The 72,089-nt window shown below is 31.6% G+C and overlaps 5 protein-coding genes across 8 annotated transcripts; 4 read left to right on the top strand and 1 right to left on the bottom strand.

Moving 5' to 3' along the window:
- Positions 1–2,896: 2,896 nt before the first annotated feature.
- LOC124822566 (ABC transporter B family member 2-like) lies at positions 2,897–15,338 on the top strand. The gene is made up of 12 exons (XM_047294587.2): positions 2,897–3,278; positions 3,549–3,603; positions 3,744–3,919; positions 8,215–8,415; positions 10,930–11,189; positions 11,303–11,843; positions 11,988–12,367; positions 12,561–12,973; positions 13,307–13,548; positions 13,631–13,878; positions 14,021–14,433; positions 14,545–15,338. Exons 1-12 carry the CDS (start codon positions 3,039–3,041, stop codon positions 15,105–15,107), a joined length of 3,732 nt encoding a protein of 1,243 aa, XP_047150543.1. The 5' UTR covers positions 2,897–3,038; the 3' UTR covers positions 15,108–15,338.
- Positions 15,339–27,616: 12,278 nt separating this feature from the next.
- Positions 27,617–28,888, top strand: LOC124822564 (transcription factor MYB53-like). The gene is made up of 3 exons (XM_047294584.2): positions 27,617–27,879; positions 27,995–28,759; positions 28,855–28,888. The coding sequence occupies exons 1-3, from the start codon at positions 27,617–27,619 to the stop codon at positions 28,886–28,888; spliced, it is 1,062 nt and encodes a 353-aa protein (XP_047150540.2).
- Positions 28,889–40,267: 11,379 nt separating this feature from the next.
- LOC124822562 (inositol-tetrakisphosphate 1-kinase 1) lies at positions 40,268–42,068 on the bottom strand. The gene has a single exon (XM_047294582.2). The coding sequence runs from the start codon at positions 41,672–41,674 to the stop codon at positions 40,649–40,651; it is 1,026 nt and encodes a 341-aa protein (XP_047150538.1). The 5' UTR covers positions 41,675–42,068; the 3' UTR covers positions 40,268–40,648.
- Positions 42,069–62,058: 19,990 nt separating this feature from the next.
- Positions 62,059–66,320, top strand: LOC124822557 (Zinc finger (CCCH-type) family protein). Of its 4 annotated transcripts, none has more exons than XR_015783660.1 (4): positions 62,059–62,196; positions 62,489–63,584; positions 63,985–64,136; positions 65,593–65,733. XR_015783660.1 is itself a non-coding variant. In XM_088104448.1 (4 exons), the coding sequence occupies exons 3-4, from the start codon at positions 62,753–62,755 to the stop codon at positions 65,871–65,873; spliced, it is 1,113 nt and encodes a 370-aa protein (XP_087960574.1). In that variant the 5' UTR covers positions 62,059–62,196; positions 62,489–62,625; positions 62,732–62,752; the 3' UTR covers positions 65,874–66,320. The 4 variants fall into 4 exon arrangements, 3 of the variants coding, with proteins under 3 accessions (XP_087960574.1, XP_047150531.1, XP_087960573.1); XM_088104448.1 differs by lacking the exon at positions 63,985–64,136 and having other exon boundaries at positions 62,489–62,625; positions 62,732–63,584; positions 65,593–66,320; XM_047294575.2 differs by lacking the exon at positions 63,985–64,136 and having other exon boundaries at positions 65,593–66,320.
- Positions 66,321–67,689: 1,369 nt separating this feature from the next.
- LOC124822565 (RING-H2 finger protein ATL29-like) lies at positions 67,690–69,195 on the top strand. Its single transcript, XM_047294586.2, has one exon. It carries the CDS (start codon positions 68,078–68,080, stop codon positions 69,026–69,028), a length of 951 nt encoding a protein of 316 aa, XP_047150542.1. The 5' UTR covers positions 67,690–68,077; the 3' UTR covers positions 69,029–69,195.
- The last annotated feature ends 2,894 nt before the right edge of the window (positions 69,196–72,089 follow it).

The raw sequence follows: 72,089 nt of genomic DNA, 5'->3' as shown, positions 1-72,089 counted from the left end.
CTTATTGATAGTATATATTAGGATATTAAGACGATAACCAACGATATATTTTCTAATTAAACCATTCCTTGCTTTGTATTATTTTTCATTCCTACATACTATTATTTCAAGTACCCATTCTAACACCATATCTCGCTTTAAATTTGAATTTTTATACATGAGGAAATATATGATGTTAAGACAAGATTGTCTAAGCAAACCTTGTTTTGAAGTTTAACATAACTGTCTAATGAAATAATGTCTATCAAATGAATCGTCTAGGATAAACACGTTAAACGCTATATGTAGACGTTATCCTAAATGCTAAATGTTACTCCAATCAGACTTTACCTAAATGCTAGTACACAAATCATGCCTAAACGTTTAAGAACGTCTAATGCTTTTAATGCATGTACAAAATAGTACTTTATTGTCTGTTGTGTTGTGCTCTCTTTTTATGTGCAGATCATTAAAGTACGTAGTTTTATTAAGAAGTTCTACATTTGATCAGAAGAACGTTAAGAGATAGGAAGATATTTTGGGAATATTTCCTTAATGCTTTCTGTATGATGCATCCATACAAGCAACACAGTTACCTTTGCAAGAAACAACATGGCATCTGACCTCATACCTAAAGGCTACCCACCCTATGTGAAAGTCAATTCTTTGAGTAACGAATCTTTTCCGAAGAAGTCTATATAAAAAGGACTGCATGAAGAGAAAAGAAGAACAAGATTTGTTATTGCTCTTACACTGTGAACATTATCTCTCACTTATGTCGTCTAGACTTTCCTTTTGAAAAAGAAAAGCTTTATTACAAGTTTTCAGATATTCATTGTATTGAAAATATATCCTCTCTAAGAAAGTCATCATTTGTAGTTGTTTTACAAAAACACTTTGTTGTTTTGTTTGTTTAGAAGTGAATTAAAATACTTGTTGGATTAAATCAATAGAGTTAAACGATCTAATTAGTTAGATTAGTGTAAAATCAAAAGTGGTAATACCTGTTTGTAAACCAGGAGTAGTGAAACTTGTGGACTAGTGTAAAACCAGGAGTGATTAAACTCGTGTAATCTTTTAAAGATTAATGCAACCTTTTAAGAGTGTTTAAGGGAGAACTATACGTATCTCAGTTTTGAGTGAACCAGTATAAAAACAAGTTTTCAATCCTATTATCGTTTTCAAAAGGTTTTTAAACACTTCTTAAAATCCTTAAGTGTTTAACACTATTTGCAGACCTTCTAGCCTCTACAAAGAATATCTAGCACTCTATTGCGAAAAAGTTTTAATTCTCTTTTTAAAACGAAACTAAATACACCATGTTATCATCTTTACTTATTACGACCAAAATATTTGCTACTATCTCGACCTATCTAAACCCAAAATATTTTTATTTTATTGTTATTTTGTATTCTTATGTTATTATCCACCAACATAAAAAATACTTTTCTACTTATGAAATTTCTTCTATGGTCCTTAAAGAAACAAACTATAATAAAAAATATTTTTTCGAACATTCCAAAACGAGGTTATTTCTATACGAATGTATAAAAAATAGGAATTAATCCAATAAAACATATTTTTCCTCTGCAACTGTGTGTCGTTCTAAATTAAAACAATAGAGTTTTTTTCTTTTCTTTCTCCTTAAGTTACCACGATCGATAACCTAATCATTAATTTTTGGAGGCTTTTTTTTAAATTTAAGGAAGTTGACTTTTAATGTTTTTAAAACTTAATATGTGTATGTAACGTAAACGAGTAGATAAATATAATATTTTTAAAATAAATAAAAATGTATGGAATTTTAAAAAGGTTGGACTATTGAGAAATCTAAAGAAATGTTTATACAGTTCATTCTTAAAAATGTCTTTCTTTTTAATATTTCTTTCATATTAGCTTACAGACATCTCGAAACTTATGCTATTACGAAGTTTTGTTGTATAAATACTTTCTGATTGAATTTTTTAAAACTTTTATACAAGTTAAGGTTATTTTAGAATAAAATACAAATCTCATCTTATAAGTTATGAAATTGTTTAGATTTAAAGTCTATATTTTAATAAAATTCATCAATTTTGATTATACATAAACTATATCAATAATATTTTTTTTATCAACAATAATAATTAATTGTTGGTATTTTATTAGTGGTAAAATTTAAATTCACAATCTTTTTTATCATTTTTTTCAAACTCTTTCAAAATAATCTTATAATTATCAAATAAGGGTAGAAAAAGTTGAAATCCCATCTCCTTCAACTCTCCCTTTTAATTTTATCCGTAAATCATCCCATGACTCTTATATCAATAATACTTAATAGGTTAGATAATTTAAATTACTATGTAATAGTATTACCGTTCCTAAAACTACTAATTAACTTACACTAGATTTTTCAGCTCGTAATTATGGCTCCTTGAAAGCCTTAATAAGAAAATGGAATGACTGAGTAAATTATTCATTCCTTGATATATTTTTAATTTAATAAGATTTTGCTTTTATTTCTAAATAAGGACCGACTGAATTCTGTCCATTGTATTGAAATAATTTTTGTATAAATACATTTAATGAGGAAAAGCACATTTTATGTTAATAAGTAAAGATATAGAAAAAATATTTGATGTCCTAATCCAAATTTAAGTTTTTTTAGTAAAGAGTCAATAATGGTTAAACATAAAAAACAAGTTTTTTTATTGAAATAATTAGTGTGGCTAATATATTTTGACAGCAGTTCACGATGAAAGTATTGTATTTAAGATCTCTATGGTTATTATGTATCTGTTGTATATAGGATAATAAATAAGAAATGGTGGTAAAAATCATTAAAATATAATAAATGTGTTGTCATTTTCACCTTATATAATAAATTTATGGCTCATCGACCACCAAACCTATTGTTCCTGCTGCTATATCTTTCTCTCTTATTCTTCATCTTCAAGTTTTCAACACATTCCTTCTTTCAAATAACTCTGCCACAACTCACCATCATCATCATCATCATCATCATAATAGCATATATATTTCAGTGGTGATTAATTCCTTTCGTTGTGATTGAGGGCAATATGAACATGTCAGATGGAGAGAAGAAAGAAAAGGGGACACGGCAGGAACGAAAGGTTCCTCTTCTGAAGCTCTTCTCCTTCGCTGACTTGTACGACTGCGTTTTGATGGGTGTCGGATCTGTTGGAGCGTGTGTTCATGGTGCCTCTGTGCCTGTTTTCTTTGTCTTCTTCGGAAAGATTATCAATGTAATAGGTTTGGCTTACCTTTTCCCCAAAGAAGCTTCCCACGAAGTTGCCAAGGTTTGCTTCTCTTTGTTTTATAATAATATCAGTTTCATGTCTTGTCCACTTCCCATGCATAATCGGGTACCGTTTCATCTTCTTCCTCCAACATCATCTCACGAGGCTAAGCTTCCATCATCTCATCATAATATATATAATTATTTGAAAAATCAAATAACTTGCCCTAATATTTTCCAGTTTCTAAGTAAATAACACTAAATTATACCAAATTTATTTTTGTATTTTAAATAAATTAAATTTTAATACTGCTTCTTCACAATTTTGCAGTATGCGTTGGATTTTGTGTATCTAAGCATAGTAATACTGTTTTCATCTTGGACAGGTATGAATTAGTCATTAATTACATTGTAGTAAAAAAATAAGTGTTATGCTATTAAAAACTTAAATCTTTTATCTATTTTATCTTATATAAATATAATTTTTTTGGATATCTTACATTGGTAATGCTGATTGATTCCATAGAGGTGGCATGTTGGATGCATACTGGAGAACGTCAAGCTGCAAAGATGAGGATGGCATACTTAAGGTCAATGTTGAATCAAGATATAAGTCTTTTTGATACCGAGGCTTCAACTGGAGAGGTTATTTCTTCTATTACCACTGACATCATCGTTGTTCAAGATGCACTTTCTGAGAAGGTATTCCTGTATTTTCATTTTCAGTCATATAATACATCATGTTTCTTTTCATTTTCATTTTCCTTCACAATGCCAAATTTCTTCTGTTTCTTCAATATCATCATCCTTCCTGTAATCGCCATCGTTTTGTTTTGGAAGATGGTAGGAAGAAAATCTCTTATATATATAAAATGTTTTATCTTATATAAAACTAATTTAGATGACTTCTTCAAAATGAGTTTAATGAAGTTATTTAAAAAGATCAATTTACGTTTTAAATTATAGCGGTTACATCAATGCTTTAGTTTAAATAAAACTAAATGCCAATAAAATAAAAATACATTATTATATATCCTAAAATCCTTAGAGTGTTAAAGATTTTCCAAACACACTTCTCAGTATAGAGTTTTTTGATAAATTTTTATTTTAGTTAATTGATTCAAAATCATATATATTTTTTTAAATTCTAATTTTGCATTTAATTATTCTCTTAATTTTTTAAAATTTTTTCCAATAAAAAAACATTGTTAGAGATCTCTTAAGTAGTTAATTACTTTATATATCTACTTATGAAATTAAGTAATTGATTATCTTGAACTCATGGATTTTTTAAGTTTAAACATCTAAAGATAATTCACTGTACTGTTCCTTAATTAATTGGCTGATTACTTTCTGAAAAATATTTTCTAAGTGTTTGTGGAAGTGAACGTATCAAGCTCATGTAGTATACATGTTTAATTTAGTTAATGTATCACAAACAATTGAGTATAGAAGGAATGACACTCATTTGACTACATATTTATATAATCAAAACCACAAAATATGAGGAGCTTTATTATCAACAACTAATATTTTTCTTCATAAATATACCACTTTTTAAACAATATTAAAGTTCCTAAAAAAATAATGCAACTCAATTTTTATTTCAGAAGGTTTTTTAAACCAAAACAATAAAAATTGGCAGGCTTAAGTAATCATACCTTAGTTTCCTTTTAAAAGAAGTTCCATTATGAAATGATATATATGATTAGTTGTTTTTATTTTATTTCTTGTTAACTATAGAGTGCTGTTTTAAATTTTCCTAAATAACCATTCTCAAACATATTATTTTCTCTTGGAATTTAATTAAAATAGATGAGAAAATTTCTTATACAACGTTGATGAAAACAAAGTTATATATTATCAATTTAAGTGATTTGTTTGTGATACCACGTATTAGCATATTCTTTTGCGACAATTCAACATCTATTTAATAAATTGGTTAGCATTAATATACACAGGTCCCAGATAGTCACTTACTATTGGACTTTTTCCTTGAAATCATGTGTCTGTAATTATGAGAAAAGCATAAACAGCTTCGTTGATCACGATATGCTTAACTATGTCCCAAAATAGCTTTTTAGTATTTCAAAGACAAGTAGAATGAGTTGGACAAGGTTAAAACAAATATACGATATATTAATCTGCTTTTAAAATAATAATTATATTTAAATATTATAAGTACTTCATTAAAATATTTGTGTTCTACTTTATTTAATCTTAAAATTAAAATTAATTTTATTAATATGAGTTATCTTTTAAATTTGTATAGGAAATACTAGTATTGGTCTCTTTTTATCTTTACACTTCCAATAAATTCGTAGAATTTTTTAAAAGAAACGTAAACTTATCAAACACACATACAAATATATGCGTGTGCCTTCCAAAATAACTAAAATATTAAGTCAATCAATGAAACTGTTTACTTTTAGGTTTAACTTCTGAAGTTACATAAACATATACTCATGTATCAAATACAATCACAAAAGATTTCTACATAAAAAATAAAACATAAGAATAAGCTATCGAAAGCAATCTAATCATATGTGTATATAGAATTCGATCATATATTAATTCATCACATTGCTAATTAGTTCAATCTACTCAAACATCCATTAGACATATATTAATACATGAATCTATGTTACAAAAAGATATTAAAAAATAATATTTATTTATAATTTTTGAAAAACTTATATTAAACATGTTCTGTTAAAGACTAACATTTGACCTATTTTAACACTTAAGGTATGCCAACTACAATAATAATAATAATAGTGAGTTTAAATATCCAATATTTGAAACTCTTTGTGTCAGTGAAATAAACTCTCATCAAGTTTTTCACCACTTGTGAGGCTTCAATGTATTATTTAAATATCCACTATTAATACATGATTATATAATTAATATTTACATTAAATAAAGGTTGAGTTATCATGTTTGTGACTTTAATGAGAACATTTTATACATGCACATTCATTAACATTTTCATAATTTACTTTCTATGATTTTAAATAAATCACAATAACTCATTTACATTAAACAATTAAGTAAAACAAGGAAATTTAAGTCAAAAAATGTTACTTGAGTGATGTATTCTCACATTAGTGATAATAAATTTAAAAAAAAGATTGTTTTTCTTCGTTTTTGTTTGGGTAAAAGTTTGTTTGGTTGAGTGAGAAAAATCTCACTTGAGTAAAAAAGATTTGAAAAAAAAAGAGTTGACTTTTGGCCTTGTTTTCACTTAAGGGAAAAAAAATTGCTTGAGAGAAATTCTCCTAGAAAAGGATAAACTTGACTCGATCACATTTTCACTTGAGAAAGAATATCTACTTACATAAAAATACTAGATAAAAAGAAAATTATACATCAACTTACAACATTTTTAAAAGTCTATTAAACAATATATTGTAATACATAAGATAATCTTAACAAGTATATCTAAATTCAATTTTTTTTACAAACTTCGTATACAAATCATTTTAAACACAAAATTTAACCATGCAAATCTCAAGATGACATTCAATAAAATAAAAGGATGATCTTAAGAACAATTTCATTCAATAAACTATATCTCATATTCCTGCCCAACTTTAAACTCCTACTTAAGTAGATTTTCAAATCTATTATACCAAAATTTCTCATTTAAGAATACTTGACTATCCAATACTTGACCTCACAAGAAAAAATATCAAGAATATTCTAAACTTTCATATCTACAAACTTATCTATTTTATATATTCATTTTTTCTCTCTCCAACTTTAAACACTAATTCAAATACACTTACTTCACCAAAGATTACTTTGTTTAAAACACAACTTGTATTTCAAGAAAACACAAAAAAGCGCAAAAATCCTAAATATCTAAAACAACACAACCAAAATAACCAAACTTTAGTTAAGACTCAAACTATTTGATAAAATCACTTTTTCTAATCAAATCAATAGTGATATGGAACATTAGCAAAAAAGGAATTTCAAAGATTTTTAAAGTAAAAAAGACCCTTACTGTGATTTTACTTCATTTTGTTATAAATGATTATTAACTCACATCTATTACAAGGTGGGATATGTTGCGAAAAAGTATGGTAATTGAGGTGAAAACAATTAATTTTAATAATTCAAAAACTCTTAACAAGTTTAAAATATCATTTAACGCGGCAAAAACAATTAAAAACTCATATCACTAACTTACTCTGAAATCACTTGAAACTCAAAAGCAATATACATCATCATAATTGAAAGTAATCCAATTATATTTAAACTCATTTCAATTATCAACAATATCGTTTATAGTCAACGATAAAAAAAATTATAAGTTTTTCGATTTTTAACTTATTACACAACCAACCAAAACTTACATTTGAACCATTTCTTACATCCCCGTAATCAGGATTATCAATAACTTCAAGATCTACTATCAACTTCCTTCAATCACAATAATCATATTTAAGCTTTAACTTTCAGTCCAAAATACTACTTCATACCAAAATTTCAAATCAATTAATGTAAGATAAATTTATCAGCTCCAAAATCTTAAAGAAAATTAAAAAAAAAATGAAAACAAAAACCTAGAGATGATCAAACTTTAAAAACAAATAGTTAAAATTTTAATTATTTCAACCTAAAACATATTTTTGAACTCTTCCTTTTTATAAAGAAACACTTTTACTAAATTACAATCCGTCGCATTCAAAATAATCTGTTAGAACGACTGTTTGATATTTGGTTAGAGGAAATAATAGAAAAATTACACAATTTTATAAGTTGCGTTCTTTTACATATCTATGTAAAATATGATAAGTTATGGTTACTATACAATTTCATTTTATTATTTATATTTGAGTTTTTAGTTTAGCTTTTTTTTCACAAATAATTAAAACTATCATGTTTTTACTTCAGTTTACATTTTCAAGTGTTTGTGTAAAAGTAGTGTGCCGTTAATGTTTAATGATAATTAAAGATATATGGTAAATTTATAATTGGTGTACTTACAGGTTGGGAACTTCATGCACTACATAAGCCGTTTTATCGCAGGCTTTACCATTGGTTTTATGAGAGTGTGGCAAATAAGTTTAGTTACACTTGCCATTGTGCCCTTAATTGCTATTGCTGGTGGCCTTTACGCTTACGTCACCATTGGCCTTATCGGAAAAGTTCGAAAAGCATATGTGCGAGCTGGTGAAATTGCTGAGGAGGTAAGAACTTTCTTTTTTGTTTTCTTAAAATCTTTATCCAAAATTTTTATCTAAACATATACTTTATACATAATTCAAGTGAATGTAATTGGTTGATTAAACTGTGGAGAAGTTTGCCAAAACTAAAGAAAAATCGATTGATACGAAATAATGTAGTCATTATTTTAAGAAAAATTAGAAAATAGTTTAATCATGCTTATTTGTAATTAAAAAATTCTCTTTTTAAATAAAACAATTGCTTTTCGTGAAAAGATGTTTCAGTTAGTTTCATATGATTATATGCATATATTATGTAGTGATGAAATAGTAATTACAATTAATCGTTTTCAAATTTTTTAAAACTAATATAAATCAAAACTAATAAATTTTCTTTCGAAGTATTAAATCGTAGAATTAATAGATTAAGATAACGAGTTTATGTATTAAATAATGGATATTTTTTTATAATATATTTTCTTTTAAGTGTGAGATGAACTTGATATAATTAAATAAAAATATTATATACGTGTGATCCGAATTTAGTTTAAACCCTTTAGTTGTTTTTATGTGAGTTTTTTTTTATTTTGATCCCCTCTTATTAGAATTTCCAATTGAGTCCTTAAAAGTGTTAATTTGAATCAATGGAGTCCTTGCCGTTAAATTTATTTAAACATGGTTAAGTTTGTGCATAGGTTAGAATGTTGATGTGACCAGTTTTTGCCACATCACTCATACTACGTCAGAGTCATCTTTTCCAACAGCACAAACCTAATTTTCCTAGCGTCGCCACCGTAAAGCCATTGCGAAGCCTTCAGTCTCGCCGTCACCACCTTGCTACGCCGCAACCGTGAAGCCATCGCGAGAACGCTAGTAGCGTCTTCGCTGCACCGCCACCTTCTTCACGCATCCACCATCTCGTCGCGCCTCAATATTGAAGGAGTTTAGTGGTCAACGACAAGAGTTATATCTAAAGACAAAGGCAAAGTTAGATCCAAAGACAAAATAATAATCTTCGTTTTCTACCCTCACATCTCTTTACTTTCTTCCTCTTCTCATCTCCGTTCGTGTCTGTACTTTTCAGTTCAGAGCCAGACTCAAGGAGTTCAAAGACCTCAACTTTGTATTTGATCTGCAAAATCTAATGTATGCCTTTATTGCTTTTCAAGATTGTATGGTCTTTCTAGTCCCAAAAACTACCACAAGGACCACCACCACAACAATAGAATGAATATTCTTATGGTGGTTCTCATCATCAACAATCCAACAACAAAATCAATATCCATTCTTATCATTTCTCAGTCACTGCAACACTGAAATTGACATCTTTACCTTCTACCTTAATGCCCTTCAACTCTAAGGTATCATTTTTCATTCACCTTTGGTTTCAATTTTTCAATCAATTCACATTAAAGAGAGTATCTTTTTTTAAAATTAGCATTAGTTAGAGAAAATTAAAACAAAGAAGGATAATATGTATGGTAGGAGATTTGGAACCAATGTGAGTGGATTAAAATACAGATTAGAAGAAAAAATTAACTGTTTTTGTTGAGAATGTCTTGAAGAAGAACAGTCCTGTGGAGTTTGATTTGAATGTTAAATGGGGTTGCTGGGTTTGTTTAGGATAGAGAATTTATGGGCGGATCAGTTTGATCTGAATGTTAAATGGTTCTTCCAGTGCTTCTGGCAATGCTTTTGGTGGCTCTTTTGATGTGGTGAACTCCATGGCCTCTGAGAATCCTCTTCAATCTAAAATGGGTGCCAGGAATTGCTCCAATCTCTTTAGGCAAAAGAACTCCCCTGCTGGATTTTTCTCCATTGAAAATGGTTTCTGCTATTGGGGAAGTCAACCTTCCACTTGTGCACAAACTTAACCCCGTTAAGTAAATTTAACTGCAGGGGCTCAATTGATTCAAATTAACACTTTTAAGGACTCATTTGGGAATTCTAATAAGAAGGGGATCAAAATGGGAAAACTCCCACATAAATAGGGACAACTAAAGGGTTTAAACCCGGAATTTATTTCACGTATTGAATTGATATTATTTTTAATCTAAAACTTTAAAATAATATATTTGAGTTTTCTTTCTTTTATATATAGTGTTTAGTTTTATTATTTTTAAATTATTTGTAATACAGAAAGAGTGTACATTTACTTGTCATATGTGCAACCAAATAAGATGAAGAATCATTCACTTGTAATATGTGTAGTCAAATTAGATGATGACTTCATACAAATAATCTACTTTTTATAAATTGTTTCTCAAATTTTAATCTTTTAATTCAATCTTTCCACCTGCTACTTTAAAACGGCTACGATATTATATTTCATATTTTTAGTAAAAATCATTTCATTTTAAAAAAGATGTATTAAAATACAATATAACAAATTATGCTAGAAGCACAAGTATATCCTTGTTGGTAAGTTGTAAAAAACGTAGCATTTGGAAAATTTTGTTTTAAAAAATTGCCCTCCAAATGCATGTAAAAAAGCCATTATATGTACGACGAGGATGATATACTCTTTGTGGATTTAAGGTGATAGGCAATGTGAGAACGGTACAAGCATTTGCAGGGGAAGAAAGAGCAGTGAGGTCATACAAAGCAGCTCTGATGAACACATATAGACATGGTCGAAAAGCAGGTTTAGCTAAGGGTCTGGGATTAGGCTCCATGCATTGTGTTCTTTTCCTTTCATGGGCTCTCCTTGTTTGGTTCAATAGCATAGTTGTTCACAAGAATATCGCCAATGGTGGCGATGCTTTCACTACAATGCTCAATGTAGTCATTTCTGGCCTGTAAGTAACCTTTTCTTAGGAACATCCTACTAATTAACAACTTCTATGTACTTTATTTTACTGGTTGAGATTATGTTTCAAAAGCATATGATGTATGATGTTTTGAATCTCAGGTCACTTGGTCAGGCAGCACCAGATATTTCTGCATTTATCAGGGCAAAGGCATCAGCTTATCCCATTTTTGAGATGATAGAGAGGGACACCATGAGCAAAGTCAGCTCAGAAAATGGTCAAAAGTTAAGCAAATTGGAAGGTCACGTCCAATTTAAAGATGTCTGTTTTAGTTATCCATCTCGTCCTGATGTGGTTATCTTCAACAACTTTTGTCTTGAGATTCCTCCAGGGAAAATTTTAGCTCTTGTGGGAGGAAGTGGTTCCGGAAAAAGCACAGTTATATCATTGATTGAGCGCTTCTATGAACCACTTTCTGGTGAAATACTATTAGATGGGAACACCATCAGGGAACTTGATCTCAAATGGCTTAGGCAACAGATTGGGCTGGTTAATCAAGAGCCTGCACTTTTTGCTACAAGCATCAGGGAAAACATACAGTACGGAAAAGATGATGCCACTCTTGAAGAAGTAAATCACGCTGTGATGCTCTCTGATGCTCAGTCTTTCATTAACAATCTTCCTGATGGATTAGATACTCAGGTAAGAATCCACCTTTATCATTTTAACATAAAATAAAGAAATTTCAACATGCTTCTATCAATTTTTTTCATTGTCTCTGCATAAAGAAATTTCTTTTCCCGCTTTAAGAATATTGTTTAGTATGATATTCAATTTCTTTTGCAGGTTGGTGAGAGAGGGATACAACTATCCGGGGGACAGAAACAACGGATTGCAATATCTCGTGCCATAGTTAAGAATCCATCAATCCTTTTATTAGATGAAGCAACCAGTGCTCTGGATGCAGAGTCTGAGAAAAGTGTACAAGAGGCACTTGATCGTGTCATGGTTGGTAGAACAACCGTGATAGTTGCACACAGACTTTCTACCATTAGGAATGCAGATATGATTGTTGTTATTGAGGGAGGGAAGGTGGTGGAAATAGGCAATCACGAAGAACTCATTTCCAACCCAAATAATGTATATGCATCTCTTGTTCAAATCCAAGAAACAGCCTTTTCTCAAGGCCACCTTTCTGTGGATCCTTACTTGGGAGGCTCATCAAGGTACTTATTACAGATAACTTAATCTTATCAATTTATGGCATTGGCATTCATCTATTGGAGAAAGTTGCTGCAAATGATTCTATTAAACTTTTACTTTAAACTTGTTTCTGTCACCTTTATACCTATGTTCCTCTAGAATAACATACCATCAGCATGTTCCTTATGTTTATGTTTACTCTGATTGTAACGTAAGGCGCCTAGGAGAGTCGTCATCCCGCACAACAAGCTTTCGTGGTAGTTTTCGCTCAGACAAAGAATCTACTAGCCGGGCTTTTGGTGATGGAGTAGAAAGTGTTGGAAGTTCAAGGCATGTATCAGTAAAAAGACTATATTCCATGATTGGTCCTGATTGGCCTTATGGTGTTTGTGGAACCTTGGGTGCATTTATTGCTGGAGCACAAATGCCACTCTTTGCTCTTGGAATCTCTCATGCTCTTGTATCTTATTACATGGATTGGGACACAACACGTCATGAAGTGAAAAAAATTGCATTTCTCTTCTGTGGGGCAGCAGTTTTGACCATCACTGCCCATGCCATTGAACATCTTTCCTTTGGAATCATGGGAGAACGACTTACCCTTCGTGCAAGAGAAAAAATGTTTTCCGGTAATTGTGATATTCTGATTGAGTCTATGACTCGCCCATCCATTTTTGTTCTTGTCTTCCTAAGAAATGTTTCCTTTTAATCTTCCTATTTGAAATAACAGTGATAGTTAAAAGTCAAGTGTTGGGCATTTTTACTAGTTGAAAGTAAAAATCTTTACACTGAATCTAAAAGAATAAAATTCTTTTGTTATTAAGATGCATGATTTACTTTTTAAGTGTTAACACTTGTTCTGCTGATTCTAAAATAAGAACAGCTAAACAAAAGTATAGCTATCATAGGTTATGGTGTGATGAACTTTCTTTTACTAACTTCACTTTTATATCCGGGTGCAGCTATTTTAAAGAGTGAAATTAGTTGGTTTGATGACATAAACAACACAAGTTCTATGCTTTCATCACGTTTAGAGACCGATGCAACATTTTTAAGAACTATAATTGTTGATCGTTCGACAATTCTTCTGCAAAATGTTGGTCTGGTTGTTGCTTCATTTATTATTGCCTTCATGTTGAACTGGAGGATCACGCTTGTTGTACTAGCCACGTACCCTTTGATCATTAGTGGTCACATTAGCGAGGTTTCCTCTAGCTCCATATTTCTACACTACCAAGTTAGTACATTTATTTGTGTTTTTTAACAACTGGGTGCCAAAATTTCAGAAACTATTCATGCAAGGCTTTGGTGGCAACTTGAGCAAAGCATATCTAAAAGCCAACATGTTGGCTGGGGAGGCTGTGAGTAATATCCGCACTGTGGCTGCATTTTGTGCTGAAAAAAAGGTCCTTGACCTTTATGCTAATGAGCTTGTGGAGCCTTCAAAGCGTTCATTCAATAGAGGTCAAATTGCTGGCATATTCTATGGCATTTCCCAGTTCTTTATTTTCTCATCTTATGGCCTTGCATTGTGGTACGTTCTCTTGCTTCTGTTTTGGTTTAATAGCATATATGCGTTACTCATAGGTGGGAACCAAAAAGTAAACAAACTTTAACTTACATAATTATATTAATAAGTTACAAGACTGAGAGTTTGAACTGTATACCTTTTGCAGGTATGGATCTGTGTTGATGGAGAAAGAGCTTTCTAGCTTCAAATCAATTATGAAGTCGTTCATGGTTTTGATTGTAACAGCACTAGCTATGGGGGAGACTTTAGCACTGGCACCTGATCTTTTGAAAGGAAATCAAATGGTTGCATCCATCTTCGAAGTGATGGATAGAAAGACAGGAATATTAGGTGATGTTGGAGAAGAGTTGAAGACAGTGGAAGGAACAATTGAGTTAAAAAGAATCCGTTTCAACTATCCTTCAAGGCCAGACGTGGTTATTTTCAATGATTTCAATCTCACAGTGCCTGCAGGAAAGAATATTGCCCTTGTGGGGCATAGTGGATGTGGTAAAAGTTCAGTAATCTCCCTTATACTCAGATTTTACGATCCAACATCTGGGAAGGTGATGATTGATGGTAAGATGTTTGAACAACTTTGCTTTAGCCACTCAATCTCATTCCATTATGTAATGTCAATGTCTAAATGACAAAACATTCTTCTAACAGCGATTCATCCAATTCTTACAGGAAAAGACATCAAGAAACTCAAGTTGAAATCCCTTAGGAAACATATTGGTCTAGTGCAACAAGAACCTGCTCTTTTTGCAACATCAATATATGAAAACATTCTTTATGGAAAGGAAGGAGCTTCAGAAGGTGAAGTGATTGAAGCAGCTAAACTTGCCAATGCTCATAGCTTTATCAGTGCTCTTCCTGAGGGCTACTCCACCAAAGTAGGTGAGAGAGGAGTTCAACTGTCTGGTGGCCAGAAGCAAAGGGTAGCTATTGCAAGGGCTGTTTTGAAAAACCCTGAAATTTTGCTGCTAGATGAAGCCACCAGTGCACTGGATTTGGAGTCAGAGCGTGTGGTGCAACAAGCTCTGGACAAATTGATGCAGAACAGAACAACAGTTATAGTGGCACATAGGCTATCCACAATAAAAAATGCAGACCAAATAGCAGTTTTAGAGGATGGAAAGATAATTCAGCGAGGGATTCATGCAAGACTTGTAGAAATCACGGATGGAGCATACTACAAATTAGTCAGCCTTCAGCAACATGAACAGCATGTACAAGAACATTTTGATTGACAGCAAAAAAAGACCAATGAACTCTTTTATCTGCACTAATTTGGGTATTCACCTTTTTTATGTTACAAGGTTTGTTTGTAATTTTATTTTCATCACACTTAGAAAGAATGACGTGGATTCCGGGGCTAGTGCTTGGCCAGAAAATATCACACAGATTGGAAACTGTTGTAAAAATATAAGATGACTTTAAATAATTTCGTTTAATTACATTTTTTCCTCTGTTTCCTGGTATATACAATTTTAGTTTCTCAATTTATTTTAGCAATTTTTTTTTAAAATTAAAAATATGTAGTCCCAGACCCACTAGTCCAATCTTTTGTGCATGCTGAGATAGATTATTTTATTTTTAAAATCAATATTAGTAGACACATAATTAAGATTGATAAGCTCAATTCAATTGATGTGTGTTATACTTAAGGGGAATAAAGCCTTTGAATATGAGAAAGTAAACTACAACCATCTTTGCTTGCAGGTGTGTGGATGTTATATTGCTCCTAATGGATAAAAGGAGGTTTGTGTTGATGTTTATGTTGACTACAAGTTGTACATTGATGATCCCCTAACACTTGCTGGCCTTAGATTTTATTCCAATTATATGTTTTGGTTTGTATTTGCTTTATTCTCATATTCTTTTTGGCCTTAGGCAAGTTTACACATTAGGTTCAGCCATCTACCACCAAGTGATTCAAGATGACATGATATTGGTTTTGGCTATAGATATTTGATATATAATTGTTAGAGTCTTTGTGTCCATGAAGGTAATTTTCCTTACTTTTAATTATGCATTTTTCCTTTCTAACATCTTAAACATATGTTGTATTTGTGTATTTCACGAGACATTCATATAGTAAATCAAAACAAACATACTAATGTTTTTAAACTTATAATTACAAATATTAGCGTTGTCAAAACAATTCTTTGACATTATGATTATTCTTAGGTCCAAATTCTTCCCAGTGTGTGGAAGCTACAACATTCCAAATGTCTTAGAATTTAATAAGGGCTCTCGTGTCCATACTTCAATCATCAAAATTGATTTTCTTTGTCAACTGATACAGGAACATACTATTTGTTAGACTCGTCATCTCTTTCTCATTGTCTCTTCCTCGTTCAGACATCCAAGATCTCTCAACTCCTATATCAATTTGTTAGAAAATGATACTCACTTAGATATTTCTAATGTATTTTCATTTCTTCTAAGACTTAAATTTATAGACCTAACATTAGACCTTCGGTCTATTAGCTATAATGTTTCCAATTATTTCAAATAATATATTATTATGATCGTAAAACATAACAGAATAACTTCCTAGTTCTTTCTTTCTCAATACACTAAAGATTATCACTCTTAATAATTATTTTGATAACTCCTAAGTTTATTTCTATAATATATTCATATTCATAGTAGACTACAATACTTGTTAACTGAAGTGTCGTCTACTGCTTTTAATTCAAAATACTTTTTATAAGTATTCACTGAGTTGTTCTAAATGAGTGGGAGACGTTGGAGAACAAGGAAGGTCAACAATGGAGACCATCTGATCTGCGAGAGAGTTTGACCAGTCCACAACAGAGCCGTCCAATCTGTAACCGAATCCGTTGGTAGATAACAGAGCTCAACTAGTTTGCAACTCCTCCAGCGTTAACTTCGAACCCAGTCAAAGACACCGAAACACATATATTAATTCCCTCTATACATGTAGATACCTAAGAACTTTGCAACAGCTTTGCTGACTTGAGAGAAAATTGAATGAATTTTAGGTGAAAAGGTGATTGATTTCATAATGAGACACTGAGATGCAGTTGTGGCTGCTGCATAGAATTATTATAAATATAGCTGACATTGCAAGAATTTCAAATTACGAGAAATGACGAACTGCTGACAAAATTAATTGTCAACCTTAGAATTACGCGTGATAGGAAAATCCAAAACATCCTAGGTTATAGAGTTTATGATATTGCATTGTGAAAAACTGCAACTTCATACCGTTTCTCAATAATAATAGTTTAAATTTTCATATTCAGATACATGCACAAGTCACAAAGCTTTTACTTCGAAAAGAATTTGCTAAAACAGTAGATCTTGGATGTGTTCGTTGATTTGAAGGACTGGTAGTGTATGAATTTAAAAAGATTTAAAAATAAGTTGATTCTTGTTTTAAAAGAATTTGAAAATAAAATTTATAAAAATTAATATTCTCAACGTAAATTAACGTAACGTGTTACGTTTTTATGTTTAACAATTTTTAGTAAGGGTAAATATAGATTGCTTTCTTTTTTTTAAATTCAATCCAGATTCAATTTAAATTTAATAAAATAGATTAATTTTAATACTTAATATTTATTTTAATATTAGTTAGATTTCTTATATATATATATATATATATATATATATATATATATATATATATATATATATATATATATAATATATTTGTAGAGTATGTATATGGACACCTCCAACCAACCGATTAGTTATACTTAAACGATCGGACATAGTTTTTGCTAATTGACCAGTTAATTATGCATAATTTGTTGATGGTCTGTTAATGTCTAGCAAATTAAAACCATTGCAATAGTTAATTAGAGTAAATATGTGAGTAATCAAGTTTAAGAGCACTTGATTCAGTATTAGACGAATCCTAAATTAAAAATTTATAGAAAAAATTATAAATACAAATTTAATTTAAAGTATGATCGTTTTTCCTTCTTTGAAAAAACAGTTTGCTTCCACCCGCAACAATATTTAATTTAAATACAATTAAATCTAAATTGAATTTACTTTTTAATTAAATTAAATTAAGTGAAATCGATATAATATAATTAGATTCAAATAAAGTGTAACATAATTCAGATATCTTTTTTATCTTACAACATACTTTATTGAAAATAATAATTGACTACTTTTAATGAAACTCTTTCTATAGAATATCATGATATAAAACTTTAACATAAAATTATGTTACATCAATCATTTATCATCAATAAAAATTTATCAAAAAATAAATAAATAAAAATAAAAAACATAAAATTACAATAAATCCATGATTAAAAATACACTTTAAAACATAAATAAATTATATCTATTATAAAAATGTAAATAAATACAATAAAACATTAAATATGTTATATTGTTTTATCATAATAAAAAATAAAAAACTTCAATTTATACTTACAAAATTTGATATCAGTTTTATTTGATCTTTAAGAATCATATTATGAAATTAAGGAAAAACGAATAATTGAAATAATCAAAGTGCTCAATAATGATTAATTTGGAACATTAAATTATTTACTTTTGAACTCACTGGACACAGATTTTACCTCAATATCTACCATCCATAGAGTTTTACAAAACTGCTGAACTTAACAAATTGTGCAAATGACATTGACATTCACCCTATCTCAAAAAACAATAATAAAACTTTCAGAGACGTGCATTGCTTCGTAATTCTAACAGGATTATAAGATTACACTTTTCCTATTAAATCATTATTTACTTCTATTTCTTTGGTCAAATCTAGTTTTCCACAGGTAGATTCCTCTAACCTCTACCAGAAAATTTAAAAATACTTACATGTTGCATGGATGTTACTTTAGTTGTAATTTTATAGAAAAATAATAGGATGAGACATATTTATATTTATTTGATATACATTATAAGGATAAAATAATTATAAAAAAGTAAATTTTTGGACTTTTAAAAAAGAAAAAATAAAAAGTAAAAAAAATAATGTTAAATAAAAATTTTATATGTTTCAAAATATTATTTCTCAATTTTATATTCTTTTATGTGTATTTGTAAATTTTATTTTATTGTTAGTTTAGCTGCAAAATTATATTATGCTATACATTTTCGTTAATTAAAAAAGAGATTATTATTATTGAATTTAGAAGGGAAGTGCTAATGTTAAGTTCAAATTTCGAAAACTAAATATTTCATGAATTATTATAGTTTACAGGCATTTGTTGACGTTGATTTATCATTTCATACATATTATAAATGTTTTGTTCAAATTAAGAATGTATTACTACTTTTTTATTCTTAATTATAACAAGTTGTAACGTGCTACTAAGTTATATTTTAGAATAAAAATTGAAATTTTGTTTATTTATTAGTATAGTTATGTGTTTTATTATTTATGCTGAAAAGAAATTTTAAATGAGGTAATGATTTATTTTCTTTATAAATGTATTTTAAAATGTCATTTATATTAACTTGGGTTGGGTAATTTGTTTTTCTAATAGCTATATGTGTATAAAAGTCCCCTAAAGTGGTCTACAACACCAAATCATTTATCTATTGTGGTCATACTGTATAGCATATAGTATTAATCACGACTTTGAAACATAAGTCGACGAATTTGACAACGAAAATGATATTAGATAATTAAAATTCCCAAGTCAATGTCAAATTCAAATAAAATTAATCGCAGAATTTTACATACTAAATACTCTTTTTCTGTGAGAAATTTCCTAAGAACCAATCTTAAATATCAGCAGGTTAATTAGGTGGACTGAATAAAGTAGGTTCATACTTTAGGATAGTCACCAAAACATTTTTCTTCTACTTTTAAACAATTTTAAAGTAATTTTTTTCAGCAACGCTCTGCCACTATATTATTATATATAAGATAGCTCACATTATTCATTTTGATTTGATAACTAACTAACTCAACATTAAAAAGACTTTTTCACCAAAAAAAATAACAAAGTTAGTTGATAAATGAAAAATGTCACTAAATTAAACTTAGTGACACATTATTATTAATAGTAAAAAGTTATTGTCGCATAAAAAATATTATTGATAAATTACCAATGAAATTTGTCAAAATAATTATCCCTTGATAATTACTAATGAAATTTTGATAATCGGTATTGCAATTTGTTTTTCTTCCTCACATTGTTAGCTTCTTTCTCTGTTTTTTCTTATTCTTTTTTTTTCCTTCTCCACTTATTTATGGTATTACTCCATCATCACACATCCGTCATATTCTCATACACCTCCCCTTTCTCCTTCTCCTCATTTATCATCATTATCTTCGTCCATGGCCAGACTCCTCCTCCTCTTCTCATTTCTCATCATTACTATTATAGTAGCCTTTGTTGCTACTCTTGTTACATATGTCTCTCTTTCCCCTACTTTTATAAAATTTCTTGTCACATATCTCGTTAAATTTGACGAGAAATTTGATATTCATTGACAAATATATCGATAATTTAAAAAAAAAATTAATTACAAATAAATTTAAAAATTTTCAATTACATGTGAATTTTATTGACTTAATTTTAAAATATTTATTTATCAATAAATTTTATCGAAAATTGATTAAAATCCAGTGCAAGAACTTTTAGTTCATTTTACTAACAAAATTTATCGACAAAAATATCTTTCTATAATAACGGATAAATTTTACCGACAAATATTTTTGTGAGTAATAAAAAATTTAATTTACCAAAAGATCTATTACTTATTAATAACAAAAATTATAAAATTCAATGATAAATTATGTTTTATCAATGTATATTTTCTGATGATAAAATTGAATGATTAAATTCATAATTTCTTATAGTATTTAGCAAACAATTTATAATATGATATCATGACAAATTTTAGTGATAAATATAACACTTTAAAGGGCATTTATAACTAATTTTGAGTATTTATAAAGATACTAATTTTGCTTTTATATAAATAGATTTTTACTAATCTATTATAATATAAGAAAAGAAGATACTTGGAAACTTACCTTGTTACCATTTTATTTTGTTGACAAAGTATCTTAAATGTCTTGTAATATATATTACACAAATTTTTCTATATACTAATTAAACGAGTTTAACTATATATATTAGAGGAATGTTTTTTATACTGATTAGACGAATCTAACAATACATATTGAATGAGTTTGTCAATGTATTGATTATACGAATCTAGCAATTCACATTACATCAATCTATTTACACACTAATTTATATTTTTAGTGGGTCAACTCTACATATTTCTCCATATCTTTTATACTTTTCACTAGTGTAAAAAAGACCTTTAACGTCACCGATTAGATGTCTGACCCTCAAATATCCAACGTAAAAAATGACCGATGACATTTTTCGTAAATAAAATAACTATTTAGACGTCGGCTATGGAGGGGCCCGACATCTAAATACTCATATACATCGGCTCTCCCGAATAGACGCCAAAACTAAACGAAAAAGTTAAAAAAAAATAATTTTTTATTCTATTTATACGTCTGGGGGAACCGACTTCTAAAGCACTTCAGACGTCTGTTATTGGGGAAACCGACGTCTAAATACACAACCCAAAAATTTAAAAAGTCACTTTTTGACTCCATTTAGACGTGTGATCTTACCACTCCGATTTCTAAAGCACTTTAGACGTTTGTTATTGGGGGAACCGACGTCTAAATGCGCAGCCCAAGAATTTAAAAAGTCACTTTTTGACTCCATTTAGACGTCTGATCCCGCAACTCCGACTTCTAAAGCACTTTAGACGTCTATTATTGGGGGAATCGACGTCTAAATACACAACCCAAGAATTTAAAAAGTCACTTTTTGACTCCACTTAGACGTCTGATCCCGTCACTCCAACTTCTAAAGCACTTTAGACGTCTATTATTGGGGGAACCGGCGTCTAAATATCGGCATGAAAACACCACGAACGCGAGACAACTGTTACACACACTCATTGTTCATCATCTTCGTCGCGTTTTCTCTCTACGGATTACGCTTTTCAGGTTCGTTTTCTCACTTTTGCACCGTTTTAAATTAATTTTACTCTGATTACATCACTCTTTGATGCATTATCTTTAATTTGAACCGATTAAAATGCGTTTTCGTTGGGTTTTGGTGCAGTTATTCTCGTGTCCTTGGGCGGCGTTCTTCGGCGGCAATTTCTTGCATTTTGCACTCCTCCAATTCCCTCCACTACGTTTTTAAAACCATCCAATAAAAAAAATGTACAATACATTCTCTTAAACTAAAATATAAAGTTGTAAACTCAAATCACCATGAGTTAGGAGCAACCTCAGAGACGTCTGACCTGTATGGATCAGACGTCTATATAGACGTCTGACCTATATAGACGTCTGACCTAAAGGGTCCGGCGTCTCATTAACGTCACCCATATAGACGTCGGATAGGAATCAGACGTTAAAAGCCTAAAATAACATACGTCTAAAGTCCTTTTTGCACTAGTGTTCAGAAAATCTACTATATTTTTACACATGTTTTATCTTTTATACTTTTACGAATTATATTATTTATATTTTTATAGACATAGTAACTTTTCTAAACCTATGAATTATTTTTAAGGTTAGATTCTATTCAAAACTTAATTCTAAACTTAAAAATATATTTATCATTTTTTTCTCTCATTATATAATTCTCTTTTAATAAAAACACAAACTAACATCAATAAGGACGTAGACATAAGTTTAAAACTAGTTATTCTTAAAATACTAGCTTCGTCCCAATTTTAATATTTTTACACATGTATTAAAAATAAATAAAAAAAAATTGTATTTTTAAGTTTAAATTGTCTCACTCTCTACATCTACTTTAATCATTATCTCTCCTATCAAAATGGAGTAATTAAGGTGAGGATAAATTAAAAAAAAAAAGACAATATATAATATATACTATAAATGAAAACATAAATTATATTGGACTAATTACCAATGTTAAAATTATAAATAATACAATAACGAGAAAGTGCATGATTCTAAGGTCATTACTTTTGTGCTCCTTCTTTATAATGAGTTTTAAAATTCTTTTTGTGTCTTCATTTATTGATTCTAGTATAAAATCACTTTGCACATTACTTTATTTGTTTATGTTTATTAATGATATAAATATAATTTGTCTTAAGAAGTTAAGAAGATTAACACTAGCTAGTCCCATGACAATTGTCAACTTGACTCATGGTCCATGGACCAGTCCTAACTCATTCTTAAAAAAACCTTCTTTTAGAAAACTCCTCAAAAGGGGAGCCAAAAAAAAGTCCCAACCCCATATTTCACTCTTAAGTGAGGAGAGTTACTCCCTCCACCACCACACAGTGCTCCCTGCACCTCTTCATTCCTTTTTTACCCTTGATTAATATTTAAACGGATATAAATATGCGTTGAAGGACAAATAGATGTTGACATCCGATTGAAGGACAAACAAATGTTGACTTCCGATTGAAGGACAAATGGATGTTGACATCCATTGAAGGACAAACGGATGTTGACATCCGTTTAAGCTCCCAAACCGAATGAAACAATTGAGAAAAATATAAACCAAAATTCCAGGGCTTATCACGTGTGAACTCATAGCCCCAACAGGTGGGCCTTCTCAATTACCACCAGTACTATCAACTGCCGCCTCCGCAACCTCCTCCGTTGTTGGCGGTGATACCACCACCACCTAGCGCGGTTGTCCCGCCGGTGCACCACGGGCATCCGCCATACGTGGCTCAGCATCAACAACAAGCGGTGTTCGGTTCCTACGGCGCTCCTCAACCCTCCACAAAAGAGGTTTGCACCCTCTTCATCGCTGGCCTTCCAGAAGATGTAAAGCCCTGCAGAATCTACAATCTTTTTCGTGAATTTCCCTGCTACGAGTCTTCACATCTCTGGAGTCTCAGCAATTCGTCTCAGGTTGATTGCAATTTTAATTTCTTGGGTATCTTTATTTATGAATTTATGTGAATCGTTTCACTGATGTGGTTTTCGTGTCTTGGCAGCCTTTTGTTTTTATTGTGTTCACCAGTCAGCAGTCAACAATCATGACGATGCATGCTTTGAATGTGAGGATCTCATCATAACATTAATTTTTTGTTACTTGTTTTGCAGGGCATTGTGTTTGATCTTGGGTAAAAAAAAGTAAATAAATATAGTTAAAGTAAAAAAAAGGGTACTTTTGAATTTAAAAAAAAATTGGGAAGGTTTGGAGAGGTGTAGGAAGGATTTGGTGGTGATGGAGGGAGCAACTGCCTCAAGTGAGAGAAGGTCAAGGTTAAGATAAGTTTAGCCTCACTACAAAACTTTAATTAATTTTTAAAAACAATATCAGTTATATATACATATAGAAGTATATATTTTATTAGATAGTTTAATATGTTGTAATTTTATTATATTTCATCAATACTTTTATATCATACTTATTATTATGTTATTAAATAAAATGTATAATAACACTTCATATTTTTTGAATTTTCATATATTAAATAAAATATATATTTTTATATTTTGGTATCATACTCATATATAACAATCTTCATGTATGAAATAACATTTCAAATATATTTCTCATATATAAAATCATGTCAAACATTTAATGATTTTATTAATTACTAACTTTTGTGTAAAAAAAGTTGAATTATCACTTCTAATACATTGTCTATCCAAACGTGATTTTTGTCAAAAAATTTGTTCATGTTAAATAAATAAAATGACTTTTTTGTTTTAATTAGGTTTTAATTTCTTTAAAATCAAATAAATATTTTAAAAAGTATAAATGACTTGTTTATTTAATAAAAAGTAAATTTTTTTATAACATTTTAATAATTTCTTTTAATTTTATAAAGAAGAAAATCAACATGATTAGAAATTTAAACATAAAGATAGAAGTTTCGTGTTAAATCATAATATACAAAAAAAAATCAATAAAATTATATTTTAAAATTGAGTTAAAGATTTTTATTCAATTTTTTTTCTATGATGCTAAAACATATACTTTAAAACAAATATATAATATATAAAATTACTATCTTGTATTTTAAAAGCACTTAGATTTGCAAAAGAATTAGAAGTTAATTACATTTTTTTGTTGTAATCAAAATGAAAATTTTTCTATAAAAAAAAGACTTATGGGGTAACCTTGGTCTACAAGAATTTTTTTAGATATTTTGGTTTTGTGGATTTTTTCTATGGGGAACTTTTTGGTCCTGTAGGTTTTTCTGGCCTCAACCCACATAGGTTAGGACCAAACCATGTACGGGGAGCCAAATTTACAGGTCTAGATCTCACCCTCTATCTCACAGGAGGCCACAAAGAGATCATCGACAAAGGGGTGGTGGACTCGCTAATGGCGACTGGTCCATTTTTCCAATGCAATATTGCCCTTTGAGGAGGATGATCAGAAGCACAGGTGATGACAACGCGAGTCTCTCCTAGGGATAGGAGGTGGTCCTTGCACATAATCGCATTCATCTTTGAGCTATTGAGTTGATCCACCTTTCTACACATGTGCCACCAAACTACTTCTCCAATGTCGAGTGTTTAGTGTCAACATAAGTTAGCCTTCGAAATTGACATCCAACATGACGTCAACTTGTCGTCGAACTTCAACCTAAAAAATTAGTTTTTTCAAATTATATTTAGGTCCTTATTAAAGATAAATAAATAGAGTGATGTGTAAAATGATTTAGATGACACTCGAGGCATATAAAAAGGATTTTAAAGCATATCTTATAAAGAAGGGGGCACACAAGCAATCACTTAATTGTAAATACTTATGACGAAAGAATTTAAAGAAGACATGATGAAGACATTTGAAATGACCGATCTTGGCTTCATAAACTATTTCTTCGGTATAAAGGTGAAACAACAAAAAGAGTGTATATTTATCTCTCAAAAGAAACATATTGAAGCTCTACTCCATTGGTAAACGAGAAGTTTAATATGAATGATTGCAAACATGTCACTACTCCATTAGTGGTAAACGAGAAGCTACAAAAAAAGATGATGGAGCACAAGAGGCAGATGCATCACATTACAGGAGTTTGATTGGAAGTCTCTGTATCTCATAGCCACACTACCAGACATTATGTATGCTACAAAGATTCATGCAAAAGTCAAGTCAAATTCATTATGGAGTAGGAAAAAGAACTTTAAGATATCTACAAGGCATAAAGGAGTTTGGTCTATGGTACAAAACCATGACTAACTCATGGATGATTGGCTACACAAATAGTGATTGGGTAGGATCAATGGACAACATGAAGAGTATGTTCAGATACGCTTTCTTACTAGGATCAAGTATTTTATCTTGGGTATCAAAGAAGCAAGCAACCTTGATATAATCAACAACTGAAGCAAAGTATGTAACAGTTATTGAAACCACAAGTCAAGCAAAATGACTACGAAGAATACTTGAAGAAATGGGTAACAACAAGATAGACTGACTATTAGCTATTGGAACAACAAATCGACAATAACAATATATAGCAAAAAAATGCAGTCCATCATCAAAGAACAAAACACATAGCCATTAAATATCACTTCATTCGAGATGAAGAGACAACTAAAAAAATTCAACTCAAGTAGTGTCCAATAGAAGATCAAATTGTAGATATTTTCATGAAGGCGTTACCACATCAAAATTTGAACTACTGCGCGCAATGCTTGGAGTTACCGAATTTGGATCAAGGAGGAGTATTAAAGTGCAACGCAAATTCTAGAAGAATATAAAAACTCCTAAGATAGAAGTATTAAAATGTAATAAAAGTTCTATAATATTGTAAAAAAATCTAAGATAGAAAGAAAAAAATTAAGAACATTCTACATAGGTAAAAATCTAGAACATTCCACATAAGTTGTGGGTAACATATTCTAAAATAATTTATGACTTTATAAATACCCATGTACGATATCTTTTGATGCAAGACAACATCTATCACAACTAAGACAAGTACAACACTTCTTTCAACTACTACTTTCACATTCTACTATCTTCACATTTTTTTTACATTTCGTTATCTCTACATTTTTTCTACATTTCGTCATCTCTACATTTTTTCTACTCCATCAACTGTTCCTTCCACAGCCTCAAAATACTAACAACTTAATATAAAGTTAATAATGAATTTCAATTCTTATACTCGACCTCTTCAAACTCACCTTTGGGTCCTTTGACATAGGTAGCAACTTCAATTTGGAGGTTTTGTTTCATTTCTTAGAGCAATTTGAATGAATTTTAGGTGAAAAGGTGATAAATTTCATAATGAGGACACTGAGATGCAGTTGTGGCTGCTGAATAGAAATATATAAATATAGCTGACATTGCGAGAATTTCAAATGATGAGAACATGACAAAAGATTATCACACTCATGACGAAGTTAATAAGAAACTTGAGAATTACGCATGATAGGAATGAATGCCGAAACATCGAGGTTAGAAACAGAAAGGGTTAATGTTTTTTTTTTATTTTTCATATTGCTAGGCACTGATACAAGCAAAGTGAAATATGGAAATTCCCATGGTCTAAAGCTTTTAGTCTCTGATCACGTGTCACGTGATAAAATATTCTGATACTTTAATGTCAAGAGAATATTATCACTACAGAAATAAGGTAATGCATGACCTCATTTCGTGAATTGCATGCACCAAACACCATATATATAACAATACCTGGACATACCTATGCCTTGTCAAACTCTCCCAAAAACTTGTACCTGTTTGCTTCTACTTTTTTTGTCGTAGAACATTTGTTGTGTCCCTGCCTAATGGGTAGGTCACCTAGCAGTAACGAGAGTAATGTTAAGAAAGGGCCATGGACACCGGAAGAAGATGAAAAGCTAATGGATTATATTAGCAAACATGGAAGAGGAACATGGAGAACACTTCCAAAGCATGCTGGTCTAAATAGGAACGGAAAAAGCTGCAGGTTGAGGTGGGAAAATTATCTAAGACCAGATATTAAGAGAGGAAAATTAACTGAAGAGGAGGAGCAATTGATCATCAACCTTCATTCAGTTCTTGGAAACAAGTATGAATATGCCTTTTTCCTTTGTATTGTGAAGCATGATAAATTTGAGATAACTTCTTTTTTTGTTATGTAAATTAAGTTGAAACCCTAATTCATTTTTATGATCAATTTGTAGGTGGTCAAAGATTGCTACAAGTCTTCCAGGGAGAACTGATAACGAGATCAAGAATTACTGGAACACCACCATAAGAAAAAAGCTTCTCCACATGGGTATTGATCCTGAAACTCACAGGCCAAGAACTGACTTCAATCATCTGATGAATCTTTCCCAGTTGCTTGGCATGTCAAATTTGGGCACATCAATGAGTCCTTGGACCAACCCTACCGGTTTACAACCAGATGTCACTCAATTAGCCAAACTACAAGTGCTACAGAATATGTTACAACTTATGAACAATTCTTCATTCATTAGCATGACTAATCCTTACCTCGTAGACAGTCAAATTCTCAACCCACCGACATTTGATACATTCCTCCATGGAACAAACACCCTCCAAGTGAGAGATCCAATGTTCAGAGGTCCAGAATATCCAAACCCTACTGCTAACAACATATCCGATCCATTCTCTCAAACACCCAGTGACTATTCTCAGCAGAACATCTTCAAATCAGGGATAGAAAAAGAAAATGAAACTAATCATCAAGAAGTTCGTAGTTATACCAAAAACATTAACACTTCACAACAAAATCAAGCAGAAAATTTACTTCCACCGTTAGTTGCTTCGTGTCCTAGGACAACTACCTTCAACAAAATGGAGAGCAACTATAACGAAGCACAAAAGTCCACAGAGTCACCTTTCTCTACGACTTTTGAGGCTTGGGAGAAGTTTCTCATTGAAGATGATGAAGCAAGCGGTTCCTACTGGAAAGAGATTCTAGAGTAAGATTTCTTCTTAATTTGTTTATCTTGCTCAAATGGTTAAGTGCGTCGTTTTAGTTTATAACTTTACATAATTTCTTTTTTTTCTTTTGCAGCTTGACATCCACTTCTGCATCTCCAGTTTCCTGACAGAAGGAATTTTCTTCAAGATAATCAAATACCCAGATATTTTTCATTCTTTCATTTGTTTTTTCTTTGAATTTGATCCTTCATTTTTGGTTATTGTCCTTCATAAATCTGTGAAGTCTGTAAACATAATTAGTTTTTTCCATTACACAAAAAAATCTGCACATTATACAGTTCGACCTTTTTGTTTTGTTTCTTCTTAATGTATGTGTATCTTGAGTCAAATAAAGCATCAAGCAAAGTCATTTGTAGTGATAAAGCAGAGTTATAAATAAGATTTTTTTTATCAGCAATAAGAACAATAATCTTTGCACCATTCTTCTTCTCACCCCTTAAAGAAATTTTGATCTGGCTAATGCTCACGTAAATCTTGAATATGTAAAGAGAATGCATTGAATTATAAAATTTGTGATTGGAATTACGTTTGCGTGTGAAAATAAAGAATAATGCAAAAAGACATGTCAGCAGAACTACCCTCTTGTCTTCACGTTCGCCAATAAAACTGCTCCTTAAGATAATGGCGATTATCTAAGTAAAATTAAAGCCAAAAGAGGTAGAGAGGTTCCATTATTCAAAAACTTTTCTACAACATTGTCCCATTTTCATGTTATAGAGCTTAAATTTTAGTATTTTAGAGATAGTGGAGAAGGTTGATGGTTGGCTGGCTTGGGTTTAAGAGAGCTATAGAAGTCTACCGTTGAGATAGCTTTGAGAAGTCTACCGTTGAGATAGCTTTGAGAAGTCTACCGTTGAAAGTTGATTTCAAAAGTAGTCTATGTTTTATTACATACATGAATATTGCCTCATTATAGTATGCATAGAAATACTTTTTTTAATTATTTTAGCTTATTACATGGGTTTTATAATCCATATAAATTCACGTAATATATGAAGTTTAAATTTTTTACATTGATCAAATAATTAGCGTAGTAAAAGCAACCTAGTTTGTCAATTTTGAGTAAAATTATCACAAAAATAGCTAAAGTAGCTAGTGATTATAACCGGTACAATAATTAATATTTTTTTATCAAGTAATAAATATATAAATTAGAGTTTATTTAATAATTTTCTTAAATTAATTATTTTTATCTGTCTAACACTAGTTTCAAATCGTTGTCTGAGTTGATTAATATCTTATGAATACACTTGTAGATTAGAACAAGCTTTACATATGTGACATGTAATTTTGCATATGCTCGACTATACACTTGTCCCTTAAATTTATCACATTTTAATTGATATAGAGATATATTCCACTTTTTCATAAGGCGGTTTAATAAATTATTTTCAATTTTTTCAAGTTTTTTATCCTCTTTTCTTGCTTCCTTAAACATATATGAAACTATGTAAGAAGCTTTAGAGTGAAATTTTTTCTTTAGTTTGTCCTCATTCTCAAGCCTCCATGTCACCTTGTACAATATATAGAACAAAAGAAGTCCAAGTGAAAAAGAAGAAAAAAGAATCCAATTCCAATCGAAAAATAGTAATACAAATTAAGAAAATTAGTGAAGGAGCAATTAATTATACAAGCTAACTGATATAGGTAATACAAAACGTCCATACCATAAAATTGAAAAGGATTTGATAGTAAACTCACAATAACGTCATCATAATTTCACTAACAATTATATAAAAATTGATGATTCTAACATTTTCTAGATAAAATCTAAAACAAATTATCATAAGACTCCTAGTATTACTTTTAGCCAAAATAAATTTCAAAAATAATACAAATGCTTGATTTTTACAAGGAAGTATTAAATATAAGGGTTATATATGTTTTTAGTCCCTAAACAATTAAGCGAATTTGTTTTTAGTCCCTCTTTTAAAGTAAGGTACATTTTAGTCATCTCCTAAGGAAACCTTAATTTTTGGTCCTAAAAAACTAACACCATTAAAAACCAGCTGAGCTAGCTGACAGTGTAATGCCACATAATTTTTTTTTCTGACATCACTCCTGCCATGAGCCACCTCTGTCATTTCCCTCACTGCTTCTACACCCACCCCGTGATTAATCACTTGCTTCAATTTTTATTCTATGTTACTCTTAAACCTTTTTTCTTAAAGCAAAAATATACATAATCATAACCACACATCCTCTGCACCTGGAAAAACCCAAACGATTTGCACGCTTCGCCGATTTCCTGCACAATATGAGCTCTCTTTTCACAACCAAATTGATTTCCCTTTTCACTACAGATCTCGTATCAAACCCAGATTCTAACTTTAGTCAATTGAGTAAACAATCCTGACTCCAAAGATTATCTAACATGTAGAAGTGTTGGACAATCTACACCTTGAAGTTGAAAACCGAGGTCTTTGGTACTTGGTCAAAAGCACAACTTGCCGAAAGCTAAGCAAATGGATGGTGAAACCAGCTGAACATAAGAAGACAAATGAATTTTATAGTTAATATATGATAGGAAAGAATCAAGCCCTTGTTACACTAAAGAATCAAGCCCTTGTTACAAGACGCGTCCTTTCTTCTTTAATCTATCTTCAAATTTCAAACGGGTAAGTAAAACACCAAAATCTCTACCTTTTCCCAAACTTGTACCTTTATATAATTAAGGATCAAGTATATATGGAATTTCCAATTAAAAGTTAAAACACCCTTTTGATATTTTATTCAATTTTCCTCAAAGCAGTGAGGAACATCTTACAGTAAAATGAATAAATGGGACAAAACACAAGTACAGAATTAGCCAAAACATGCATGATTAACTTACCCATGAGATCAACAGCTGAATGGCAATAATTGTCCATTCAAAAGCGTGTAAGTTAAAATCTCTGATTTTTTCCAAGCCTTTTTCCGGTTTCTCCTCTACAACCAAGTAGAACAGAAAACTTGGTAAACGAAAGTTTAGAGAAAGAAAGAGAGAGAGTAAAGCAGGAAAGGGAGGGCGTGGGGTTGACGATGAGGATTCTGATGTCCTTGGGTTTGATGCGGGTGTTGGCGAAGAGGTTGTCAAGGGCGCCGAACATGACCTGCTCAGCCTCTTCCCTAGCGCGGTATGGTCGGAGGAAGTCGCCGGTAAGGGTGGAGTGGTGGATGAACTTTTGGAAGTGGACGGTGAGGTGATTTGGGGGACGGTAGCAGGAGAAGTCCAGGAGAAGTCGAGGAGGTAGATGGAGGTGGGGTGGGTCATGATGTAGAGGGTGGATCCGTGTCATCACACGTGCCAAGAGTTAGGAAGGAAAACGATGAACACACGTGGCACACCGTCAGCCAACTCAGCTGGTTTTTAACGATGTTAGTTTTTGAAGACAAAAAATTAAGATTTCCTTAAGGAGGAGGACTAAAATGTACCTTAAAGAGGAACTAAAAACAAATTTGCTTGATAGTTTAGGGACTAAAAACATATTTAACCCTAAATATAATATTAAAAATATTTGATAAGGTATTTTCCAATTATCTACACTTTTTTTAGTAAATTACAAAAAATATCGCTGACATTTTGATTTATCTAAGTTTTGTTTCCATCGAGAAAATTGTTTTTAACTTTTAAGAATATTATAATATGTATATACACAAGTTTTGTATGAAAATTTGATGCAATTAGTATTTTGAATTATAAATAGTTTGCATGTCTTTTTCCTGTATTTTTTTATTTAGAAAATTAAAAGGAGGATTTTAAAACTTAATATTTGACTTGGTTGTAAACTTCTGTTTCAAAAAAAAAGGATAGTTATGTGCTGCTTCATTTTACTTTTTGGACATTGCTTTTTTTCTCAGGTTTCGAGTTGGGTGAGTAAAGAAGGCCGAATAAAACTTCATTATTTATAGAAATTAAAAGATTTTAAATGTGAGATTAAACTGATTAAAAGAATCTAAGGTTTGAGAGGCTATCAAGTCTCTTATAACAAAATCAATGTTATTATAAATGTGCTTAATAAGTTAAAAAATAATCCCACAAATTCTATGGAGATTAAGTTTGGTCTTATAGACCCATTTGGTTTCAGTACACGTTTAATTTCAATATTGTCTTATATACTCACTTAGTTCTAATGGGTTATTAAATTGATCATCAATATTATATATATATATATATATATATATATATATATATATTTATTTATTTATTTATTTTGATATGTTGAGTTTTAACTACACATTTTATATGCAACTTTATGTGCACTGATGAAAAATAGGATTTGACATTGGTTCCTAGGAAAATAAAAACTCATAATAATGTGGTGATATCTTTTAAAATGTTTGTACAATTCTAAATAACACTATATAAAGGTAAAAGATTCATTAAGTCATTGTCTTAAGGCACTAATAAAAAATGACGTTTTTAACTCGTATATTATGACTCGGTTTTTATGGAACAGAAGCATATCAAAACGTGGTGGCAGTCTCGTAATTTTAATAGCATTATATGCCTCGGTTGTTAAGCAACCGGTGTCTAAAGAAAATACTGGTTCGGTTGCTAGGGTGAACCGAGACATAACCCTCACATAGCAAAGATACGGCCTCGGTTGGCAGATGGACCCGAGGCATATTGGGCTTGGACTGTGGGGCTTAAATCGAGAAAGCAAAAATATTTCCCCAAAAACCTAGCACCTCTCCTCTTCTCCTCCTTTTCTCTTGTAATGTGCGACGACCTCCTCTTCTCATGTGATGTGCGACGACGGTGGATGCGGTGAGGACGCAGTGACGAGGACGTGACGGCGACGAGGACGCGGCGATGAGAACACAATAGCGACGAGGACGCAGCAGTGACGGAGGGCAGATCTGCGCACATGGAGGGGCGGAGGGCAGATCTGCGCGCATGGAGTGGTGGAGGGCAGATCTGTGACGGGCGGAGAACCACCCGAGGATGGAGGATTCGTGGAAGGAGGGGGAGTAGAGGAAGTCAGTGACGGTGGCGAGGAGGGTGGGGACGGCGGAGGATATGAACACATCGACCTGATCTGGAGACTTGGAGGTGGCTCTTGAAGTGGTTCATGGTGGATGCTGGCAAGCTTCGTGGGGGAGATGGTGGTGGTCGGAGATGCTTCTGTCGACGGTTTAGGTGGCGCGAAGAAGCTGAACTGCATGGATAAGTGGCCTCTGACCACACCGTTGGGTGAAGGACAGAGAAACCCTGGCTTTCTGTTTCACCATGTGCGAAGAGGAAGAAGTTTTGAAGAAGCTCATGATTTGGGTATGCCCTTTGCTGTGTGACACACATTTTGCTTCTCTGGATTTGGATATGGAGGTGTTGTTGATTGAGTATGGACCGCTATTTTCCCTTATTGCAGTAACAAAACTTGACATGTCCATCAAACATCACAAGGAGGTGTTGCTTCATCTATGCTTCTAAGTTTCTTCTCATTAGTTGTTGCTATTATCACTTTGGTTTTGTGGGTTGTAATTTTGACATTGGTTGTTTGTATGTATGTTGTTCCTCGAAGAAGCTCATGATGTTTGCTGCTTCTCTAGATAGAATTTTGACATTGGTTGTTGTAATATTGTGTCTTGATTGATTCCTGTTATGGTTTTCTTGTTTGTTTTAGATTCTTAAGCTGAAATTGGGAAATCTTGAGTTTGTTTGGCATGACAAAATGAATGAACCTGAGTCTAAAGTCTGAAAAAATAAAAAAATAAAATGCTATTGCCTCGGTTATCTAAGAATCGAGGCATATTCCTGTCTCGTTTTATCTCGGTCTATAACCGAGGCATAAAGCTTAACCTTTTTACCTCGCCCACATATGTCTCGGTTGTAGAACCGATGCCTATAAACATAAACAATCGGTGCCTTTTCTCTTTATTGTACTAGTAAGGTTTTGGGTAGAGAGTGATGTCAATCCCTTATGTGGTTGGGCTCAGATCTCATTGGTGGTTGTATCTCCCCGGTGAACCTCCTTCTTGATAGACCCTATAATTCTATGAGTATAGACTTTGGTATTTTAAAAATAATCTAAGCTTATAGTCTGACCCAGCACAGGTTGGTGGGTTAAACGAGTTAACTCACTGGCTCACTTAATTACATTTTTTTTCAAATCTAAAACAAATAACAATTTTTTGTAATTCAAATCTAAATAAATTTCACTCTAAATGATGTTAAACTCCAAAAAGACAATTCAAAACAAAAAAAAAATACCATATAATCCAAAAACAAGCACAACAAGCGAATAAATAAGTTTCTAAAATTGATCATTTTTGTGTCACTTATTCATTTATAACATTAGAATCCATAATATTTTTCTCTCTTGAAACATCTTTTTCTTTATCTCCATCTACAACACAATAAAAAAAATGTTAACTAATAATATTGAAACACAAAATAATAAATAATTAAATTTAATTAGGTTGGTTGGTGAGTCAACCCGACTCACCACGGGTTCAACCCGAATGAGTCGAGTTCTAAGTGGGCCGAGTTGAAAATTGGTCCATATCAAAAAATGACATTTTTTCAAACTGCATTCCAGCTCGAACCCGTGGTGGGTCGGGTTGGCTCGCGGGTTCTAACCTATTTTGACAGCATTACTTATAATGACACGGTGACATTTTTTAAGATATTTACACAACTTAAGGCTTTTTTTCTTTAAATAACCGAAGCTTATAATTGTGTAAATATTTTTATAAATGTCACAAGCATTTTTAAAAGGTTTTAACTAGATGTTAAAGCATAAGTTTTAGTTATAGGTTAAACTGAAACTTGTACCTATCTCCATAATTTATGAATTTTTATAATTCGTGAAAGATCTTGCATATATATGATTCAATTGTAGAATGAGAGTATCGTAACAAAAAACTAGTGCCAAAACTCTTCGTTACACTAGTAGTGTGAACTTTTCACAATAGAAACAATTAAAATTTCTCATTTTTAGTATGTTATTACATCCTCTCTCTATATTGACAACACCATAATTATTTCAATCACTTTTATGATCTAATTATTCTAAATTGTTCTCTTTTTGTTTGAAATTTTCTTCTCTCTTCCTTTTGTTATTATATCCTTTGTCTCTAGTTTTCTCTTCTGGTATTGAAATTGTTACAACCTTATCTGATGCATTTTAATTATTTTGGAGATTCACTTGATTTTTCAATACTTCTTCATTTACTTTACCTTAATGTTACTCTATAACTCTATTATTATCATGTCTAGGTTATGAAATTCAATTATTTTAATTACCACACAAGCAAAATTCCTTATATTCTCTAAGAATTTTAGATATTACTATAATTATCATTTGGCCAAGCTCGTAAGGCTTGACCTTGACCCACATGACTAAAGAAAAAAAAAACAGTATAAGTTCATAAGACCAAAATAACACCAAAAATTCTATGGGTTAGGGTTAATCCATGAGTCAACCTAGGTTAGTTTATCTATGATCAAGATAGACAAGGTTGGATTGTACCTGGGTTAACTCGACTTATCCTCGATGTAGTCGACTCTACTAGACCCTTTGGGGCTTGACGTCGAGTCGACTCTTGTGTCGAATTGATTTGGTTTGACCTTTACCTCGAACAACTTAACTCGACTTTTGCCCTATGTTGACTTGGCTCAAACTTTAGTATCTCTCAACTTTTGGTCTAGGTTGGCTCGTCCCAACCTTCAGCTTGAGTAAGTTCATCTTGACCTTTGACTCGAGTCATCCAGTCTCAACTTTCAATCCGAGTAATCCATCTTAAACTTTGACCCAGACCAATTAGATAATCTCAAATAAAACTTTAATCTAGACAAAATCGAGTTGACCTTCAAGCTAGAACGACTTGGCTTGACCTCTTACGTAGATTGAATTGAAGGTGTTAATTAATTGAAGTTTTATGATAGAATCGATACTACTTTAGCCTTCAGCCTAACCCACTTTAAGAAGGTGCTTTGGGAGTTGAAATTATTTTTTAACCCACTTATATGGTGATCCTATAAAATAAAACTTAATCAGATAGGACTGACCCATACACCATGAATCAAATTAACATATCTATATATTATTTTATTATTTAGAATATCTTTTTGGTACACCTTTGAGACAAATAACACATGAAAAATATTGTTGTTTAGATTCAAAATTAAACATTTCATATTCTTTTCGTAGATATTAAAATTTTGATTTCGAAGCTTTTTCCTACTCTTTGTAAGACACCTCCAATGAATATTTTTTAAGTTGTTTTAGTATTTTATATTTCTCCAAAAGTGTATTAGTTTACTTTTTGGTGGATATGAGAATGTCAATTGATTTTTTTTAGTTGTGTATTCATTGGTGGATAAGTATTTTACATTTTTTATTCTAATGTTTATGTTATGTATTTTCTAAATTATATCTATGTATGAGCGATAATAAATTTGGAAAGAATCTGGATTGAGAGGAATATGGAAACAATATGGAAGGGACTATTACTTCTAAAACAATTTTATAGATGTGGTATGGATAATATATTTAACAAAAACAATGATTGAAGAATGGTGACAACATGGCATCCATGTTTCATCGCCATTGGTGTGAAGAAAGTTCATGTCATAATACTTATCCACCACTGCCTTCCCTTCCCTGTATGTCAATTTGGTGTTAAGTTCATGAGGTTTCAGAAAGTCAAGAGATGCTTTGCTGATGATGATTCGAGGCTAAAGAAAAACATCAAACATTGAAAGAAAAATATATTCTTGGAAATTGTAGTAAGTTGGAGTAAAAATAAAAAAAGTTATAAGATTCATAAATCTACTGTTTTAAAGTTTTGAATTAAAAATGATGTTCATGAATTGAATTTGTATCTCTCTATCTTATATGCTATCAACCTGGAAAAGATATCATAATATACAAACCAAGGTTAACTTCCAAGCATATTTCAGGTCTGTTAACGAGTCTAGATTTTAACAATGCCCCAGGTACCTATATAATGAATGAAATGCTATTCTTGTACAACTCCACTCACCAATCATACAATAACACCACAAACATCCGGGGAGACATGTCAGACAGAATGGCCAAATTGGCAAAACAAGAATACATTTATAGCACGTTAAAACACTTAATATATCCAACTGAACAAAAGTTATCTACAAGCATGAGACAAAATCTCTACGTGGAAAAGCCACTTCTTTTTTCTATTCCATTCAATCTGGCGTATCTGTGGGCTTAACATTCACAAGTACAATACATGTGAACTTGTCAAGTAGGTTTCAAATCCAAGGCCCCATTGAAACTAGGACCACTGTTCCATCCATTACTGCATGTCATATAAGTATAGATACTTCACTTCAAGGGCCAAGTCATAACTTCAAGAGCGAGGTCATCGTAATAGATTACTTGTCATGGGGTATACAACATTGAAGTAAAAAAACTTTCAGCAAAATTTTTACGGACTAAATTCAGTAAAGATGAGGAAAGTTTAATGATTAGACCTTATATTAAGGAAAAAATAACCATGAAGCATAACATCAATATTATGTTTTTAAGACGTTCTACTAAATAATACCAACTTGAAAATAGCATCAAACTCCTTGTTTGGCATAAAAACTTGGACAGGATTCAACCTGGTCAAACAAGGTCAAACAAGAGCAATATAATATCTAGCTTTGGATTATGAATGAAATCACAGCTCATCAAAAACTGAAAACAGACAGTTTTAATGTAGAAGTCATGTTAAATTTGAAAACCATATTTTATGCACATTAGTGAAACCCATGTCATCCGATACTAATTCGCCTCTAAATGGCAATTCTGTAAACATGCAGATAAGGGCCAAAAATAAGACTTCCAGCCTTCCAGAAGCACATCAACTACTAGCATGAAAATGCACACAAGCTGAACATTTTGCATACTGGGAATATCTTTGAATGAAACTGTTGTACTGTAACACATGCATGTTTTTCTTGAGATAGTCATGCATATAGTAAAATTCGTGAACATATAAAACCTACCAAATTGTGCCACAAACTGAATACAAATTAAATAAATAAAAAATCACTATCTCTTGATTATAGTGATGACAGAGATGTTACACCAGCAAGTCAAATTTCAGTAGAAGCCTGGAATATATATATATATATATATATATATATATATATATATATATATATATAGCTGTTATATTAGTGCAGCACTGGGAAAACCCCTTCCTACTACAAGGGACCGCTGCGGGAGAGCTGTTTAGTTTAGAAGCCGAAGCATACCAAATTGCAGGCTGCATAGCGTCTATAGCAACACTGTAGATTCCAAAAAATCCCTCTGAACAGAGACATACCTGCCTACTACAGGGTCGGCTGTGGAAGAGTTGTTTAGTATAGCAGACCAAATTGCAGGCTGTATAGCATCTATAGCAATACTACGTGTAGATTCCAAAAAATCCCTCTGAACAGAGACATTAGGGATTTTTTTGAATTTTAATTTTCAAAACTGAAATTTAAACATGTAACAGTAGTGAAAAACAAAAAAGATGACTATTTAGAAGAAAATTATTGATAATTACTATCTAGAAAACGTGTATGACTATGGTACGAATTTGCTTCTGTGTTGTTTAAGAGACCTGTGACTTTTAATTTTCTTATTGTTAATTATGAAGGATATCAATTTTGAGTAAGTTTTATCATTTTTTACAATATATACACATAAACTTTGAACAAAATTATCCAACTATCCACTGTCAGCTATAGTGTTTTTGGAGCTTACCACTACAACTCACCCAATCTGATATAAGAGGGGGACATGCTTTCCATAAGCACATTACTCCAATTTCTTGTCAAATAATGAAGAGTTCCAACTTTATGCATAAAAGTTAAGGAGACGTGAAAACAAAACATGTTGGCAATCACTAGTAGCAATTAAAATCCCAAAAAAATAGTCAATATAACGAAACAGGATGTTTTGTTTGATACCTTTTTTATGTATTAATTTTTTCATTAGATGTTCAAAGTATACACAGACCTATAACAGCAAAATAAATCAATCCAAGAATACGGGCATGGGCAAGGTTTTAAAGTGCAGTCATGATTGAAATGGTGGAAAATCGTAGACAAATGAGACAGATGTGTCCACGTACTTTTCTAAACACTTAAGCACGAGCAACTTCAACACAAGAAAAAACTAAATTTGCCAAGAAATCAACAAAAGATTTGAATAGTTATATTTGAAATCATCTATCAATGTTAAACCTCTATTGGCATAGTTGATTTATGGGTTGCCTCATAGTTAGCCACTTGTTCAAGTGTGTTAAACAATACAATCATTGTTTAAGCCTTTTACTCAATCAATACTTCAAATACTTCAGATAGTTAAAGATAGATCTAAAAGCGGCATAACGGTTTATCATCTTCCACCTTATTCTGCTAATCATCTTTAAGGAATATTCATTAGCATAATACCAATTAAGGACCTTGAAACTGAAAATATCGAAGGAACAGATAACTGCACAAGAAAATCGTCGACAGAATATGTAACCAAGGCAAGATATGCAAAATGAGAATAGAATTTGGCAAAATAGGGGAAAAAAGTTATTGAGTGGAAAAAAGGGCACAAGGTAAAACAGTTTCTAGCTTAGTATCTTAAGCCGCAAAATACAACTTTCCTAAATGTTGAGGGTATTTGAAAAGGTACCTATCTCCACAAAGCAATGGTGGAAGGAATATACAAGTTAAGAGGTTAAAAACTAACCACAACCAACCCTACTGTACCAACTGCACCCTAAATGGAAATGTGTGACTCGTGCCTAACATTACCAAGTACCAACCAATGAGGCCAATGGGTCCACTGGGGAAAGTATGGTTACCCAAAAGCCACCAACCAACGATACGTACAGAAGGAGAAACACATTTGAGCTGTGACAAAATTATCTCAGACCTGAACAGATTCCTCATTGTCCTTGGTAGAAACGGGATCGTGATCCTCCCCCTGTTGTTCTTCTTGCTCTTTCTTCAACATGACGTCGCAGAAAAACTGGGTCAAAACGGCCTCGTATCCAGGCATTTTGGCGTAGCCAGGGAAATAATTGATATCAATGATGAGATATCGATTGCCATATCGAGCGTCCCTTATGACGTCGAAATTGAAGAGGTTCAACTTAAGGGCCCGCCTGAGGCCCCTAGCGATGTCGACGACAAAGGCATTTGGGGGCATCTCGGTGTCCTCCAAATGCATCAGCCGGTAATAGCCATCGCTGTCGTTTTCAACGTCGTGGTTAGCCAGGTTGGAGACCTGCGAAAACGACAGAAGGTTCTCCGAAACGCCCACCGTCTTCTCCTCCGACACATCGGGTAGGGACTTGCGCTTCACGCACCGCACGTGCTCGCCCACCACGTAAACCTTGAAGATCACGCCGCCGTGGTTGACAAACTCCTGCAGCACGATCGGGGGCTTCAGCTTATCGAGCGCGTCGCGCGTGAACACAAGCGCCATCTTGTGCGACTTGGCACTGCCGTCGGCCACAAGCGGCTTCGCAATCACCGGAAACTTGAGGCTATCCCCGGCCTGGGGGTCCATTAGCGTGGCCTTGTCGTATATCACAATCTGTTTTGGGATCCCAAAGGTCTCGGTTCGGTCCTGGATTCGGAGCTCCGACACGACCTGCAGCATCGAGATTCGGTTGTGGAGGCGCTCGATCGCTTCGGGCGCGTCGAGGATAACCGCATTTGGGAAGCGAGACTGGAATTCTCGAAGTTGGCGTTTCCAATCGTCGCCGTAGAGCTTGTGGAGGACGCAATCGAAGGGGCCCTGATCCGCGAGGGGCTTGTCCGAGTCCACACGAACGAGTTCGATCCCTCGCGATTTCGCTAGACTCACCAATGAGTCGCGGATAAAGCTGTTCTGCTTCTTCGGTGCCAGCGCATACCCTATCACGCCGCCGAATGTCTTCTCCGCCATTGATGTTCGCTCTGCGTGCCGCGCGCTGAATCACATTCCCGGGGAGAAACCCTAATTTGGAGGGCCTGGGTTTTGTTGGTCGGGAAGAGAATTTTGCAGAGGGAAAAAACGAACGGAACGGATGAGAGAAGGAGAGAAAAGAGAAAAGAGAAACGGAGAGAGAGAAAGGATGGTAACCGGATGGGGATATATATAGCTTAGACTAGGGTTGGTGAGGATGAAGGGGGAATGATAGGGTGACTGGGGTTTGAGGGAGAAGGTGTGACGTGGCATATTCTGGGGATTGGGTTGCGGGATGGCGCCGCTTTATTGCAGCGCGTGTGCAAATGTGGTGATACTGAGAATGGGAAAGTCAAAACGTGATAAGATTGGATGGGTGTTTGGGCAATTTACAATAACGATTCCCCACTCCACCCTAAGACCTTCTTTTGACCTTTTAGTCTTTCTCTTTTCAATTTCAATCCCATCTACACCTTCTTTATTAAATAGCATATGAAGGAGTAAGGCAAAAAATAAACACCCCCAACAAAACCTTACACTTTTTTAACCATGGATTGCATCACACTTCCCAAATCCATCTGTATATTTCATCCATTTATATATATTTAAAATTCATAATTAAATATTATTATCTATTAAGGAAAAATAATCAAAGCTTAAAATACTGCATTTAATGCAAGTATTTCATCTACTTTTTCTATCAGATTATAAGTATTAGGTTATGCACTACGGAAAAACATAAACAGTTTATCGTATAAATTGTTTAAAAGGCATGATTGATATTTTTTACATTAAAATTATTATTTTAACATTAATTTATCATTAAAATTCTTTTTCAGGCATGTAATGAAAGATTAGTTATTTAAATAAAATTATAATCCACGAGTTTCTATTTAATGTATTATGCAACAACGATCGTTGGAGTATGGTTATGAAAGAATACTTTTTGTTATGTATGCAGTTTTTGTGTGTCTTTTTTTCTATAAAGTGAAAAGGAAAGAGAAAAGTAATGAAAAGTGTATTTATTTGAAGAGAGATGAATGAAATGTTTATAAGTAATTTGATTGATACAATAAAAAAATTATAAATTGATATATTTATTATACTAATATAATAAAATATGAAAAAGAAATATTTGAATACCTATCATTTATATCAAGTTAAAAGTCTCTTCCATCTCACTATTAATATATGTGATTTTATTAAATAATCTTATATAAAAGATTATTTAAAATGTAAAGTAAGATAAAAATAAAATTCACTATAAACCTTTAATAAAAATTATATTTCATAACAAAAAAAAATTATTTTATTTACTATTTTAGTTATTTATTTTTTTCAAACAATTATCAAGGTCTTTCTTTGCTACCGTTTTTTCTTGTATTTAAACATGTTTTGAAGCTTCGAGATATATTAAAAACTCCTAACTTAATATGTGTTTAAGCATACTTTGAAGCTTCAAGACATATTAAAAACTCCTTACTTAACATTGAATTGAATATGTGTAGCATCTTTTGCAACACCTTTAAAACAAGGCAATGTTTTACATAGGTGTCTTTTGTTCATCTTTTGATCAAAGTCAAGGCTTGAGATAATTGACTGACTTTGTAGTAGTGATAAAAAAAATTCTCATTAACATTGACTACTTAATCTTAGTCTCAGTAATAAAAAAACAAACTAGTATAAAAATTCTCATATTTCTTTAATTAATTGATTTATAATTAAAATATATATGATATTTAAAAATAGATTTTAAAATCCCAATTGAATCGTGATTTATTTTTGTAACATTGTTTGATAAAGTTGTAAATTTGGGTTTGGCAAAAGGAATGGGAAAGGAAAATACATGAATTTGAAACGTGAGGAGGTAGCCATGGTGGTTGAGGTGCGGGTCCAATTGGTGGTTGTGGTTGAAGCAGGTCCAAAAAGGGTTAAAACATAACAATGATCTTTTTGATAAAATTTGGAGCGTAACAACAATAATATTCTTTGTCAAAGTTCATCATTTTGTTGTTGACCTTGCCCACAAACTATTTCTAGTTTTGGAGATCGATAACTTCTGGAAGCATCATCATGTTGAGTGAATTCTAGCAATTTCAATGCAAGACGAATTTGGAGAGATATTGTACAAAGCATGTTTATAGACTCAGTGGTTTGGAAGATGGAGGAGCACCTTTCTTATACTTCCATAAATATTGTTGCTCAACACACCTTTATCAAATATTTTTTTAAATATTTCATACTTATTATTAAAATATATAGAAAAAAAAGTTTATATATTAGGCATGGTTTTAAAATATACACTGCAATATTTATAATTATTCAATGTGGTTCTTTCAAAATTAAAATTATTTAAATATTAATGATTTTATTTGTGTCAAAAGATACATTGAATGAATTTGTTCTTTTCTATATTGATAATGAACTTTTAAAAAGTTAATTACAAAATTTAATTCATAATATTTTAAGTAATAAAAATAAGATGGGATCTCATAAATTATATAAATTAAATATTATATTAAAAAAATGTAAAATTTATCATTTTCATCCATTGCATTATCAAAATAAACACATTTAGAAAGTTCTCCTAGTGCGAAATTTTTTTTATAAAAAATATTTTCTACATCGATATAAGTTCTATCCCACAAAATTTTGTATATAAAAGTAACTTTTTTTATATAAGTTATAGTATCAACCGGTAAAGAAAATGTCGTAGATTAAAAACAACGTCACATTCTATGTCAGTTAAGATTGAAGATGGGATCTGATAAATTATATAAATTAAATACTAAATTAAAAAAATTAAATTTATCATTTTCATCCAATGCATTATCAAAATAAGCACATTTAGGATGTTATCTCACCTGTTTGAATATTTTTATATAAAAAATATTTTCTACATCGGTATAGAAGGTCTATTTAGGAGATAAAATTTTGTATACAAAAGTCATTTTTTCTGCAAGTTATAGTGTCAACTAGTAAAGTGTTGTGGCTTTAAAAAAAATCACATTATATGTCAGTTAAGATCGAAACTGACAAAGAATGTGACACTTTCTATACCGATTTTAAATAAGGTGTTAATACACTTTCTTTTTTTCTATTTTCAAATGTCTCTAATAAATATCGGTAACCTCTTCACCTTTATTCCCAACAAATGGAATGAGAGTAGGGTTAATAAATCCATATATATGTATAGGTGTCAGGGAGATAGTCGATACCATTGCAACAAGTTGTTCTAAAATTTCCAGTTGTGACGGTTATGGTAGCGATTAATTCACATCTTCCTACCCTTGTGCTACAACTTGTTATACATATTTAAAGACTTTAATAACATTAATATACACCAATAAGAAATAGAAAATGCATAATTAAAACAACTAAAGACAATTACCTCCTTTATAATTACTTTTGCTAATCTTACTAGCCAAAGGATAAAATGTACAAGGCCTTGTTCCATTGTCTCAACCTCCTGAGTGGACAAAAGGACTCAAGCAGCAGCACCTCAAATGTCTACAACCACCACCTTCATCATATCATCTATAATGGTTTCATGGTGTATGATTAACCTTGATGTATACATTTTACTCAGGATAACCAAATAATATTTGTAAAATAAATAAAACAATATAATTCACCAAACAAGTACATGTCAAACAATATAGCTCACCACTTGAATCCCAAACCCTCTTAAAGAAAATGAAAAAAAAAAGTAATTTAACAGAAAAGGAATTAAAAGCAAACTTGTTAAGAAGAAAGTGTGAGCACTACCATAGAGGTTAACTGACTCTAGTTGTGGAAGGTAGGACAAACGAAGACTTTTCACAATAATCCAAGTTGCCAACACCCAACTTGCCACAATTGTCATTTCTACCCTAATGCAAGAATAATGGTGTCAGAAACTCTAAATTCAAAGCTTAATGGCGACTTTGAAAAAAAACTTTGATGCATTCATCACTAATTTAGAGAAGTTATAGTTATCAATCACATAAGAAACAATTAGGCGTGAGATTTGAAGAAAGTGAAAGGTGATTTAAAAGAACCAAATAGGACAACAAAAAGAAATACTAGTGGGAAGCTTCTACTGTAGCGACAACAACAACAACCCTATAAAACAACGTCGAAGGAAGTAACATAGCAGACGACAACTTCACGTACCAAGAAAGTCAGAGAGAATATTTATAAAGAAGAAATTTGTGTTGAAAATTAATAGTGGGGCATGAAGTGAGGTAATGTCAAATTAAACATACTATACTTGTTACAAGATCAAATCGGTATAGTATCTGTTTTTAAAATTTTAAAAAAAAAAAAAATATATATATATATATATATATATATATATATATATATATATAAGATAAGTTTTTATTTTTGTTTTATCTTCAGTCGATATAGAAAGTTTTGGAATATTTACAGTTATGTCACCACACCACATTTTATATCGATTATAGGTTCGATTGATTTAGAAAATCTTGTATCACTTATAAAATTATCATTGTCTCACATTTTATAATGGTATAATATATAGTTATAAAAAGTTTTTTTTACTAATATCTATAAAAATATGATTTACTTGGAAATTTGATATTGGAAAATAAATGTTTTTTGAACATACTAACACCAAATTTTGAAAATTTGTGACACATATGTCATTAATATAATATAAGATGTTTAATATAGTTTATACAGAATAAATTATCTTTGTATTTGCTTTAGTCGATCGGTTCAACGGTAAACTTTTAGTTAATATTTTTTAAAATAGTTAATTTAGTATTAAAATTATCTAGAACACGTTGAATATGGTTTTCTTCCTTTTTCTTTTACAAGCCACATTGTAAACTAATTATAGTATTTTCATGGTTGTGCTTAAATCATTGTGTTTCTAAAGTCTCACCAGCTATTACCCCACAAACTTTTTTGAAATTTGGATTCTTCTTGACACGAGAAACACGTGCTCTTGCAGCAGCAATAATTTTGCTCTGATTAAGATTTGTGTTTTGATAATGTAGTCTCTTTTTCTTTTGAATAAGACCCATGTTTTATAAAAATATAAAAGAATTATTTTTTATTTAGTATAGTATTTTTTAATCTATAGGATATTTTTTTATTTAATATTACAAGTATAATAAATAGTCTACATATTGGAGTAATTAGAACAATATGCTATTAGGACAAGGTGTCTCTAAAACATGCAAGTAAACAATAACTTTCACATAGTTACCTCACAAAAATTAAAGGTATATGGAACAAAATAAGACATTGCAGAAGTTAGAGATAAAATGTAGTAATAACATCAAATTCAAACAGTGTTCCCTGTGCAAATAAATTATTAACATTACATACGTGGTATCAAACTGACTGTGGCAACCGAAATTGCGACGCTGACCAATTTAAATTATGTTTAAATATACAAATTAAATGTGCTTTTAATCTCCTTAATATTGCAAATATTAAATTTCGGTATTGATTAAGTGAATTAGATCTTTTGATTATTTTAATTATGGGACAAAGGTATCATACTAACTAGATGGTGATTATAAACAATGTTTCTCTTATATTTGGTCGTATGCCGAGTTAATTGTTGTACTTAGACACAGGAAGATCGGTCTTCTTTTGTGTTCGATCTAATGCTCTGAGTTGTCTGTTGTAACTTGATATCTCCATTATTGTGTTAATGTTTTGTCCTAAATGTCTTCTAATGAATGTTATTTGTGAGATTTTATTGTTGTTACTATCAAGTAACTTGGATTTTAGTGTGCCACATTTGTGGTATTACTTATAATCTAGTAATTTGGTTGCCACATTTAGGGTCTTATGTTGAAAGAAATAAATGATTCGGAAAGGACGATTAAGGCGTGCATATTTTTAAACTATAAGAGATGAGTACACGTAATTGTTCAAACATGATAATTGCATGGTGTTTCGAGGTTCCTTCCGATCTCTTCTATCTTATAGGCTTATTCTGAAGAGAATGTGTCACGTCAACCTGGTAGCGTAATGGGTTCTTATTTCTTTTGGGTTTGTTGGTGATAACGGCTCCGTGAGAATCAACATTGGATTTCAATGTTTCCCATCACTTATAAGAATGACGCGTTACCTGTAACATTAGCAATTATTCAAAGTATAGATAAATTTAGTTGTTTTATTCTTGTCGGTATAACTTGCAACATTTGTAGCAATTTACTTCTATGATGATTTACTGGTATTCCTTTGTGGCCAAGCTCCTCCTATATAGTCCAAGCTTGAAGGTCGAGGTCATCCTCTATGGGCCGAGCTTTGCGACTGAGGTCATCCTCTGGAGGTCGAGCTTCGTGGTCAAGGTCATCCTCTGCAGTCTGAGCTTTAAGGTCAACTTCATCTTCTAAAGGTTGAGCTTTGAGGTAGAGTTCATCCTCTACAGGCCAAGCTCTTAAGTCGAGTTCATCCTATACATCTACATCATCAACGAGCATATAAAAGACGAGCACTTTTAAACTGCAAGGAATAGCGGGATGATGGTCTCAACGTTTTCAATCTCTTCTCCATCATAAAGAGGTCTCGTGTTGGCAAGTTCTGTGAGCTTTGTGAATGAGTCCCTAACATAGTTAGGGGAGTGCAGCTAAGAGTATCAAGTTCTGAAGGTTAGCTTGTCGTTGTGCAGGGCCTTAATCATTGCATGCGCAATTCATGTTCTTGTATAAGCATTTGTGTTTGTTGTTGTATGGTCATCGTTGGGTAGTTATGTGTGGTGACCATGGGAGTGTGAGGTCGAGGAAGCATTTTACGGGGAAAGATCCTAACGTGAACCACTACCATAGATTCTTAAAATGAAATAATTATTTAAAATCAGATAAGGCCTATGGTCTCAGGTGTCTGAAGAACCATTGTCAAAAGCCCAGTCTTATTTATTTTCGGTTTGGTGCTTCAGTTTTTTTTAACCAACGCAAAATGTGGACCTTTTTTACTTTGCTTAAGAATAGAGGTCAAAAACTCTCTGTTTTTTACCTCTTCTTAATATGCATCGGTTGTACCGTTATCGATTGTTAAAAATAACTATTACCGTATCTCTTCCCCACACTAGTAAAGAATCAATTAGACTCTAAATTAGTCACTAACATTAGCTACCAATGTTTTGGCTACGAAAAGAATTGATCACTAAACCTTGATAAATAATGTTAGTGACTAATTTAGAGCTTAATTAGTTATTAATTATAATCTTTTATTCATAATATTGACTACCAATAATTTTTCTAAATTTACCATCTAAATTAGTCATTACACTAATTAATTTTTTTTGTCTCGATTACTATTTAAAGATTTATTTCAGTTTTTAATAAATATCATAGGACAGGAGTAAAATATAAATAAAATGTTAATTTCTAAAAATATAATTAAAACAAAATAAAAGATATATGGAATGAGGATGAATTCCGAAATCTTTTATGCATATATATTTTTTAAAATATATACAATTCACACTTTTTCATGTTTTTCCGTGGAAAATTATCATGTTAATAAACTAGTTAATTTGACTTTGATTTAGATAAAGTATTATATATGCTTAAATATTTTTCCTCTTTGTAATTTTATATCTTAATGAAATTTAAAATATTAGTTATAAAAAAATTTATAAAAATATTTAAGATGAAGTTTTTTGAAAAAGACAAATGTAACAATAAAAACAAATAATATTGCTAACTGTTATTTATTAAAAGAAAGAAAGGTAAAATAGTAGTAATTATATATGTAATATAAAATTCAAAATTTAAAATTAAATATCGTATGATGATTGTAGAGTAATAGTAAAAGCTACAAAACACAAGTATATATTTTTAACAGTTAATTGACAATTTATTTAATCTACAATTTTCAATAATTAATACCATACTTTCTTTTGTATGAAAGTATAAGGCTGCCACAATGAAGCATGGTTGATCATAAAATGGTCAAATTTCGTTTTGAAGAAGATCAAATGCAGCTAATGGATAAACATCATAATAAAAAATGTAATTTTATGATGATAAGTTTTGGATTTCAAAATGAAATAGCATAAGAATGGTAAGAAACAAAATTTATATTTCAAGAAAAATAGTGATATTTTTGACAATATTTTTTTAACAACATTTTAACATTATTTACGTGTCATTTTATGATTGATCCAAAATCACTTCACACTCAACAATAATAATCATAAACATTAACATGGACCAATAATAAAATGACATGTAAATGATGTTAAAATATTATTAAAAAAATATTGTCAAATTATTATTATCCTATTTCTAATTCAACCAAAAGTTGCATTGCAGTTGAACTTGCATTCAATGCAGAAAAGGCTTGGAACATTTTGACTGTTACAGAACCTTTGTTGAAGCAGGTATGAAGTTTATTATAGGGCATTTTCTTTCTGCACCTCATTATTTTCTTTCTGGGCCCCGTTACATTTTGAATTTATTTTCTGCAACACAATAAACAATTCCTAATTTTATTTTATTTTTCCTGAAATAAAAAATACTGTTTTCGAGGGTTTTGATGGAGTGAGAAGAATTTGATGAGATGAGGAAGCAATAGCCTTATTATATTTGAAAGACAACCAAAACTATGATTGTCCTTTTCATTGGCATCAAGCTAAAGATGGAATGAATTATTGAACCAAAATTTAAAAAAAAAATAAATAAACAAATTAATTCAATTTCACTTAGAAAACCTTCAAAATTTACATTTAAAAATTTATGTTTGGAGTTACGGCTTATATTTTGATGTGTTTTAGAGGTTTTGTTTAAAATTTTACTTGGGCAACGTTTGACCTGTTTTTTTCTTTTTCTTCTTAAAATTTAATTCGAAGCTGTACTTCGAAATAAAAGCTTAACCAAATAAATAAATAAATAAAATTTATCAGACAGTTTTTTTACTTTTTTTAGTTTAAAAGTTTATTTTAAATTAAAAATTGTTTGGTAATATTTATTTTAGAAGTTATAAAATAAATACTTATCTTTTCCAAGATTTAATCAAATAATAATCATGTATCTTCTAATTTTTTAAAAGACACTCCAATCTTTTTTCTAATAAAATAGCATTTTTTTATAGTTTTATTAAAATCCCATATCCTCTACATATTTTACTAAAAATTATATATAGATTAAAAATTACGAAACTTTAAAAATTCAAGTTTTAAAATATAAAAGTTAAACATTATTTTATTAATAAAAAATTAATTCTTTAATTATTTGAAATTACACGAACTTTTGAACAACATCCATATTTTTTTATAATTTTAAAATCGTTGTTTTTATCTCTTATATATTAAGAAAATATCACTTTTATTCTTTATTTTATATATACTTATACTTATATTTTTATCACAATATTTATATTTGTATTAAAATAATATTTGAATATAATAAGTTAATAAATTTAATTATACATTTATAACTATTTTTATTTATTTTTACATTAAAACCATATTTTTACCAAAATAGAATTTTTATAATTTTATAAGACATTTATAATTTAGTCACAATATACTTTCTAGAAACTGTTAAAATGTAACAATTAAGTCATTTAACGCTTTTTATAAAAAAAATAACATTTATATTCTAAGACATCACCTTTTAGTTTTTCATTCAAGTGTTTTTAGTTAATATGTTGTTTTAATAAAATAAGAGGTAAAGTACTAAAAATGTGGGTCTCTTTTAAAACTAAGACATCAACTTGTGTGTGGGCATGTGCGTGGGTGTGGGTGGGTGGGTGCATGTGGGCATGTGTGCGTGCGTGTGTGTGTGATATTTCGAACAATTACAATTTATTTTTCTTTTTAAGACTTTTTTCGTTTAGACTCATTCCCTAAGAATTTCTGAATTTTACCAATTCAATCTTCTTGTCTGTGAACTAAAAACAAGGCTATGCTTTTTCTTTACTCAGAAAGGCCTTAATACCAATTTCAAGTTCCACCAAACAAGTTTTTTTGAAATAAAAATGAAACATATTTTTTTCCATAAATTTCTATTATTTCTATAAGATTAGATAGAATCTTATAGAAATAATAGAAATTTACATTCAATTATGTCTTCACATATCAAATAGTTTCTTTTCATATCAATGTGTACGACATTTTTCCAGCAATTAATATATGTGAGACAAAAACTTTCATTTACAGTTTTTTCTTTAGTATTTCATTTTTTTTAATAAATACTATATAATAAAAAGAAAAAATTGTAAATGAAATAGAAATTTATATATATATATATATATATATATATATATATATATATATATATATATATATATGCTCAAATGGTTAATGTGATCATTGCCAACAAAAAAACAAACACACAAACAAATAAAGGCTTAATTACCTACTTAGTCCCCATGTTCGGAGGTAATTTGCTGTTTAGTACCCGGTTTTAAAAATGTAGGCATTTGATACCTATGTTTTGAAATTTGTATCAATTGAATCCTACCCACTTAACGCCGTTATAAATCTAACGTTTTTCTGACTGTGTATGTGATTTGTGGACGAGCGTTTGTGGACGAGCGACGAGGACGCTCGTCCAGCGAAGAGGACGCTCGTCCAGCGAGGCAGAAGAGGACGCTCGTCCAGCGAAGCGAACGCCCAGTCAGGCAGAAGAGGACGCTCGTCCAGCGAAGCGAACGCCCAGTCAGGCAGAAGAGGACGCTCGTCCAACGAAGCGAACGCTCGTCCATAACCGCTCGTCCACAAATCACATACACAGTCAGAAAAAACGTTAGATTTATAACGGCGTTAAGTGGGTAGGATTCAATTGATACAAATTTCAAAACATAGGTATCAAATGCCTACATTTTTAAAACTGGGTACTAAACAGCAAATTACCTCTGAACATGGGGACTAAGTAGGTAATTAAGCCACAAATAAATATAGAAGACCAATTATAGGTATTAATGTATATACAAAGTTATATTAACAAATCCTAAGACATAATATCACTCTTTCTAGATTTGACCATCTGGATACCCTTTCACCCTATCATACACAAGGTTAGTTCGTTAACGCTTTAGGCTAATGTAAAACACCTAGACTAGAACCTTTTGCTTCTTTCAGCACTTACTTCATCTTTCTCCATTTGAAATTGTATGGTTATTAGAGCATCAGGATAACTCCCAATATTGAATTCTTAGATCAATACATACACTATCCAAACCATTACAAAAAACTTCTTCTTGAAATTCCTTTCACAACATACATCATTCATACACAGAACCGTGTTATACTCTATGAGACATCACAAATCCACAATACACATACATAAAATCCATAATAATCCACTTCAAACAAACCAAAGATTAGAATATCACAAAAATCCACATTGGCACACAAACTGACGCTCAACACAAACCCCTCACAAAAGAGAGCATTGAGTGTCAGTTCTAGCGTTGAGCGCTAGAGCTCTCGCAAATTATCTTGCTTAGTAAACCTAGATTGACTCAATGAATTATGAGGAAAAAGGTTACAGACTTGCAGTGGAAAGAGGCATTCAATGGTTCCCTCTCACCGCTCAGCACCATACTATTTGAAAAAATGGGTGCTCAACGGTGAGAATGGATGCTTAGCGGTTTGAAGCAAAATTGCTTCTACACTTGCACAATCAAGCTTCGCTCAGTGCCACACCAACTTCGCTTAGTGCCATGTCAGAAACTTACACATTCAAATTTGTGATTTAGGGAACCAAGAACCTATTTAGATGACCAAATTGGTATTCATATGTCAGTGTTTGGTTCAAAAACACATTTTAGTGTCAAAGTGAATACGAATTTGCTCAAATGGGCAGGTCCTCAATCCCTCAACTCAACACTAATTGCAACAAAATCAGGCATACTCAACCATACTACACAAACATATTTCAGTAGCAATTTAACTAACAATATCAACAGTTCTTTCAATCTCAGACAACCAAACATGCAAGCATAATTCTCATAGTATCAAAAACTTAAAAACAAAGTTTTTAGCTTCCCTTACTAGTTAGAGGATCAAACAACTCTAAGGATCCTAGAACGACACAAATAGCTCAATGAACTCTATCTCCTCCTACAAACGATAGAAACATGATCAAGACATATCGTTAAGACCATTGATCAACAAAGAGTCTTATAAAATGCAAGCAAGAACTACACATGGAGAAACGCACAACTAGATAAAATAGTAAAAACTAACTTAGTCTTTTGCAAAGTTTGATCACGTAGACTTGAAGATCTTGTCTAGGGGTCACTCAAGCGGTTGTCTTTGATCTTAAAACAAATAAACAAGAGATTAAAAAACTTAGAAAAATGGTAATAACTCTTAGAGAAATAATTTTAGAAAAACAATGTGTTTCTAAATAATGAAACTCGTTAATAAAAATTTTATTTATACATTAAAATTTTAATATTAAAATAATTAAGTCTCATTATTTAAAATCATCATCTATAAGACATTGCAATTTTCAATTTTAAAGAATAAAAATTAATTTCAAAATTGTAAGAAAAATTAAATTCATTTAAAATTTGAGGATTAAAAATATATCAATTTATTTTGAAAAGTAAAAGATACTTTACTTAATAATATTTTATACTAAAAAGATCCATTATGAAAACATTAGTTTTGTTTAGATTATGAGAAACAATTCAATATATTTGTATTGATTAGTATATTATTATTATAATATTTCTATATTACACTTAATATTAAATTTTGTATGGCACGACTATCAGACCGGTCAAAGTAATTTAAGTAGACTGTCAAAACCCTAACCCTAATTTACAATTCCCATTTTCGACTGCACCTTCTTCCCTATGCATACCCTGTGTTACTCTACCTCTCCCTTTTTCCATTCCGTCACGTCCGTTCGTATCTATTTCTTTCTTTAAATACATTTTAGATTGGGTTTTCTTAAAAAATTATTTTAATATTCTAAAATTATTGTTTTGAAAGATATTTTTAAATATAAAAATACATTGAACAATATTTTCAGAATATAAAAAAAATATAACAAATATTTTAAAAGTTATTTTCAAATTCGAAAATATTTTTTGCAACACCTAATTCGAAATTTAGTTTGTTATATTTTCCTAATTAAGATGAATCTGAAAATATTTTACAAAATACCCAATTCGAAAAATAATAAAAATAAGGACGTGCATAAATTTTAGATTTAATTATTTGTGATGTTCCTATTTGTGCATAATTGTCTCAAATATGTTCTCGTATTTTTTTTATCTCAATTAGATATCTGTTTTTGTAAAATTGAGTCAATTAGAACTTTGACGTTAATTTTCAGTGGACGGCGTTAAATTTATTGTGTCGTGGCATGTTGACCAAACAATTAATTCTGATGTGGCAATCAGGATATTAGTGACGAGGGGTTTGTAATTTTTAAATGAAAGAAATTTGGGGGCGCGTGGTGCTACGTCGTTCTTTGCTCCCTCCCTTCCCTCCATCAAGCCTTCCACTCTCTCTCCGTCAACCACACACTCGCAGCCCTCAATTTCCACAGTGGCAAGGACATTGATGAGTTTCTTAAAGAATCATCGCATGGGTTCGATGTTCTTGTAGCTGATGAACTTAGGAATTCTGATTCCTACCATGGGAAGATGAATTTGGTAAAGCAAGAGGTCCAGATGAAAGGAACTTAGACTCTTTGAATGAATATGATTTAGGGCATTCTGGTGAATATGCAATTTGTAATTTCAAATACTGGAAAAAAAAATAAAAAACTAGGGTAACTACAACTTGACAAAGCGTGATGTGCAAAAATGAATTAAATTTTCGTATGCAAAGTCCAAGCACAAAAGTCACTCATACTTTGTTTTCATAAATCACGATACAGTTTAAATTGATTTTTTTTGTTAAGGTATTAGTATTGCTGCAGTTTCACACCTTTGTTCCATGAATTCAAAAAGCAAGATTCTTTCTTCCTCAAGGAGAAAATCAAAACTACTAGATTAGCTCTAACAAATGTCACCCCTATAGAACTGTATGTCTAATTCTTTTATTCATTAGTGAGATTTTGATTTGTCATTTTGATCAATGGTCACCCTTTGATTTGTTTCATGACTAGTTTTAGGATTTCTAATTCAACCTCTCTTTTTCTTCTTTTTCTCTTTGTGTTTTACATTTGCAAGATGACAGAAGAGGCAACTAGTGGAAATCTATGGGCTCCAGATTCCAAAACTCTCAGATTAATTTCAAGGGTTGTTGACTCAAGGATCATAGAGTGTTGTTGAGGAATTTAAGAGTGAAAAAAATGTCATCAGCCAGATGAAAATTTTTCAGTATATTGATGACACTAGGTAAGTAGGTATGTTTTGATTTTTGCATCTCTTGCCGAAAAACATGTTCTTGTTAATTTTCCTTCTCTTGACATTGGTCCTTTGAGACGAAATGATGTAGTTGGTCCTTCGACGTTGTCGTCCAATTCAACGCCTCCCCCTGCATCTTCCTCCCATCCACCGCCATTGCCCTCTCCCTTTTCTTCCACCTCCCAACCCTCGACCAGGAGGTCCACTGCGAGTACCGGGACCTCCCCGAACTGGTGAAAATATCTAGCTACATTCCGCTTCACGACAGGGAATTACTCAACCCGGTTCAGGATTGCAAGGACGAGGCCTACAAGTGGGTCCTACACCATGCAAAGAGGTATACAGAAGTCGATGGAAACATAAAGGTCTCACCTTTAGGAAGCACCGCTGCAATGGGAAATCAACTCTTCTGGACTCTGACTCATGGTTGAAACATCATTGATTGTTGTCGGTAAACAAATAAATGATCTTTGTGTTTGTGTTGTTCGGAAGCGGTGGGACCCTCTCCACTCTCAGATCAAAGTTCGTACCATGCTTGAAATCACTATAACTTCAAAAACCCTAACAGGAAGAGGACACACAAGGAAGATGACAATACTTTATTCTATCTTTTATAATTAAATTTCACCTAATGCATAATTAAATTCCACCTAATGCGATCTCAGTGTGCCACATCAAAATTAATTGCTTGGTCAGCATGCCACGACACAATAAATTTAACGTCGTTCACTGAAATTAACGGCAAAGTTCCAATTGACTCAATTTTACAAAAACAAGGACCTAATTGAGATAAAAAAAATACGATGACCTATTTGAGACGATTCTGCACAAATAGAGACATGATTAAACCTAAATTTTAATTAGAACTTTAATAAGGTTTAATTTGAGATTATAGCTTTTATGGGAAGCAGGAAGAAATGGCCTGTTGTTAGCTATTATTTCAAGGCCCTAATTTTTTGGAATCTTGGGCTTTATTTTCTAAGGTATGATATTTTAATGTAATTTTTCTATTTATACTTTCCTCTTTTACTAAATACACTACGTTCAAAACCTGTGAAGTGGCAAGCTCGTCAACAAAACCCTTTGCAACATTCATCACTACACACTTCCAAGAAACACGAAATGGAAAAGTTAAAGAAGAACAATTGTGAAGGGAATTTTTTTTTAAAAAAGAATCACTTTTTAGAAAAAAGATCTTATCTTATTGTAAAATAATATATAACCTTTAAAAATTATTTTATTATTTTTTAATACATTATTACAATTAATTCATTGTGAATAAGTTGAGGCAACATTACATTGACACCATTTCAACCAATCTAAATCTTTCTACCATTCACTTTTAATTTTTGGATACACCTGATCTAGTTTTACATCGGGTCATAAATTAAACTTACTTTTGAATCTTTATCATAGTCTCATTATTTTTTTATAATTTTATTTCTCTTCACAATGTATACTACCTTGATATTTTAATAAGATTTATCTTTTTTAATACCTTTCAACAAAATTTGCCTTTTTTAATGTCTTGAACATATTGTCTAGAAAATAAAAAATATTGTTGAATAGGATTGTTTTGAAATAAAATTTGTCTTTAAATATCATTAAATTTATTTTTCATCTTTCAAATTTAAAATTCATATTTTAAACAATGTAACATAAAAACAAAAAAAAAACACATGTTTTAATTATATGTATAAATATTATTAAAATATTTAAATAGTTATTTAATTAGTAAAACTTCTTGTAATAATAAAGCTATGAATAATATTTTTATACATACAAATATTATTAGAATATTCACTTAATAGTTATTTTTTTAAATCAAATCATCTTATTTTATTTATTTTTCTAAAGAAATAAGAGTTAAAAGTGAATGATCAAAGATATGTTCTTTTTGTACTTATGCAATTTCGTCTTGCACCTCCAAAATAACATATATGTCTCTTTCATTTAAAAAAGAAAACAAAGTGCATTGGTGAACGGGGATTGATGATTGATAATTTTGACCAATCAATATTAAATGAAATTCTATATACTCCATGTTTTACCTCCTTCACTTTTATTTCATGTTCATTGGTTATTCCTTATTCTGTTACTCTTTTTGTTTCAGTACTTAGAGTAGGAGATGAAGGTTGAGTAATTATTTGAATGTCATCCATTTGAGTGATGAAAGAAGAGTATCCATGACTACCTTGAGCTTCCAAGGCCATGCAATGTATTGGTGGACTGCTTTGATTAGAGACTTAAGAATCTGAAACCAACCACAAATAAGATATTGGAATGAGCTTAGGTCAGCCATTAGGAGAAGACATGTACCGTCCTACTTTGATAGGTAGTTGATGAACAAGCTCCATAGACTCCAACAAAGAAACATGCGTGTTGAGGAGTACATACATAAAATGGAATTACTCATGTTAAGGGCAAGGATAAGAGAGGAGCCAAGGATCACAATTTTTAGGTTCCAAAGTGGGCTAAACTATGACATTAGGGATAAGGTAGAACTTTTACCTTACAATGACATTAATGATTCAGTCCAAATGTGTGTTAGAGTAGAACAAGAATTGAAGAGAAAGACTTTATCTAAAAGAAACTACTCTAGTTCTTCCTACTCCGGGAAAGTTTTCAAGAAGAAGGGTGAACCCTCCAAATCAAAAGATGAGGGACCTAGGGATAAGGAAAAAGAAAAAAAAATATCCCTCCAAAGAACTTTCTAAAGATGTTAAGGTAAAAGAGACCAAGTGTTTTAGATGTGGTCACAAAGGACATTATGCTTCTGAATGTCCTAACAAAAGGTCTACTTATATCCTATAGCATAAAAGTGAAAGAAAGGGTTCTTCTAGTCATTCTAATGCCTCCATTTCTAAGGAGGAAGCCTTACCTTTTGAAGGTGTATTATTATTGGTAAAAAGACTTCTTGGAAGTCAACATGTAGAGTTAGAACAATCACAAGGGGAAAATATATTCCACACAAGATGCAAAGTTCTTGAAAATATTTGTTCATTAATTATGGATAATGGATCCTCATTGTAGCTCTAGATTAATGGAAAAATAACTGCTACTCCTTATCCCAAGCCTTATAAGCTATGGATAAAAGATGATGAAGAGATAGTAGTTAAGGAACAAGTAAGCATACCTATATATCTCCATTGGAAACTATGAAGAAAATGTTTTATGTGATGTTGTAACAATGGATGTTGGACATGTTTTACTTGGTAGGCCTTGGCAATATGACCATAAGTCCACTCATGATGGTTACACCAATAAAATAACTTTTCTTCATAAAGGAAACAAAATAGTTTTGATTCCTCTTACACCTCAACAAGTGAAAGAGGATGACAAAAATAAGAATAAAAATTAAAAAGGAAAGAAAAATAAAGGAAGAAGAGTTGAGGAAGCAACCTTTCAAAGGATATGATAGAAAAGAAAGGAAGATATGAATGCTTTTAAAATTTTCATCATCCAAAGGTGATCATCTTGAATCTTCTTCTAAAAAACACCACTTTGTTTTGTTGCACAATAAAGGGCAACATTCAAAATAAAGTGAAGAAAAAAATGATTTTGAAATAAAGGCCAATGATCCTTCTCATAAATCCTTTTTCCAAAAATAAAAGGCATTTTTTCTTTGTTCTTTTATTTGGATACATCCTAGTACTCCTATTTACTATTTGTTGTAGGTACATCTTTTTATCTAGGATGAAATCAATAAGTCAAAGTTGTGCTTCTCTAAATATCTTTTCAATTTAAGGATAAATCGTTTTTCAAGAGGCAGGGTATATGAAAACCTATTTAGGGAACTAGGGGAGTGGAAGTAAAAGAAAGACTTTCAAGTTCGTTCTTGCTTTTCTCCAAGCTTTAGAATAAGCATAAGGACCTCTAACAAGAGCAATGGATCCAATAAAACACTAGGATCATGGACCAGCCAACCAAGCTTTTTGGACTAGTACTCAAGATGGCCGAGAGCTACCGCCTAGTGACCACTAAGGGCACCCAATGTCATCGAGTTAGCTTCCACTTGTGCTTGCCACATTTTCTATATGATCTGACATGTAAAATGTGATATTCTAGCTGGCTTTTAGTTTGAAAATTGGAGGGAAATTTGGTGCATATTTGAAGCTTTCCTTTCCTATAAATAAGGGGCTTTTATCCTTTGTAAAAAACTTTTGAGGCAAGTAATGAAATGATAAGGGATTTTCCAGCCATGCTTGCTTTTTAGTATGCTCTAATTCAGAGTTCTTCTTCTTTTCCTCTAGCTTCCTTCCTTAGTAGGAAGGTTATATGAGCTTCAGGCACTATACACACATCATATTTCATCATTTGCACCTTCAACCACTTCAATTTTCATCTATTTTGTTGTAATATCAACAATATTCGTTGCATCTATAGCTTCCAACATCTGGAATTGAAGTTCTAGACCAAGGAGGCTTCCATCAATTAATTTCTTCTATGCATCCTCTACGAGTTGATGTTGTAGGTCTTCTCCTTTCATCATGTGATGAGAGAAGAGTGGAACTAACCTTGAGCACAACAAAGAGAAGAAGACGACACGAGAGGAAGACGAGCACAAAACACCACCATCACACATGCACACTGGAGAAGATGCACAATATAATGGGAAACCAAGAGAAAAGAAAAAAGGGAGGTGTGAGGGAGGACGAAGAAACAAGGAAGGTGCGAGAATGAGGGAGAGTGGGGAGGAGATATATAGGGGTGTAGGGTTTCAAAAATTTTAAAATAGGACATAGAAAAATCATGGTCAAAGATTCTCATTTCTCTATTAGAAAGGTAAACAAGATATTAAGAAAAAATTGAAAGTGCAAGACAAGATTGTAGAGGTGTAGGAAGAACGTCCTATGACCAAGTATAGTGAAAATATGGAAGATTACACCTATGAGATTTAATGGAACTGAGTGTATTTTTAGTAAAGAAAAAATTATGATAAATAAAAAATATTCTTAATGAAATCTATAATTTTTTTAATGTTTTAAATTTGATTATATATATCTAAATCATAAGTATAAGTTTTAAGTTGAAATATATAATTAAGATCAAATATGGATACTAATATAAAAATATATTTGATTTTGCCTAGTTTAGATATAAGAAAAATGAAATCTTTAAAATTGTTGTAGCATTTTTTAAATAATAAAAAACATTTATACTCCGACTCTAACCGACTTGTTATCACATACATACATTGGAGATACTAATAAAAGAAGTTAAGTTATAAATTTTTAAGAATATACAATCATATACAGATAAATATGATAGGTGGATCGACTTGTTATTTTATGAAGACTTCCTTCTTCTCTTCTCTTTTTCTTTTATATGTTAGTATGAAATTCCTCTCTTTTCTTTGTATGTTAGTGTAAAATAGGGTTATCTACTCCATGTTTTTTTTATTAGTAACCACTTTATTCTTTACAACTAAACTCCATTTTTTTCCTTTCTTTTCTCATCATCAAATATTTATATCAACCAATAATGTTAAGAAAAAAATTAAAGTGTTATAAGAATGAAGAGCCTTTAAATGAATACTCTTTTAATGCTAAAGATGAGAGATAGTCTTATTTTTCATTTTTTTCAATTATTTTTTTCCTAAATTCAGATATTGACATATGATAAATCGAGTGGTCCTCTTGTATATTATTTGACATGGAAACAATTTTCTACCCTTAGATATATTATTTTTAAGAGAATCTACGTTTCTATACATTTTTAAGAGAGGCAAAAAATTCCTTATTCTTTGTAAATACTTAATAATCTTTTTAGTAATATTAGAAAATAAATAATATTTAAAATAAAGTTTTGTTTATTGATGATGTAGAAGAAAATACTCCATTTACAAATTAAAAATAACATTTACTAGCTTTTCCCGATTATATCTTTATTCTACTTTACGAATATATTAACTAATATTTTTTAATGAACATGCAGATAACTAAAACAATTACACACGTAACGAAACAATGCATAACTAGAGAAATAATAATCTTCAGAAGAATTAATTGATATATACAATCATAAATAATATTATTTAATATTTGAAATTTAATGTGCATAAGTAGCACCAGATATATATAGATATGAATGGACAAACATTGATCAGCGGAATACTGACAACGTCGTCAACTCTCAAACTCATTTCATTGTTAGAGAGACAATCTTAGCCTTAGAAAAAAAAAATACAGAGTTTCTTCAGTTCCTGTTGGTTCACACGAAATTCTAACCAGGTACCAAAAATTCTGAAACACATCCCAGTTCGAACCACTTTCCTAGATTGCATTGTTTTGAGAATCTTTCTTGCTTACAAATGTTCAAACTAATCTTCGTATCAGGTTTATGACAGTTTTTTGTTTTCATTTTTCTTGTTATCACAGATCTAGTTTCAGTTGGTGCCATAAATTAAACTATCTTTGTAGGGATTAAGTGAATCTTTGTTACAGACTTCTTTTTCTTACAATTGTATTTTTCTCATCATCCTATCTACAAGATCTGTCTGATGTTTCGAGATGTCTTGAACAGGATTGTCTCGAACATAACCAAGATTATCTTGAATACTTTGAGATAAGATTGTCTTGAAGAAGATAGTCTTGTTAGAACTAGAAAAGAAACCGTTGATTCCATTTCCTCAGCTGCAGCTGTGTTGGGGGCACTCCTAGGTAGGTGTTAGTTTCTGCGAATCACCCTTTTCTCAAATTTTCTATAACCTCCATTTCCGAGGACGAACAATACAGAGACAGAACTCTGAGGTCAAAATCTGATTAGGGTTTTGCCTCGTTTGGGACAATGGATTACGCTCGAGACGGGAACGTGGTTCAAATAATCACGGGCGGTGGCGGAGGAGGAGAGAGCTGGTCCAGCGATCAAGCCGATTGGGCAACGGAGGATGAGTACCGGTATTGGAACAACAACAACAACAACGGAGACGCGGAATCGACGCCGTCGAACTCGAATTACGAGTCACGGTCGGAGCCGCCTAGCAAAAAGTCCCGGAATTCGCAGGATGGCAGCTCAAACCGCTCAAAGGCTATAGGGAAAATGTTCTTCAAGACGAAACTGTGCTGCAAGTTCAGGGCAGGGACCTGCCCTTACATCACCAACTGCAATTTTGCCCATAGCATTGAGGAGCTACGCCGCCCGCCACCAAATTGGCAGGAGATTGTTGCAGCACACGAGGAGGAGAAGGCAGTGATGGCAGAGCCAAGGGAGGAGTTTCAGATTCCCACTGTGGGGTCTTCCACCTTTGCAGGTGATACGATGCAGAGGTCCTACAAGGGAAGGCATTGTAAGAAGTTTTACACTGAGGAAGGGTGTCCCTATGGGGATAGTTGCACCTTCCTTCATGATGAACAATCAAAGAACCGAGAGAGTGTTGCTATAAGTTTAGGCCCGGGGGGTTATGCTGGCGGTGGTGGTGGTGGAAGCGGTGGCAGTGGTAGTGGTGGGGGCGGTGGAAGTGGAAATGGTGGTGGTGGTGGTGGTAGTGGTGGTGCTAATGCTGCTGGGAATGGGGCTAATTCGAAGCCCTCTAATTGGAAAACCAGGATTTGCAATAAATGGGAGATGACAGGGTATTGCCCCTTTGGCAACAAATGCCATTTTGCTCATGGTGCCACAGGTACAACCCTGTTTCCTTTCGCTGTTTTTACGATCTTCTTTTCCTTTTTCAGTGATAATTGAGGGATCGTTGTGTGCTGTGTAAAATGCTTCTAGAATTGGAAATATTTTGGATTGTTGCTGTCATTTCTCATTATGAAGTGTATTCATGTTATTTGGATATAGAATCTGTGTTGATGGCACTTGATGTTAGATTGCTTTGTGTTTATGTATTATTCAATCTTGGATTTTATTTATTCATTTTATGTGGTTAGTATAGCTATAGTTCCTGCTGTTCTTATTTTGAGTATGCCATAAATACTGGTGTCAATTATTAATAATTTGATATCCAAGTGTTGTATCAAGCATATCATCAAAGTGTGTGTGGCAGCTGGAGTAATCCTTGCAATATTTTGTTCCAGCATGTTTGCATGTCAGAAAATCACGCTTGTGCACAGGGAAATGCATGGTTCCTTTTACTTCTACACAATGAAAGGCATAACAAACTCAACCTACAGCAAGAGAGAACTTTCGGGTTTTGAAGTGTGGAAATTTGGCCTTCTCTTTTTCCGAAGTATCTATCATTAACTATGTGTTCCCTTATTTGAGATTATTGATACTTTTTCTGTGCCTTGTATGCTTCAATATCTAAGGTTTATTTTTACTAAAATAAATGAGAGATCAGAAAGGCATAGGTTCTTAAGTAGCAGGTTCAAAATGAATAAAGGGTGCTGCTTTACATCCTTGTAGCTCTCAGAGATATAGCTTTGTAGATGGAATTGAAGCAAAATAATGTAAGATGGAACTTTTGTAACTGCTGTGTACGCAGTGGAAGCACACTAAGAGAAATGAAACTTTGTTAAACTATACTTGTCCGTTGACATACTTACAAATGTGAAGAAGCTGATTAGGTAACCACTCAAATGGTGGGTTCTCTCCAACTAAATAGTACTATTCTTGAGAAACTGTTATGCTAGGGCTTGAGAAACCAGAAATGCAACGAATGATTTATATTTGGCAACCTAGATTCCACTTGCATCAGCATATTTAGGGACCATACACATTGTATTGAAATACATTTATAGCTTCCATGTCAATAAATTTTGATTGTGTTGCTTTCTGATTTTATACAATTTAAATGATATGACATGAAAAATTGGAAGCACTTGTGAAGGTTATAATTAGAGAAATTCTATTCTTCTCTCTGAAATTTAAGGGCTTTGGTAATGTTGTCGAGAAACTGTCACTCCCTCTTTCTCTGGTTTGCCGAAATCCATTCAACTGTTGGACATGGACAATTGTACCAAAGTCCTAATTTATTTGGGTATCGTAGAATATGTCATCCAACTAACGTAGTAATTTAGTATATACCACCTCTGGTTCTATGTATAAAAAAAAACAAATACCTAACTCATCAGAACCAATAAACATAGTTAAGTTAGTTAATTTTAATTAATAATGTCAGAGATTAAGATGTATTCAAGAAACATGTATAGAATTAAACGATTGAAGTGTTTGGTTATATTCAATGATTTTTCTCAGAATTCAAGAAATAAGTTTTTTGAACCAATGGGAGTGATTATTTTTGTTGATAACTCAATAAATGCATCCACACTTATGGGGAATGAGTGCATAACTCATTAATAGACTCTCCAATAAACTAAGGTATAAAAACAAATTAGTAATAAAACATTTGGAAATGGTTCTATGTTTCTCATAAAAAGGATAAAAAAATTGTCCTCATCCGTTTCTTAAATATAGGACTAGAAGTACAAGTAAATACAATTGGAATGCAGAAACATGTTGGAAATATACACTTACTCATGCTGTATTTATTTATTTTTACATCTAAATGTTCATCCGCCATCATTTTAATGTCTGCCTGAGAATGCTTATATTTGTATTTTTTCTTGGATGTTGGCACATATACAAGTGTGTTGTTGGCTTGAATTGATTATCTATCAGATATGTGTTTAGTAGTAACAAGTATCGATTTTCACACTCATCTTACTCTGATATGGTGATCACAGAGTTGCACAGATATGGAGGGGGGCTTATGGAAGGAGAAAGCAGAGATGGTGTTTCAGTGGTTGGCTGTGACACGAATAAGGGAGCAGCTTCAAAAGCTTCAGCTGATAACGTTGTTGCTGCGGTTACTCCTGTTGCCCATTCTGATGTATACCATATTGGAGTCCCTTCACAAAGGCCTTCCATTGTGATTCAGAGACCAGGGCAGAGAACTCATCAGAAGTGGAAAGGTCCAGATAAAATCAGTAGGATATATGGTGATTGGATTGATGACATTGAATAGAGTTACACTCCCAGTCATGGATGAAAGAAACCAACCACTGATGAGGGCTTATGTACCATGAAGAAAAGTGAATACGCAATGATTTTTCATTCCCATGTTATATTTTTATTAGCTAATTTCTTTTATGATCCTTAACTTGTAACGGGAAAAACAGTTTAGTTGGTTTCACGGATAACTGTCTTGTACGATTATGTTTGCTGGTGTATTCACCTTCCTTAATACGCTGGTTCTCTGGTGTCTGAATGTGGCAGCAGCTTCCATGTACTTGCATCAGATAGTATGGCATAGTTGTTATTTTAGGTAGAACTTGTTCATTAGGATTGTTTTCCTCGCCTTGTTCACTTGTAATGAAAACCATTTTAGAATTTCCAAACAATAGTTCTGTGAATTGAAATCACTAAAATTTTGAGTAGTTCAAACCATATTCATACTATCTTTCTGTTTTCAGTTTTGAGACCATTTCAGTTCTGGAAACAAGATTAATCAAATTCCTGGTATGCAGTGTGAGATATCCAAACTCTTTTTGACTGTGTACATATTTTGCTGAGAAATAAGTGTTTGATATAGATTCTCACACGAGGGGTATGAAATAATTTACAGTATTTTTTCTTTGAAACATATTTCAAGCTTTTACAAAATATATAATGTTATAGGAAAATAATTCAAAATGACTTTATAGATTATCAATGTTTTCTTTAGACATTTTTATAATTTATAGTAAAATGGTGTACTTAATATCAATTTATTTTATCTTTTATTTCTAGCAATTGTTTTTTATATGTATTTAAAAGATAGAAAGGGGAACTACAAATTAATTTATAAGGGCAAAATGAAAAATATATATTAAATTGTTCTAAAAAAGTAAATCTTATAGAGACAGTTAACCTAACAGCTTTTAATGTGAATTTATTGCTAGCAAAATATTTCTCGCTAGTGTTGTGAAAATCGATGGTGGGTATATTAAATCGATGGATTGGGTAGTTTGACTCTTTGAATTTCTTATGGTTTGGTTAACCTAATTTATAAATTTAGAATATTTTTAATCGAACATTACTAAACAGTTTTATTTTATTAATTGTCTAATTAAAAATATTCAAAAGTTTAAAATTTAACAACCTTTTTTTTATTTTATATAGAGACAAGTAAATAATAAGAATGTAAAATATTAGTCATACATTACTTTAATTGATGACAAAATCAAATAACAAAAACTTAATAAGTATAAAACATTATTCAATGGAATTTTTTAACAAGAAATAATTATTGAAGAACTTTATATTAATATATATAATAAATTTAATCTAAAATTACTTTTTATATTATAAAAATATATTAATATATGAACCAATAAATAAAATTTAAGACAACATGATTCCATTATTCAATTTTTAAAACATCATTGTAATAAAATAACTAATATTCAAAATAAATATTTTAATAGCAAAGTAAATTCATAAGCAAAAAATGTAATAATACAATTTCATAAATAAATTCAAAGGAACAAAAAAACAGAGGAGTCAATAGGCCACTGGGTATTTTATTGACCCAATGAAGTCAAACTGTATTGAATTTACTTGTGGAATCAACGTCGGCCTCTAGATCCATTGAGTCCCAACTGATTTGGTTTCGTTTTTTATAAATGTTTTTTTATGTCACACGGAGGATATCTAGGACTTCTAATTCTCTGCTTTTAAGAACTCATTAAAAAAAAAAGAAGAGAGAGACAGTGATTTTAAATTTAGAAAATAGTGGAGCTATATTTTTTCTGATTTAGAAAATATTGTTAAATATATATTGAGTATTCGAATGAGTGAAAACATAATTTTGTGAATAATTAAAAATGTCTATAAGTAAAGAGGAAATGATGTTCGGACACTAGTCCTTTCGTCCTTCTCATGAGGACTCGCTCAAAACCAACCCTTTCCACCTTCTCTTATCACCTCTGCGTATCTTCTCCTACAAAACTAAAACCATTCATTCATTCATTCTCCATTTAGATTTTCTCTTCCACAATCTCACCTTCACAGAAAAAAAAAAAAAAATCTCAGCCCTTACTTTACCATCGGAAAGTTTCTTTTCCCGGCCTTGCATGGTCTCCAACTTCTCTCATCCATGCAAACGACCAAGAACAGAAGGCCCGGAATAACCAACTCTCCGGCGAACTCAACCACTGGAAACCGACCCTCCCTCTCCTCCTCCGGGCAATGTCTTCGCTGCAGTACGACCCGGCACCGGTCGCGCCGCCGTACAACACCCCACCAGCGCTGATCGCCTTCACGCTGGGTGTGCTGGTGGTGTGCTTCGTGGCGTTCAGCATCGTTTACCTGTGCAAATACTGTTTCTCGAGCGTGGTCCAAACCTGGGCCTTTCAACGCACCGCTTCGGGTTCCATCATTCGTCTGACGCCCCATAGATCTCCTCCCAGAGGCCTTGACCCTTCGTTGCTTGAGGTCTTCCCCACCTTCCCCTACTCCTCCGTGAAGGACCTCCGGAAGGATCAGAAGTACTGCTTGGAATGCGCCATCTGTTTGGTGGAGTTTGAGGATGACAGCAAGCTCCGCCTCTTGACCCTCTGCTGCCATGTCTTCCACCAGGACTGCATCGACCTCTGGCTCTGCTCTCACAAAACCTGCCCCGTTTGTCGCCGAGACCTTGACTCTCCCCCAGACGACCAACCTCTCAAACCCGGCGACGTCGTTGTTTCCTCAGCCAGCGGCGAGATACGCGTTGATGTGAGAGAAGAAGAAGGCCTTGATTGTGGGCGTGAACATGTTTGTGATAACAGCCAAGATCAACAACAACAACAGGAACAAACTGAACCTGAACCTGAACGTGGTCGTGGTCTTGGACAGGAACATGAGGTGGTTGATGCACACGAGGAACAGATGTTTGTACGGTCGCATTCCACCGGGCACTCCATAGTTATGATCAGAGGGGAAGGGGATGATGAGGGAAAGAATGACGATGACAAGTACACGTTGAAATTGCCGGAGCATGTTTTGAGAGTGAACAGTAAACATAATTCTACGAGGAGCTGTGCGAGTTTTAAGGATATGACCAAGCTTGATGCTCCTCTACCTTGCAGTAATTGTGGGTTTGTTCAACCCCCATCACCCAGTTGCTCCTCCTCCCCAACTCATACTCAGAGACCTTAAACACTGCATCTTAAAATTTAGAGTTTTCTCTTCTGTTTTTTAAGCTTTTGCTGCATGTAATTTGAGATAGAAAGCAATAGTTTGAGGTAAATGGTTGTTATAGAGTACATAGGCACTGTGCATTATGGTAAGCAATATATTCCTGAGTTGGAAGGTTTTTATGTGTTTCTGTCTTTGGCTAAAACTAGGATGTCTGGTTTTTGCAAAGTTGGAGCCTTTTCAGTGAAATAACTTCCTCCATGGATGAAGGAAAACAACACCTGTTATCCTACTCTTGTTTATACCTTTTGAAAATCGTCATGCTTCTGCTAAGAAAATCTTCCAAACTACATTTGGACTCTCTTGTTAGATATTTCTTTCACTCACCAACTTCTTGATTGAAGGTTAATAATAGGACTTTTCTAATATTTTTTGTTTTTAAAAGGCTCCTTTGAGAAAAATAATTTTATATATAAAGAATTCAAGTAAGATTTTAGGTAGGAAAAAAAAAATGCTAACTTGTGTTTTTAAGGTCTTCCAACTAATAAAATAGTGATACGTAATTTATTATCAAAAATTTGTTAAAATATCACGATCCATAGATATTATTTTGATGTATGATATTAAATTTTAAAATATTTGTTTCTCGTTTCATTTGTATTTTTAAATATTATTACAATGAATTAAAAAATTTACTGTTTTTTTATGATTATGGTGTAGTTTTGCATCATATTTACAAAAGAAAAATATTATTTTTCACACCTAAATTTCTTACATTCATTTTGACGTTATTTTTATTTATTTTTTTATTCTCTTCTTTCTTAAAAAAATACAAAACTTTATATTTTTAGACTATTTTATCCTTGTATCTTATGTGAAATGAACGTAGAAATGTGAAATCATGGTATCATTTCTCTTTACGAAAAAGATCAATTTTAAAAATTTACCAATTTTAAATAAGTCGTGTTCGAGAAGAAGTCGTGAATATACAAGATGGTTTTTAATTCCAGTTTTTAAACATAAAAGTCATATGCCATTAACACCATTTTACACATCTTAAATCGTGGCCTGCTCATACGATTCAATTTTTTTTCTTCAAATTACAAGTCCCTACTCACTCATGTACTTCAATTTTATTATTTCACAACTTTTAATTTTTTAATGTTTTTTACATATAAATTGTACGCAAAAAAATACGACTTTTTCAATTTAATTTTCCTCCACCTTTTGCTTTCTTTTCATACTTTTATATGTTTTTTAAGAAGTCATACATTAAGAGCGCTACTAATTATGTCTTCGTAAATAAACATATTTTTCTTTTAAAATGATTTTAATAATTTAATAAATTAAATTTTTAATTTTTATATTTCTTAAATTTTTAAATGATTACTTTTTTATATAAATCGTTATATAAATATATAATTTCCATTTTATTTTTTTTATAAACCTAATTTTATTTTAAAATAATTTTGATAATTTTATTAACTAACTAATATTAAAACGTTAAAACATTTTCATATATTTTTTAAAAATATTTACATATATATTTTAATAAATAAAATTTACATTAATAATTTTAATAATCAAATTATTAGAAAATACTTAAAATAAATAATATTCTTATATAAGAAAAGTATACAAAATTTATAAAGTAAAAAAATTTCAAAAACTTATTTTTACTTCATTAGCCATGTTATTAAAAAAGGGTTAAATATGTTTTTTTTTCCTATACTATCACACAATTTTGGTTTTCGTCGCTCTCCCAAATTTTGATTCATTTTCATTAATCTCCTTTTAAAAATACTTGAATTTAGTCCTTCATAACTAACAGTGTTAATTTTTTTTATATGGCTAACCATGTGTGTCATCACCAATTTATGTGGTTATTGACGTAAATCTTTGTTACTATTTAGATATTTTTTTTGTGAGTATGCGTACATCTTTTTGGTGCGGGGAAAAGTCTATATTTATGGTTTATAGTCTGGTTGTAGGAGAAGAAATTTTTAGGGTATATGGTTAATTTTGTCATAGCGGTGCAACGGTCTTTAATAATTTTCTTGTATTATTTAAGTTCCTTAATAACAAATTGAAACAAATACGAGAGTAAGAAAGAGAGAAAATTGCATGGATGATTTTTATTCTGGTTCAGATCACAAAGATCCTACTCCTAGTTGTTAATCTCAAAAGAGAATTAACGCTTCATTATCATAAATGAACAAACTGTTACTATAAGACCCTTGAAAATATTTGTAATTCAGATACTAGATTAAATAAAAAAATAGTAAATTGTGAATAATAAAAAGTGAATAGTAAAAAAAATTAATTAATTTGTGGAAGGGATAAGTACTCCACGTTGTCTTGAGTCATAAGAGATCAGAATTCATCAAATTGTGAATAAAATATTATTTTGTAATAGTAAAATGAATAGTCAAAATGAATAGTAAAAATGAATAGTAAATTTTTTTGCTATAAATAGCCAAGGGGGAAAGGCTGAAAATTTACACCAAAAACTAGAAAAATTTTGAGAGAAGAGAGTTGGAAGAATTTCTAGTTGCAAAGGGGACATTCTGGAAGTTTTCGGGGAACGAGGAGATTAAGTTTGTAATAGAGGTAAGGGAAACCACTCTTGAATCTTGAGTATACAATACTTTGCTTTTGTCTAATCCTAAATCTTGAATATGGAGTATTTTGTTTCTGGATGATCTTGAATTTTGAATGAGAACATGCTTCTGTGATGAGACCCAAGTTTGATGGTTGTAAAACGTGATATTGATTCTGTTATGCTAATTGTACGTTATTATTACTTAGAACATTTAGTTATTCCTTTTGCAATTTTGGAAGGATGAGAAGTTATCTAACCGGCTCTGCGAGATTCAACTTCTTGTTTCCCCAGACCTTTTATTGTTCCTTATCTCTTTATATTGTATTTTTGGAAGGACGAGAAGTTGTCTAACCGGCTTTCTCAGATTCAACTTATTATTTTCCCAGACCTTTTAATTCTTATTTATTTATATTGTATTTTTGGAAGGATGAGAAGTTGTCTAACCGGCTCTGCCAGATTCAACTTCTTGTTTCTCCAGAA

This window comes from Vigna umbellata, chromosome 1, assembly GCF_029865625.1.
Source record: "Vigna umbellata cultivar VRB3 chromosome 1, Vumbellata_1.0, whole genome shotgun sequence".
NCBI classification, from domain to species: Eukaryota; Viridiplantae; Streptophyta; class Magnoliopsida; order Fabales; family Fabaceae; genus Vigna; species Vigna umbellata.
Note: the sequence above shows the minus strand (reverse complement) of the source record. Positions and strands in the feature narration are given on the sequence as shown.

Excerpts from the sequence above, each read along its gene's own strand:
- LOC124822566 (XM_047294587.2), top strand. The coding sequence starts at position 3,039 with ATGAACATGTCAGATGGAGAGAAGAAAGAAAAGGGGACACGGCAGGAA. Across the intron at positions 3,604-3,743 it reads ACTGTTTTCATCTTGGACAG|AGGTGGCATGTTGGATGCAT; the intron begins GTATGAATTAGT and ends TTGATTCCATAG. Across the intron at positions 11,844-11,987 it reads CTGATGGATTAGATACTCAG|GTTGGTGAGAGAGGGATACA; the intron begins GTAAGAATCCAC and ends TTTCTTTTGCAG.
- LOC124822564 (XM_047294584.2), top strand. The coding sequence starts at position 27,617 with ATGGGTAGGTCACCTAGCAGTAACGAGAGTAATGTTAAGAAAGGGCCA. Across the intron at positions 27,880-27,994 it reads CATTCAGTTCTTGGAAACAA|GTGGTCAAAGATTGCTACAA; the intron begins GTATGAATATGC and ends ATCAATTTGTAG. Across the intron at positions 28,760-28,854 it reads TACTGGAAAGAGATTCTAGA|CTTGACATCCACTTCTGCAT; the intron begins GTAAGATTTCTT and ends TTTCTTTTGCAG.
- LOC124822562 (XM_047294582.2), bottom strand. The coding sequence starts at position 41,674 with ATGGCGGAGAAGACATTCGGCGGCGTGATAGGGTATGCGCTGGCACCG.
- LOC124822557 (XM_088104448.1), top strand. The coding sequence starts at position 62,753 with ATGGATTACGCTCGAGACGGGAACGTGGTTCAAATAATCACGGGCGGT. Across the intron at positions 63,585-65,592 it reads TTTTGCTCATGGTGCCACAG|AGTTGCACAGATATGGAGGG; the intron begins GTACAACCCTGT and ends TGGTGATCACAG.
- LOC124822565 (XM_047294586.2), top strand. The coding sequence starts at position 68,078 with ATGTCTTCGCTGCAGTACGACCCGGCACCGGTCGCGCCGCCGTACAAC.